We start from the raw sequence: 60,052 nt of genomic DNA, 5'->3' as shown, positions 1-60,052 counted from the left end.
AAGCTGCCACTCAATCATGGACACCACTTGGTGACAAGGACAAAAATGCCAGGAGATGGCTGTGGAGCACAGATCCAAATGGACACATTTCCCAGAGATGGATGAACCCTTTTTCCTTTCATGTTATAGAACTTGTCAAATAATACCTCATGGTTATGTTGATGACCAACCTGGGACGTTTTCATGTCAACTATATTTCTACTGTCGCACTATAAAGATCTAGATATTGTTCTGCTTAACCATTTGTTAATAAATTCCACCAATGTGCATGTTCACTGTAAAGAAATAGATGAGAGCAATAAAATGGTATGTGTGTATGATAGAAATGCAGTTATTCGAAGGAATGCTTTTTTTAAAGGATTTGGTCTTTACTTTGGACTTTAAAATGACACTTAGCCAACAGTTATACTTTGAGTCAACATCAACGAGTTACTGAACAGTGGTAAAGTGCTCTGAAAAAAGATGCTGGACACAAGTCATGAAACTAATTTTGTGTGTGTGTGTGTGGGTGGTCATCATCTGTGAGTACAACGTGTCAAGGGAGGAAGAACTAAAACTGCACCGACGGGTTGCTTTATAAAGTTGTTGGATATTTTAATCACAGTATAACTATTTCTTTTGGTATTTATGTATTTCGTCGTGTATGTTTTACAGCTGTGGTTGTTGCGCAGTGCTGTATAAATAATGTTCAGTGTTTATTTTTTTCTTATTTTTTAAGTAAGTAAACGCAAATTTACTGGAGCTAGGGATCGAAGTGACACCTGAAAAACGGCCACCTTCACGGAAAAAAAAAACACAACTACTGACAACTCCACAAAACAATTTTGGTGCCATCGTTTCAGATGTCAGAGGGAAACAAATGAAACAAGTATATTTTTAATTATACAATTTAATTTTCATGACTTAATTTTTGTACCTTTCATGGTGACTCATCTGAGCAGGAGATTGGCGCCATAGCGCCCTCTCTTGATGAGTCATTGCTCATGTCAAATGCAACTCAAGATACAATTAAGTAATTAAATAATTCAATCATTTTATCCTTGGGGCCAGTTTGACTCCATTCAATGATTATCAATCGAAAAATAATAGATTACTTTTGTTGTTCCATATTTCATGGCTTTTCCTTTTTTTGATGGGGGCAACCGATTACGGATACAATTATCATGAAGCTAATTTTCTCCATGTCTTGAACACATATTGATGTTGTCAGTAAATTTCAGAAGATTATTTTGAATTGACAGTCATTTTAATTTAAAAGTTTGACCTGATGGTAGCACTAGAGGACAGGTCAACAAAAAAACTTATGACCAAGGGGATATTTGTTTGTGCAGCAGACATATTATCCAAGTGCCTGACACAAAAACCTGGGCAGAAAAATGTACATAATTTTCTGGTACCAAATATCCCTGGGGTCAATTTGACCCCAAGGGTTAAATTTGTTTGTAATATTTGAGGATAATAGGAGGGCTATGTCTGTATAAGCCACTAGTTTTGATTTACAGTACTTGTACTTTCATAGTTCTTCCATTTCAGGATGTGATGCAGCTTCTCAAATGCCATTGAGGTCATTGATGATAGCAGATGTGTCTTTTTTCCGTTTGACACGAAAATGGACCATCCAACCATCCCAAGTAGGTGTTCATCAATGAGAAAAAGTCTTGAAAAATCGTCTTTGGTATTATGAGCCAAAACCTTTTCTTTGTGAGATGTGTTAGGGTTTGCCGTAAGACAGATTTATGCACGAGGATCCTGCATGGAGAATTTCTTGGGACTCGAGAGAAACCAGTAGTTTCAAATCTCTGCATGCTGCTCCTCAGTGGCTTGTAATAGCTGAGTGAGGATAAGTGGATCGGAGGATGGATGGATGGTATAAAAACACTTCTCCCATTGTGGATAGATTGTACTGCCTGTCCTCTATCCACGTGAAAAAGTTTTGCCTTTGCCTTGCATTAGGCTGAACTCTTTTGTTGAATATTCTTTGTTCAAATTGAGTTAAAACTATTTTACACTGAACATACTTGATGTGCTTACCCGCTTTTATTGGAGGAAAAAAAGAGAGAACCGCTTAGGTCATGAAAATCAGCAGATAGCGACAACCCACCTACCTCTTAACACCCACAGAGGGGGAAAATGTATCATGTGGCAGCGAGGCAGGCACGTCGGACGCCAGCCACCACGCAGACGTTTATGTGAATCGCTATTCGACCACAAGATGACGCCATGGAATAACATTTCGCAAATGCTCAACCCTGCCGCAGTGCATCTGCAGGATGCAATATCACATCCTCCACAGCTGGGGAAATGCAATCATATTCTTTGATAGCTGGGCAGTCCTGTTTTAAAACGATGTCCTTGGTGGGCTTGTATAAATGTATTTTGTTGTTGTTGTGCAGTATAGTATTAAAGTGCTCATGTATTGCAGAGGGGCTTCATTGTTCGGAGTTGGACTCGGACTGGAAGCAGGGAGGTGTCACATTCTGCAACATAGAAATGTTTGATGACATTCGTTTTCTGTTCACAACTAATACAAAAGTAACAAAATATGAGATTGCACTACCAGAAATTAATGTCTGTCTGTCTGTCTGTCTGTCTGTCTGTCTGTCTGTCTGTCTGTCTTTCTGTCTGTCTCTCTCTCTCTCTTTCTTTCTTGGTAATGTAATGTGAAAATGACAAGCATTAGATATTGAATTCTTTAGTTTTTGTATTTCTATTCAATATATGAAATTGGCTGACAACCAGTTCAGAGTTTAACCCGCCTAACGCCCAAGGACAGCTGGGATAGGTTCCATCATGCCTGCAACCCTTGTGAAGGTGGGCCCTTTGGATATCCATCCATCAATCCATTTTCTAATCCGTTAATCCTCACGAGGCGTGCTGGAACCTATCCCAGCTGTCTTCGGAGAGTAGGTGTGGTACCTGCTGAACTGGTTGCCAGCCAATCACAGGACACACATAGACGAGGGACAATTTGGGGGACAATTTTGAGTGTTCCACTGATATGCTATGCATGTTTTTTGAATGTGGGATATAACCGGGGTACCCGAAGAAAACCCGCACAGGCACGGGAAGAACATGCAAACTTCATACAGGAAGGCCGGAGCTGTAATTGAACCATGCACCTCTGTACTGTGAGGCGGACATTCTAATCAGTTGGTCACCGTGCCGCCACATTTCAGATAATGGTTCGATATTCAACATTACAACAATATTATTATTAGTGAGGATGGTACCACTCTGATGGATGGAACCCAAAGCTAATTTTTTTTGTGGAAAAAAAAATCAAATAATCATAAAAGGAAAAACAAAACCAACTCGGTGATTAAAATCACCAACCACCATGTACAACAATTCTTAATGTTGATGTCAAAGCTAAAACTTGATGCTTTTGAACTAGCACAATACCTGAGGTACGTTGGCGAGAGATCATGTTATTTTTTTGGGATCAAGTAGTAGATAGTATTTCATAATTTAGTGATTGTTGGTGATGATCAGCCAAATAAAAACTTCATACAGGACCGTGCTTCTTTGTTATCAACGCTTTTAACAGCTTCAGTAAATTTGTAACTGTGTTCCTCAACGTCGCATGCGATCCAAGCCCTTTTGTTCAACTCAGCAAAAATGGCTGAACAACAACGTGACTTGTGCAAAGCTAAAACTTTGCATCACTTGCAAAACTCAGAGGAGCTGAAGAATGGTGGGATTGTCTTGAAGAAATTATTTTTCGGAGCCATCGTGCTGTGTTTTTGGCACATTGCAAAGAGGAGCACTTTGTAATCATCACGCAGGTTCCCTCAACAGACCTCATATTCTGAAAGTAATATTTTACTCCTTCACATCACGAGCACATTTGGAAACACGAGCATGACTAGTCAATATAGCAATTTTACCAAGTAACTATGGTATCTGTATTTAGATGTATACGGTCTATCTCAGCAACTTTCATAAGACACAGTTAGTTCACAGTCCTGATTAGCGGGTTAACAATCCAACACTTTTTGTTTCACAATAATAGTAAGAGAAGACATTGAAGGATTGACTTGATGTCCTAATGAATGCTTGTGTGCCACAAAATTCCAACATATTGCATGCTACCTATTGGAGCTAAACTCTACCCACTGTTTATTTTCAGGGGAACAGTGAGCCAATCAGAACAAAGCTTATTGACATAGCCAATATTAATGATAAATCCAACCGTCTGGCAGGTGCTTTTGACCAACCAGAATAGCTTGAAAAGAGGCACCCTGGAATTTTCCAAAGATTAAATCAAAGATATTAAAAATAAAATTAATTGTGGCATGGAACCTTCAAGTCAATGGAAAACTGCATGACTTTGGAATAGGTCAATGTTGTGTGTACTTGACCTGTTATACGTTGACGCAAGAAATAATGCCTTTAGTGAAAGCTTTCCAAAATTAGTATAAATAATGGATGGTGCTGTGACAGTTTCATAATTTGGTGTTAAATGACTTGACACATTTAGCTGTCTCTTTGTGAACTTTAATGGGCTGTGGCCTCTTAAGCAATTTTACACATTTCCATGACACATGAGCTGAAGTATATACGGTAATTCCATGAGTGTATTAATGACATTTGACCATATTCTGTTGAGAAAAAAAAACTGTGTCCGATTAATAAAGGATTATGTTGCTACTTTTGGAATATTAACCCTTTGACGATCACTGAAATACATTCATTCATTCATTCATCTTCCGAGCCGCTTGATCCTCACGAGGGTCGCGGGGGGTGCTGGAGCCTATCTCAGCTGTCTTCGGGCACGTTGAGTGTCACGCATAAACCAAAGGGTTTATGCACACATTTCAACACGTATTTAGTTCAAGTTGACCTCCTGAAGCCTAAATGAGCATTAATTTGACCACACAACTCATTCCTATGAAGATACATTCAAAGTCAAAAAATGTGTTCAGCTTGGTCTGAAAATGCATTTAAAGCAATAAAAACTCAAATTGAGTGTCACGCCTAAAGCAAAGGACTGATGCACACACTTCAACATGTATTTTGTTCAGGTTGACCTCCTGAAGCCTAAATGACAATTAATTTGATCACACAACTCATTTTTATGAAGATACATTCAAAGTCATAAAACGTGCTCAGCTCGGCCTGAAAATGCATTTAAAGCAATAGAAACTCAAATTGAGTGTCACGCCTAAACCAAAGGACTTGTGCACACATTTCAACATGTATTTAGTTCAGGTTGACCTCCTGAAGCCTAAATGAGCATTAATTTGACCACACAACTCATTCCTATGAAGACACATTCAAACTCAGAAAACGTGCTCAATTCGGCCTGAAAGTGCATTTAAAGCAATAAAAACTCAAATTGAGTGTCACGCCTAAACATAAGGACTTATGCACACACTTCAACATGTATTTAGTTCAGGATAACCTCCTGAAGCCGAAATGAGCATTAATTTGACCACACAAGTCATTCCTATAAGATACATTCAAACTCAGAAAATGTGCTCAGCTCGGCCTGAAAATGCATTTAAAGCAATAAAAACTCAAAATGAGTGTCACGCCTAAACCAAAGGACTTATGCACACATTTCAACATGTATTTTGTTCAGGATGACCCCCTGAAGCCTAAATGAGCATTAATTTGACCTCACAACTTATTCCTATGAAGATACATTCAAAGTCAAAAAAACGTGCTAAGCTCGGCCTGAAAATGCATTTAAAGCAATAAAAATTCAAATTGAGTGTCACGCCTAAACCAAAGGACTTATGCACACATTTCAACATGTATTTAGTTCAGGTTGACCTCCTGAAGCCTAAATGACCATTAATTTGATCACACAACTCATTCACATGATGATACATTCACAGTCAGAAAACGTGCTCAGCTCGGCCTGAAAATGCATTTAAAACAAATACAACTCAAATTGAGTGTCACGCATAAACCAAAGGTTTTATGCACACATTTGAACATGCATTTTGTTCAAGATGACCTCCTGATGACTAAATGAGCATTAATTTGACCACACAACTCATTCCTATAAAGATACATTCAAAGTCAGAAAACGTGCTCAGCTCAGCATTAATTTGACCACACAACTCATTCCTATGAAGATACATTCAAACTCAGAAAATGTGCTCAGCTCGGCCTGAAAATACATTTTAAGCAATAAAACAAAAAATTGAGTGTCACGCCAAAACCAAAGGACTTATGCACACACTCAACATGTATTTAGTTAAGTTTGACCTCCTGAAGCCTAAATGAGCATTAATTTGACCGCACAACTCATTCCTATGAAGATACATTCAAAGTCAAAAAATGTGCTCAGCTCGGTCTGAAAATGCATTTAAAGCAATAAAAACTCAAATTGAGTGTCACGCCTAAAGCAAAGGACTTATGCACACACTTCAACATGTATTTTGTTCAGGATGACCCCCTAAAGCCTAAATGAGCATTAATTTGACCACAGAACTCATTCCTATGAAGATACATTCAAACTCTGAAAACGTGCTCAGCTCGGCCTGAAAATGCATTTAAAGCAATAAAAACTCAAATTGAGTGTCACACCTAAACCAAAGGACTTGTGCACACATTTCAACATGTATTTAGTTCAGGTTGACCTCCTGACGCCTAAATGAGCATTAATTTGACCACACAACTCATTCCTATGAAGATACATTCAAACTCAGAAAATGTGCTCAGCTCGGCCTGAAAATGCATTTAAAATAAATAAAACTCAAATTGAGTGTCACGCGTAAACGAAAGGTTTTATGCACACATTTCAACACGCATTTAGTTCAGGTTGACCTCCTGAAGCCTAAATGACAATTAATTTGACTACACAACTCATTCCTATGAAGATACATTCAAAATCAAAAAACGTGCTCAGCTCAGCCTGAAAATGCATTTAAAACAAATACAACTCAAATTGAGTGTCACGCATAAACCAAAGGTTTTATGCACACATTTGAACATGCATTTTGTTCAGGTTGACCTCCTGATGACTAAATGAGCATTAATTTGACCACACAACTCATTCCTATAAAGATACATTCAAAGTCAGAAAACGTGCTCAGCTCAGCATTAATTTGACCACACAACTCATTCCTATGAAGATACATTCAAACTCAGAAAATGTGCTCAGCTCAGCCTGAAAATGCATTTAAAGCAATAAAAACTAAAATGGAGTGTCACGCCTAAACCAAAGGACTTATGCACACATTTCCACATGTATTTAGTTCAGGTTGACCTCCTGAAGCCTAAATGAGCATTAATTTGACCACACAACTCATTCCTATGAAGATACATTCAAACTCAGAAAATGTGCTCAGCTCGGCCTGAAAATGCATTTAAAATAAATAAAACTCAAATTGAGTGTCACGCGTAAACCAAAGGTTTTATGCACACATTTCAACACGCATTTAGTTCAGGTTGACCTCCTGAAGCCTAAATGACAATTAATTTGACTACACAACTCATTCCTATGAAGATACATTCAAAATCAGAAAATGTGCTCAGCTCGGCCTGAAAATGCATTTAAAGCAATAAACCTCAAATTGAGTGTCACACCTAAACCAAAGGACTTATACACACTCAACATGTATTTAATTCAGGTTGACCTCCTGAAGCCTAAATGAGCATTAATTCGACCGCACAACTCATTCCTATGAAGATACATTCAAAGTCAAAAAATGTGCTCAGCTCGGTCTGAAAATGCATTTAAAGCAACAAAAACTCAAATTGAGTGTCACGCCTAAACCAAAGGACTTGTGCACACATTTCAACATGTATTTAGTTCAGGTTGACCTCCTGAAGCCCAAATGAGCATTAATTTGACCACACAACTCATTCCTATGAAGATACATTCAAACTCAGAAAACGTGCTCAATTCGGCCTGAAAGTGCATTTAAAGCAATAAAAACTCAAATTGAGTGTCACGCCTAAAGCAAAGGACTTATGCGCACACTTCAACATGTATTTTGTTCAGGATGATCCCCTGAAGCCTAAATGAGCATTGATTTAACCACACAACTCATTCCTATAAGATACATTCAAACTCAGAAAATGTGCTCAGCTCGGCCTGAAAATGCATTTAAAGCAATAAAAACTCAAAATGAGTGTCACGCCTAAACCAAAGGACTTATGCACACATTTCAACATGTATTTAGTTCAGGTTGACCTCCTGAAGCCTAAATGACCATTAATTTGATCACACAACTCATTCCCATGATGATACATTCACAGTCAGAAAACGTGCTCAGCTCGGCCTGAAAATGCATTTAAAACAAATACAACTCAAATTGAGTGTCACGCATGAACCAAAGGTTTTATGCACACATTTGAACATGCATTTTGTTCAGGTTGACCTCCTGATGACTAAATTAGCATTAATTTGACCACACAACTCATTCCTATAAAGATACATTCAAAGTCAGAAAACGTGCTCAGCTCAGCATTAATTTGACTACACAACTCATTCCTATGAAGATACATTCAAACTCAGAAAATGTGCTCAGCTCGGCCTGAAAATACATTTTAAGCAATAAAACTCAAATTGAGTGTCACGCCAAAACCAAAGGACTTATGCACACACTCAACATGTATTTAGTTCAGGTTGACCTCCTGAAGCCTAAATGAGCATTAATTTGACCGCACAACTCATTCCTATGAAGATATATTCAAAGTAAAAAAATGTGCTCAGCTCGGTCTGAAAATGCATTTAAAGCAATAAAAACTCAAATTGAGTGTCACGCCTAAAGCAAAGGACTTATGCACACACTTCAACATGTATTTTGTTCAGGTTGACCTCCTGAAGCCTAAATGACAATTAATTTGATCACACAACTCATTTTTATGAAGATACATTCAAAGTCATAAAACGTGCTTAGCTCGGCCTGAAAATGCATTTAAAGCAATAAAAACTCAAACTGAGTGTCACGCCTAAACCAAAGGACTTGTGCACACATTTCAACATGTATTTAGTTCAGGTTGACCTCCTGAAGCCTAAATGAGCATTAATTTGACCACACAACTCATTCCTATGAAGATACATTCAAACTCAGAAAACGTGCTCAGCTCGGCCTGAAAATGCATTTAAAATAAATAAAACTCAAATTGAGTGTCACGCGTAAACCAAAGGTTTTATGCACACATTTCAACACGTATTTAGTTCAGGTTGACCTCCTGAAGCCTAAATGACAATTAATTTGACTACACAACTCATTCCTATGAAGATACATTCAAAATCAAAAAACGTGCTCAGCTCGGCCTGAAAATGCATTTAAAGCAATAAAAATTATAATTGAGTGTAACGCCTAAACCAAATGACTTATGCACACACTTCAACATGTATTTAGTTCAGGTTGACCTCCTGCAGCCTAAATGAGCATTAATTTGACCACACAACTCATTCCTATGAGTATACATTCAAAGTAAGAAAATGTGCTCAGCTCGGCCTGAAAATGCATTTAAAATAAATAAAACTCAAATTGAGTGTCACACGTAAACCAAATATTTTATGCACACATTTCAACACGTATTTAGTTCAGGTTGACCTCCTGAAGCCTAAATGAGCATTAATTTGACCACACAACTCATTTCTATGAAGATACATTCAAACTCAGAAAATGTGCTCAACTCGGTCTGAAAATGCATTTTAAGCAATAAAAACTCAAATTGAGTGTCACGCCTAAAGCAAAGGACTTATGCGCACACTTCAACATGTATTTTGTTCAGGATGATCCCCTGAAGCCTAAATGAGCATTGATTTAACCACACAACTCATTCCTATAAGATACATTCAAACTCAGAAAATGTGCTCAGCTCGGCCTGAAAATGCATTTAAAGCAATAAAAACTCAAAATGAGTGTCACGCCTAAACCAAAGGACTTATGCACACATTTCAACATGTATTTAGTTCAGGTTGACCTCCTGAAGACTAAATGAGCATTAATTTGACCACACAACTCATTCCTATGAAGATACATTCAAACTCAGAAAATGTGCTCAACTCGGCCTGAAAATGCATTTAAAATAAATAAAACTCAAATTGAGTGTCACGCGTAAACCAAAGGTTTTATGCACACATTTCAACACGTATTTAGTTCAGGTTGACCTCCTGAAGCCTAAATGACAATTAATTTGACTACACAACTCATTCCTATGAAGATACATTCAAAATCAAAAAACGTGCTCAGCTCGGACTGAAAATGCATTTAAAGCAATAAAAATTCTAATTGAGTGTAACGCCTAAACCAAATGACTTATGCACACACTTCAACATGTATTTAGTTCAGGTTGACCTCCTGCAGCCTAAATGAGCATTAATTTGACCACACAACTCATTCCTATGAGTATACATTCAAAGTAAGAAAATGTGCTCAGCTCGGCCTGAAAATGCATTTAAAATAAATAAAACTCAAATTGAGTGTCACACGTAAACCAAAGATTTTATGCACACATTTCAACACGTATTTAGTTCAGGTTGACCTCCTGAAGCCTAAATGAGCATTAATTTGACCACACAACTCATTCCTATGAGTATACATTCAAAGTAAGAAAATGTGCTCAGCTCGGCCTGAAAATGCATTTAAAATAAATAAAACTCAAATTGAGTGTCACACGTAAACCAAAGATTTTATGCACACATTTCAACACGTATTTAGTTCAGGTTGACCTCCTGAAGCCTAAATGAGCATTAATTTGACCACACAACTCATTCCTATGAAGATGCATTCAAACTCAGAAAATGTGCTCAACTCGGTCTGAAAATGCATTTTAAGCAATAAAAACTCAAATTGAGTGTCACGCCTAAAGCAAAGGACTTATGCGCACACTTCAACATGTATTTTGTTCAGGATGATCCCCTGAAGCCTAAATGAGCATTGATTTAACCACACAACTCATTCCTATAAGATACATTCAAACTCAGAAAATGTGCTCAGCTCGGGCTGAAAATGCATTTAAAGCAATAAAAACTCAAAATGAGTGTCACGCCTAAACCAAAGGACTTATGCACACATTTCAACATGTATTTAGTTCAGGTTGACCTCCTGAAGACTAAATGAGCATTAATTTGACCACACAACTCATTCCTATGAAGATACATTCAAACTCAGAAAATGTGCTCAACTCGGCCTGAAAATGCATTTAAAATAAATAAAACTCAAATTGAGTGTCACGTTTAAACCAAAGGTTTTATGCACACATTTCAACACGTATTTAGTTCAGGTTGACCTCCTGAAGCCTAAATGACAATTAATTTGACTACACAACTCATTCCTATGAAGATACATTCAAAATCAAAAAACGTGCTCAGCTCGGACTGAAAATGCATTTAAAGCAATAAAAATTCTAATTGAGTGTAACGCCTAAACCAAATGACTTATGCACACACTTCAACATGTAATTAGTTCAGGTTGACCTCCTGCAGCCTAAATGAGCATTAATTTGACCACACAACTCATTCCTATGAGTATACATTCAAAGTAAGAAAATGTGCTCAGCTCGGCCTGAAAATGCATTTAAAATAAATAAAACTCAAATTGAGTGTCACACGTAAACCAAAGATTTTATGCACACATTTCAACACGTATTTAGTTCAGGTTGACCTCCTGCAGCCTAAATGAGCATTCATTTGACCACACAACTCATTTCTATGAAGATACATTCAAAGTCAGAAAATGTGCTCACCTCGGCCTGAAAATGCATTTAAAATAAATAAAACTCAAATTGAGTGTCACACGTAAACCAAAGATTTTATGCACACATTTCAACACGTATTTAGTTCAGGTTGACCTCCTGAAGCCTAAATGAGCATTAATTTGACCACACAACTCATTCCTATGAGTATACATTCAAAGTAAGAAAATGTGCTCAGCTCGGCCTGAAAATGCATTTAAAATAAATAAAACTCAAATTGAGTGTCACACGTAAACCAAAGATTTTATGCACACATTTCAACACGTATTTCGTTCAGGTTGACCTCCTGAAGCCTAAATGAGCATTAATTTGACCACACAACTCATTCCTATGAGTATACATTCAAAGTAAGAAAATGTGCTCAGCTCGGCCTGAAAATGCATTTAAAATAAATAAAACTCAAATTGAGTGTCACACGTAAACCAAAGATTTTATGCACACATTTCAACACGTATTTCGTTCAGGTTGACCTCCTGAAGCCTAAATGAGCATTAATTTGACCACACAACTCATTCCTATGAAGATGCATTCAAACTCAGAAAATGTGCTCAACTCGGTCTGAAAATGCATTTTAAGCAATAAAAACTCAAATTGAGTGTCACGCCTAAAGCAAAGGACTTATGCGCACACTTCAACATGTATTTTGTTCAGGATGATCCCCTGAAGCCTAAATGAGCATTGATTTAACCACACAACTCATTCCTATAAGATACATTCAAACTCAGAAAATGTGCTCAGCTCGGCCTGAAAATGCATTTAAAGCAATAAAAACTCAAAATGAGTGTCACGCCTAAACCAAAGGACTTATGCACACATTTCAACATGTATTTAGTTCAGGTTGACCTCCTGAAGCCTAAATGACCATTAATTTGATCACACAACTCATTCCCATGATGATACATTCACAGTCAGAAAACGTGGTCAGCTCGGCCTGAAAATGCATTTAAAACAAATACAACTCAAATTGAGTGTCACGCATGAACCAAAGGTTTTATGCACACATTTGAACATGCATTTTGTTCAGGTTGACCTCCTGATGACTAAATTAGCATTAATTTGACCACACAACTCATTCCTATAAAGATACATTCAAAGTCAGAAAACGTGCTCAGCTCAGCATTAATTTGACTACACAACTCATTCCTATGAAGATACATTCAAACTCAGAAAATGTGCTCAGCTCGGCCTGAAAATACATTTTAAGCAATAAAACTCAAATTGAGTGTCACGCCAAAACCAAAGGACTTATGCACACACTCAACATGTATTTAGTTCAGGTTGACCTCCTGAAGCCTAAATGAGCATTAATTTGACCGCACAACTCATTCCTATGAAGATACATTCAAAGTCAAAAAATGTGCTCAGCTCGGTCTGAAAATGCATTTAAAGCAATAAAAACTCAAATTGAGTGACACGCCTAAAGCAAAGGACTTAGGCACACACTTCAACATGTATTTTGTTCAGGTTGACCTCCTGAAGCCTAAATGACAATTAATTTGATCACACAACTCATTTTTATGAAGATACATTCAAAGTCATAAAACGTGCTCAGCTCAGCATTAATTTGACCACACAACTCATTCCTATGAAGATACATTCAAACTCAGAAAATGTGCTCAGCTCGGCATGAAAATGCATTTAAAGCAATAAACCTCAAATTGAGTGTCACACCTAAACCAAAGGACTTATGCACACACTCAACATGTATTTAGTTCAGGTTGACCTCCTGAAGCCTAAATGAGCATTAATTCGACCGCACAACTTCGTATCTTCATGAGCTATGAAGATACATTCAAAGTCAAAAAATGTGCTCAGCTCGGTCTGAAAATGCATTTAAAGCAATAAAAACTCAAATTGAGTGTCACGCCTAAAGCAAAGGACTTATGCACACACTTCAACATGTATTTTGTTCAGGTTGACCTCCTGAACCCTAAATGACAATTAATTTGACTACACAACTCATTCCTATGAAGATACATTCAAAATCAAATAACGTGCTCAGCTCGGCCTGAAAACGCATTTAAAGCAATAAAAATTCTAATTGAGTGTAACGCCTAAACCAAATGACTTATGCACACACTTCAACATGTATTTAGTTCGGGTTGACCTCCTGAAGCCTAAATGAGCATTAATTTGACCACACAACTCATTCCTATGAATATACATTCAAAGTCAGAAAATGTGCTCAGCTCGGCCTGAAAATGCATTTAAAATAAATAAAACTCAAATTGAGTGTCACGCGTAAACCAAAGGTTTTATGCACACATTTCAACACGTATTTAGTTCAGGTTGACCTCCGAAAGCCTAAATGACAATTAATTTGACTACACAACTCATTCCTATGAAGATACATTCAATATCAAAAAACGTGCTCAGCTCGGCCTGAAAATGCATTTAAAACAAATACAACTCAAATTGAGTGTCACGCATAAACCAAAGGTTTTATGCACACATTTGAACATGCATTTTGTTCAGGTTGACCTCCTGATGACTAAATGATCAATAATTTGACCACACAACTCATTCCTATAAAGATACATTCAAAGTCAGAAAACGTGCTCAGCTCAGCATTAATTTGACCACACAACTCATTCCTATGAAGATACATTCAAAGTAAAAAAATGTGCTCAGCTCGGTCTGAAAATGCATTTAAAGCAATAAAAACTCAAATTGAGTGTCACGCCTAAAGCAAAGGACTTATGCACACACTTCAACATGTATTTTGTTCAGGTTGACCTCCTGAAGCCTAAATGACAATTAATTTGATCACACAACTCATTTTTATGAAGATACATTCAAAGTCATAAAACGTGCTTAGCTCGGCCTGAAAATGCATTTAAAGCAATAAAAACTCAAACTGAGTGTCACGCCTAAACCAAAGGACTTATGCACACATTTCAACATGTATTTAGTTCAGGTTGACCTCCTGAAGCCTAAATGAGCATTAATTTGATCACACAACTCATTTTTATGAAGATACATTCAAAGTCATAAAACGTGCTCAGCTCAGCATTAATTTGACCACACAACTCATTCCTATGAAGATACATTCAAACTCAGAAAATGTGCTCAGCTCGGCATGAAAATGCATTTAAAATAAATAAAACTCAAATTGAGTGTCACGCGTAAACCAAAGGTTTTATGCACACATTTCAACACGTATTTAGTTCAGGTTGACCTCCTGAAGCCTAAATGACAATTAATTTGACTACACAACTCATTCCTATGAAGATACATTCAAAATCAAAAAATGTGCTCAGCTCGGCCTGATAATGCATTTAAAGCAATAAAAATTCTAATTGAGTTTAACGCCTAAACCAAATGACTTATGCACACACTTCAACGTGTATTTAGTTCAGGTTGACCTCTTGAAGCCTAAATGAGCATTAATTTGACCTCACAACTTATTCCTATGAAGATACATTCAAAGTCAAAAAAACGTGCTCAACTCAGCCTGAAAATGCATTTAAAGCAATAAAAACTCAAATTGAGTGTCACACCTAAATCAAAGGACTTATGCACACATTTCAACATGTATTTAGTTCAGGTTGACCTCCTGAAGACTAAATGAGCATTAATTTGACCACACAACTCATTCCTATGAAGATACATTCAAACTCAGAAAATATGCTCAACTCGGCCTGAAAATGCATTTAAAATAAATAAAACTCAAATTGAGTGTCACGCGTAAACCAAAGGTTTTATGCACACATTTCAACACGTATTTAGTTCAGGTTGACCTCCTGAAGCCTAAATGACAATTAATTTGACTACACAACTCATTCCTATGAAGATACATTCAAAATCAAAAAACGTGCTCAGCTCGGACTGAAAATGCATTTAAAGCAATAAAAATTCTAATTGAGTGTAACGCCTAAACCAAATGACTTATGCACACACTTCAACATGTAATTAGTTCAGGTTGACCTCCTGCAGCCTAAATGAGCATTAATTTGACCACACAACTCATTCCTATGAGTATACATTCAAAGTAAGAAAATGTGCTCAGCTCGGCCTGAAAATGCATTTAAAATAAATAAAACTCAAATTGAGTGTCACACGTAAACCAAAGATTTTATGCACACATTTCAACACGTATTTAGTTCAGGTTGACCTCCTGAAGCCTAAATGAGCATTAATTTGACCACACAACTCATTTCTATGAAGATACATTCAAAGTCAGAAAATGTGCTCACCTCGGCCTGAAAATGCATTTAAAATAAATAAAACTCAAATTGAGTGTCACACGTAAACCAAAGATTTTATGCACACATTTCAACACGTATTTAGTTCAGGTTGACCTCCTGAAGCCTAAATGAGCATTAATTTGACCACACAACTCATTCCTATGAGTATACATTCAAAGTAAGAAAATGTGCTCAGCTCGGCCTGAAAATGCATTTAAAATAAATAAAACTCAAATTGAGTGTCACACGTAAACCAAAGATTTTATGCACACATTTCAACACGTATTTAGTTCAGGTTGACCTCCTGAAGCCTAAATGAGCATTAATTTGACCACACAACTCATTCCTATGAAGATGCATTCAAACTCAGAAAATGTGCTCAACTCGGTCTGAAAATGCATTTTAAGCAATAAAAACTCAAAGTGAGTGTCACGCCTAAAGCAAAGGACTTATGCGCACACTTCAACATGTATTTTGTTCAGGATGATCCCCTGAAGCCTAAATGAGCATTGATTTAACCACACAACTCATTCCTATAAGATACATTCAAACTCAGAAAATGTGCTCAGCTCGGGCTGAAAATGCATTTAAAGCAATAAAAATTCTAATTGAGTGTAACGCCTAAACCAAATGACTTATGCACACACTTCAACATGTAATTAGTTCAGGTTGACCTCCTGCAGCCTAAATGACAATTAATTTGACTACACAACTCATTCCTATGAAGATACATTCAAAATAAAAAAACGTGCTCAGCTCGGACTGAAAATGCATTTAAAGCAATAAAAATTCTAATTGAGTGTAACGCCTAAACCAAATGACTTATGCACACACTTCAACATGTAATTAGTTCAGGTTGACCTCCTGCAGCCTAAATGAGCATTAATTTGACCACACAACTCATTCCTATGAGTATACATTCAAAGTAAGAAAATGTGCTCAGCTCGGCCTGAAAATGCATTTAAAATAAATAAAACTCAAATTGAGTGTCACACGTAAACCAAAGATTTTATGCACACATTTCAACACGTATTTAGTTCAGGTTGACCTCCTGAAGCCTAAATGAGCATTAATTTGACCACACAACTCATTTCTATGAAGATACATTCAACGTCAGAAAATGTGCTCACCTCGGCCTGAAAATGCATTTAAAATAAATAAAACTCAAATTGAGTGTCACACATAAACCAAAGATTTTATGCACACATTTCAACACGTATTTAGTTCAGGTTGACCTCCTGAAGCCTAAATGAGCATTAATTTGACCACACAACTCATTCCTATGAGTATACATTCAAAGTAAGAAAATGTGCTCAGCTCGGCCTGAAAATGCATTTAAAATAAATAAAACTCAAATTGAGTGTCACACGTAAACCAAAGATTTTATGCACACATTTCAACACGTATTTAGTTCAGGTTGACCTCCTGAAGCCTAAATGAGCATTAATTTGACCACACAACTCATTCCTATGAAGATGCATTCAAACTCAGAAAATGTGCTCAACTCGGTCTGAAAATGCATTTTAAGCAATAAAAACTCAAAGTGAGTGTCACGCCTAAAGCAAAGGACTTATGCGCACACTTCAACATGTATTTTGTTCAGGATGATCCCCTGAAGCCTAAATGAGCATTGATTTAACCACACAACTCATTCCTATAAGATACATTCAAACTCAGAAAATGTGCTCAGCTCGGGCTGAAAATGCATTTAAAGCAATAAAAATTCTAATTGAGTGTAACGCCTAAACCAAATGACTTATGCACACACTTCAACATGTAATTAGTTCAGGTTGACCTCCTGCAGCCTAAATGACAATTAATTTGACTACACAACTCATTCCTATGAAGATACATTCAAAATAAAAAAACGTGCTCAGCTCGGACTGAAAATGCATTTAAAGCAATAAAAATTCTAATTGAGTGTAACGCCTAAACCAAATGACTTATGCACACACTTCAACATGTAATTAGTTCAGGTTGACCTCCTGCAGCCTAAATGAGCATTAATTTGACCACACAACTCATTCCTATGAGTATACATTCAAAGTAAGAAAATGTGCTCAGCTCGGCCTGAAAATGCATTTAAAATAAATAAAACTCAAATTGAGTGTCACACGTAAACCAAAGATTTTATGCACACATTTCAACACGTATTTAGTTCAGGTTGACCTCCTGAAGCCTAAATGAGCATTAATTTGACCACACAACTCATTTCTATGAAGATACATTCAACGTCAGAAAATGTGCTCACCTCGGCCTGAAAATGCATTTAAAATAAATAAAACTCAAATTGAGTGTCACACATAAACCAAAGATTTTATGCACACATTTCAACACGTATTTAGTTCAGGTTGACCTCCTGAAGCCTAAATGAGCATTAATTTGACCACACAACTCATTCCTATGAGTATACATTCAAAGTAAGAAAATGTGCTCAGCTCGGCCTGAAAATGCATTTAAAATAAATAAAACTCAAATTGAGTGTCACACGTAAACCAAAGATTTTATGCACACATTTCAACACGTATTTAGTTCAGGTTGACCTCCTGAAGCCTAAATGAGCATTAATTTGACCACACAACTCATTCCTATGAAGATGCATTCACAGTCAGAAAACGTGCTCAGCTCGGCCTGAAAATGCATTTAAAACAAATACAACTCAAATTGAGTGTCACGCATGAACCAAAGGTTTTATGCACACATTTGAACATGCATTTTGTTCAGGTTGACCTCCTGATGACTAAATTAGCATTAATTTGACCACACAACTCATTCCTATAAAGATACATTCAAAGTCAGAAAACGTGCTCAGCTCAGCATTAATTTGACTACACAACTCATTCCTATGAAGATACGTTCAAACTCAGAAAATGTGCTCAGCTCGGCCTGAAAATACATTTTAAGCAATAAAACTCAAATTGAGTGTCACGCCAAAACCAAAGGACTTATGCACACACTCAACATGTATTTAGTTCAGGTTGACCTCCTGAAGCCTAAATGAGCATTAATTTGACCGCACAACTCATTCCTATGAAGATACATTCAAAGTAAGAAAATGTGCTCAGCTCGGCCTGAAAATGCATTTAAAATAAATAAAACTCAAATTGAGTGTCACACGTAAACCAAAGATTTTATGCACACATTTCAACACGTATTTAGTTCAGGTTGACCTCCTGAAGCCTAAATGAGCATTAATTTGACCACACAACTCATTTCTATGAAGATACATTCAAAGTCAGAAAATGTGCTCACCTCGGCCTGAAAATGCATTTAAAATAAATAAAACTCAAATTGAGTGTCACACATAAACCAAAGATTTTATGCACACACTTCAACATGTATTTTGTTCAGGATGATCCCCTGAAGCCTAAATGAGCATTGATTTAACCACACAACTCATTCCTATAAGATACATTCAAACTCAGAAAATGTGCTCAGCTCGGCCTGAAAATGCATTTAAAGCAATAAAAACTCAAAATGAGTGTCACGCCTAAACCAAAGGACTTATGCACACATTTCAACATGTATTTAGTTCAGGTTGACCTCCTGAAGCCTAAATGACCATTAATTTGATCACACAACTCATTCCCATGATGATACATTCACAGTCAGAAAACGTGCTCAGCTCGGCCTGAAAATGCATTTAAAACAAATACAACTCAAATTGAGTGTCACGCATGAACCAAAGGTTTTATGCACACATTTGAACATGCATTTTGTTCAGGTTGACCTCCTGATGACTAAATTAGCATTAATTTGACCACACAACTCGTTCCTATAAAGATACATTCAAAGTCAGAAAACGTGCTCAGCTCAGCATTAATTTGACTACACAACTCATTCCTATGAAGATACATTCAAAATCAGAAAATGTGCTCAGCTCGGCCTGAAAATACATTTTAAGCAATAAAACTCAAATTGAGTGTCACGCCAAAACCAAAGGACTTATGCACACACTCAACATGTATTTAGTTCAGGTTGACCTCCTGAAGCCTAAATGAGCATTAATTTGACCGCACAACTCATTCCTATGAAGATACATTCAAAGTCAAAAAATGTGCTCAGCTCGGTCTGAAAATGCATTTAAAGCAATAAAAACTCAAATTGAGTGACACGCCTAAAGCAAAGGACTTATGCACACACTTCAACATGTATTTTGTTCAGGTTGACCTCCTGAAGCCTAAATGATAATTAATTTGATCACACAACTCATTTTTATGAAGATACATTCAAAGTCATAAAACGTGCTCAGCTCAGCATTAATTTGACCACACAACTCATTCCTATGAAGATACATTCAAACTCAGAAAATGTGCTCAGCTCGGCATGAAAATGCATTTAAAGCAATAAACCTCAAATTGAGTGTCACACCTAAACCAAAGGACTTATGCACACACTCAACATGTATTTAGTTCAGGTTGACCTCCTGAAGCCTAAATGAGCATTAATTCGACCGCACAACTTCGTATCTTCATGAGCTATGAAGATACATTCAAAGTCAAAAAATGTGCTCAGCTCGGTCTGAAAATGCATTTAAAGCAATAAAAACTCAAATTGAGTGTCACGCCTAAAGCAAAGGACTTATGCAGACATTTCAACATGTATTTAGTTCAGGTTGACCTCCTGAAGCCGAAATGACAATTAATTTGACTACACAACTCATTCCTATGAAGATACATTCAAAATCAAATAACGTGCTCAGCTCGGCCTGAAAACGCATTTAAAGCAATAAAAATTCTAATTGAGTGTAACGCCTAAACCAAATGACTTATGCACACACTTCAACATGTATTTAGTTCGGGTTGACCTCCTGAAGCCTAAATGAGCATTAATTTGACCACACAACTCATTCCTATGAATATACATTCAAAGTCAGAAAATGTGCTCAGCTCGGCCTGAAAATGCATTTAAAATAAATAAAACTCAAATTGAGTGTCACGCGTAAACCAAAGGTTTTATGCACACATTTCAACACGTATTTAGTTCAGGTGTACCTCCGAAAGCCTAAATGACAATTAATTTGACTACACAACTCATTCCTATGAAGATACATTCAATATCAAAAAACGTGCTCAGCTCGGCCTGAAAATGCATTTAAAACAAATACAACTCAAATTGAGTGTCACGCATAAACCAAAGGTTTTATGCACACATTTGAACATGCATTTTGTTCAGGTTGACCTCCTGATGACTAAATGATCATTAATTTGACCACACAACTCATTCCTATAAAGATACATTCAAAGTCAGAAAACGTGCTCAGCTCAGCATTAATTTGACCACACAACTCATTCCTATGAAGATACATTCAAACTCAGAAAATGTGCTCAGCTCGGCCTGAAAATGCATTTATAGCAATAAAAACTCAAATTGAGTGTCACGCCTAAACCAAAGGACTTATGCACACATTCAACATGTATTTAGTTCAGGTTGACCTCCTGAAGCCTAAATGAGCATTAATTCGACCGCACAACTTCGTATCTTCATGAGCTATGAAGATACATTCAAAGTCAAAAAATGTGCTCAGCTCGGTCTGAAAATGCATTTAAAGCAATAAAAACTCAAATTGAGTGTCACGCCTAAACCAAAGGACTTACGCACACATTTCAACATGTATTTAGTTCAGGTTGACCTCCTGAAGCCTAAATGAGCATTAATTTGACCACACAACTCATTCCTATGAAGATACATTCAAACTCAGAAAATGTGCTCAGCTCGGCCTGAAAATACATTTAAAGCAATAAACCTCAAATTGAGTGTCACACCTAAACCAAAGGACTTATGCACACACTCAACGTGTATTTAGTTCAGGTTGACCTCCTGAAGCCTAAATGAGCATTAATTTGACCGCACAACTCATTCCTATGAAGATACATTCAAAGTCAAAAAATGTGCTCAGCTCGGTCTGAAAATGCATTTAAAGCAATAAAAACTCAAATTGAGTGTCACGCCTAAACCAAAGGACTTACGCACACATTTCAACACGTATTTAGTTCAGGTTGACCTCCTGAAGCCTAAATGACAATTAATTTGACTACACAACTCATTCCTATGAAGATGCATTCAAACTCAGAAAATGTGCTCAGCTCGGTCTGAAAATGCATTTTAAGCAATAAAAACTCAAAATGAGTGTCACGCCAAAACCAAAGGACTTATGCAGACATTTCAACATGTATTTAGTTCAGGTTGACCTCCTGAAGCCTAAATGACAATTAATTTGATCACACAACTCATTTCTATGAAGATACATTCAAAGTCATAAAACGTGCTCAGCTCGGCCTGAAAATGCATTAAAAGTAATAAAAACTCAAATTGAGTGTCACGCCTAAACCAAAGGACTTATACACACATTTCAACATGTTTTTAGTTCAGGTTGACCTCCTGAAGCCTAAATGAGCATTAATTTGACCACACAACTCATTCCTATGAAGATACATTCAAACTCATAAAATGTGCTCAGCTCGGCCTGAAAATGCATTCAAAATAAATAAAACTCAAATTGAGTGTCACGCCTAAACCAAAGGACTTATGCAGACATTTCAACATGTATTTAGTTCAGGTTAACCTCCTGAAGCCGAAATGACAATTAATTTGACTACACAACTCATTCCTATGAAAATACATTCAAAATCAAAAAACGTGCTCAGCTCGGCCTGAAAATGCATTTAAAGCAATAAAAATTCTAATTGAGTTTAACGCCTAAACCAAATGACTTATGCACACACTTCAACATGTATTTAGTTCAGGTTGACCTCCTGAAGCCTAAATGAGCATTAATTTGACCACACAACTCATTCCTACAAAGATCCATTCAAAGTCAGAAAACGTGCTCAGCTCAGCATTAATTAGACCACACAACTCATTCCTATGAAGATACATTCAAACTCAGAAAATGTGCTCAGCTCGGCCTGAAAATACATTTTAAGCAATAAAACTCAAATTGAGTGTCACGCCTAAACCAAAGGACTTATGCACACACTCAACATGTATTTAGTTCAGGTTGACCTACTGAAGCCTAAATGAGCATTAATTTGACCGCACAACTCATTCCTATGAAGATACATTCAAAGTCAAAAAATGTGCTCAGCTCGGCCTGAAAATGCATTTAAAGCAATAAAAACTCAAAATGAGTGTCACGCCTAAACCAAAGGACTTATGCACACATTTCAACATGTATTTAGTTCAGGTGTACCTCCTGAAGCCTAAATGACAATTTGACTACACAACTCATTCCTATGAAGATACATTAAAAATCAAAAAACGTGCCCAGCTCGGCCTGAAAATGCATTTAAAGCAATAAAACTCAAATTGAGTGTCACACCTAAACCAAAGGACTTATGCACACACTTCAACATGTATTTTGTTCAGGATGACCCCCTGAAGCCTAAATGAGCATTAATTTGACCACAGAACTCATTCCTATGAAGATACATTCAAACTCTGAAAACGTGCTCAGCTCGGCCTGAAAATGCATTTAAAGCAATAAAAACTCAAATTGAGTGTCACGCCTAAACCAAAACATTATGTCAACATTTCAACATGTATTTAGTTCAGGCTGACCTCCTGAAGCCTAAATGATCACTAATTTGACCTCACAACTTATTCCTATGAAGATACATTCAAAGTCAAAAAAACGTGCTCAGCTCGGCCTGAATATGCATTTAAAATAAATAAGACTCAAATTGAGTGTCACGCCTAAACCAAAGGTTTTATGTACACATTTCAACACATATTTAGTTCAGGTTAACCTCCTGAAGCCTAAATGAGCATTAATTTGACCAAACAACTCATTCCTATGAAGATGCATTCAAACTCAGAAAATGTGCTCAACTTGGTCTGAAAATACATTTTAAGCAATAAAATTCAAATTGAGTGTCACGCCTAAACCAAAGGACTTATGCACACATTTCAACATGTATTTAGTTCAGGTTGACCTCCTGAAGCCTAAATGAGCCTTTATTTGACCACACAACTCATTCCTATGAATATACATTCAAAGTCAGAAAATGTGCTCAGCTCGGCCTGAATATGCATTTAAAATAAATAAAACTCAAATTGAGTGTAACGCGTAAACCAAAGGTTTTATGTACACATTTCAACACATATTTAGTTCAGGTTAACCTCCTGAAGCCTAAATGAGCATTAATTTGACTACACAACTTATTCCTATGAAGATACATTCAAACTCAGAAATTGTGCATAGCTCGGCCTGAAAATACATTTTAAGGAATAAAATTCAAATTGAGTGTCACGCCTAAACCAAACGACTTATGCACACACTCAACATGTATTTAGTTTAGGTTGACCTCCTGAAGCCTAAATGAGCATTAATTTGACAACACAACTCATTCCTATGAAGATACATTCAAACTCAGAAAATGTGCTCAGCTCGGCCTGAAAATGCATTTAAAGCAATAAAAACTCAAATTGAGTGTCACGCCTAAACCAAAACACTATGTAAACATTTCAACATGTATTTAGTTCAGGTTGACATCCTGAAGCCTAAATGAGCATTAATTTGACCACAGAACTCATTTCTATGAAGATACATTCAACCTCTGAAAACGTGCTCAGCTCGGCCTGAAAGTGCATTTAAAGCAATAAAAACTCAAAATGAGTGTCACGCCTAAACCAAAGGACTTATGCAGACATTTCAACATGTATTTAGTTCAGGTTGACATTCTGAAGCCTAAATGAGCATTAATTTGACTACACAACTTATTCCTATGAAGATACATTCAAAGTAAAAAACGGGCTCAACTCGGACTGAAGTGCATTTAAAGCAATAAAAACTGAAAATGAGTGTCACGCCTAAACCAAAGTACTTATGCACACATTTCAACATGTATTTAGTTCAGGTTGACCTCCTGAAGCCTAAATGAGCATTAATTTGACTACACAACTCATTCCTATGAAGGTACATTCAAAGTCACAAAACGTGCTCAACTAGGCCTGAAAGTGCATTTAAAGCAATAAAAACTCAAAATGAGTGTCACGCCTAAACCAAAGGACTTATGCAGACATTTCAACATGTATTTAGTTCGGGTTGACATTCTGAAGCCTAAATGAGCATTAATTTGACTACACAACTTATTCCTATGAAGATACATTCAAAGTAAAAAAACGGGCTCAACTCGGACTGAAAGTGCATTTAAAGCAATAAAAACTGAAAATGAGTGTCACGCCTAAACCAAAGGACTTATGCACACATTTCAACATGTATTTAGTTCAGGTTGACGTCCTGAAGCCTAAATGAGCATTAATTTGACTACACAACTTTTTCCTATGAAGATACATTCAAAGTAAAAATACGTGCTCTACTCGGCCTGAAAATGCATTTAAAGCAATAAAAACTCAAAATGAGTGTCACGCCTAAACCAAAGGCCTTATGCACACATTTCAACATGTATTTAGTTCAGGTTGACCAACTGAAGCCTAAATGAGCATTAATTTGACTACACAACTCATTCCTATGAAGGAACATTCAAAGTAAAAAAACGGGCTCAACTCGAACTGAAAGTGCATTTAAAGCAATAAAAACTGAAAATGAGTGTCACGCCTAAACCAAAGGACTTATGCACACATTTCAACATGTATTTAGTTCAGGTTGACCTCCTGAAGCCTAAATGAGCATTAATTTGACTACACAACTCATTCCGATGAAGGTACATTCAAAGTCACAAAACGTGCTCAACTAGGCCTGAAAGTGCATTTAAAGCAATAAAAACTCAAAATGAGTGTCACGCCTAAACCAAAGGCCTTATGCACACATTTCAACATGTATTTAGTTCAGGTTGACCTCCTGAAGCCTAAATGAGCATTAATTTGACTACACAACTCATTCCTATGAAGGTACATTCAAAGTCACAAAACGTGCTCAACTAGGCCTGAAAGTGCATTTAAAGCAATAAAAACTCAAATTGAGTGTCACGCCTAAGCCAAAGGACTTATGAACACACTTCAACATGTATTTTGTTCAGGATGATTACCGGAAGCCTAAATGACCATTAATTTGATCACACAACTCATTCCTATGAAGATACAACTTCTTACTTTTTCTTTTCTGATTGATATAAAAATGATTTAGTAGATATAAACACATAAAGGGGTAGGACTAGATAAGTTTTTTTACTTCATCCTACTCCTTTGAACATAATAACTGTTGAATGAAGACTGATTTCTTTCTTTTACTTTTTTATCTACCTTATTTTCTGTCAAATTATTACTGTATATGTTTTATGTTCAATAAACAACCCAAACCAAACCAAACCAAACATTCCAAGTGAAAAAACGTGCTCAGCTCGGCCTGAAAATGCATTTAAAGCAATAAAAATTCAAATTGAGTGTCACGCCTACACCAAAGGACTTATGCACACATTTCAACATGAATTTAGTTCAGGATGTCTCCCTGAAGCCTAACTCACCTTTAATTTGATCACACAACTCAGTCCCATGAAGATACATTCGAACTCAGAAAACGTGCTCAGCTCGGCCTGAAAATGCATTTAAAGCAATAAAAACTCAAATTGAGTGTCACGGCTAAACCAAAACATTATGTAAACATTTCAACATGTATTTTGTTCAGGATGACCACCTGAAGCCTAAATGACCATTAATTTGATCAGACAACTCATGCACACACTTCAACATGTATTAAGTTCAGGTTGACGTCCTGAAGCCTAAATGAGCATTAATTTGACCACACAACTCATTTCTATGAAGATACATTCAAACGCAGAAAACGTGCTCAACTCGGCCTGAAAATGCATTTAAAGCAATAAAATCTCAAATTGAGTGTCACGCCTAAACCAAAGGACTTATGCACACATTTCAACATGAATTTAGTTCAGGATGACCTCCTGAAGGCTAAATGAGCATTAATTTGACCACACAACTCATTCCTATGAAGATACATTAAAAGTCAGAAAACGTGCTCAACTCGGGCTGAAAATGCATTTAAAACAATAAAAACTCAAATTGAGTGTCACGCCTCAACCATAGGACTTATGCACACATTTCAACATGTATTTAGTTCAGGAGACTTCCTTTAGCCTAAATGAGCATTAATTTGATCACACAACTCATTCCTATTAAAAAACATTCAAACTCAGAAAACGAGCTCAGCTCCGACTCAAACTGCACTTAAAGCAATAAAAACTGAAATTGAGTATAGTCATGGTACCCGCGTTGAGTTATAATTAGTTCAAGAACAAAGAGTCATGGAATAATTGGCTGAAGAGTACAGTTATACAGTCATATAAATGAAAATGGTTTCAGGCCTCAGAGACAATATCGGAATTTGGTCAGTAGAGGGCGACACAGACCATAACATGATTCAAGACATCTTTTGAAAACCTTCTCAGCTCGGCCTGAAATTGAGTGTCACGCCTAAACCAAAGGACATATGCACACATTTCAACATTTATTTAGTTCAGGATGACCTCCTGAAGCCTAAATGAGCATTAATTTGAACACACAACTCATTCCTATGAAGACACATTCAAAGTCAGAAAACGTGCTCAACTCGGCCTGAAAATGCATTTAAAACAATAAAAACTAAAATTGAGTGTCACACCTAAACCAAAGGACTTGTGCACACATTTCAACATGAATTTAGTTCAGGATGATCTCCTGAAGCCTAAATGAGCATTAATTTGACTACACAACTCATTCCTCTGCAGATAAATACAAACTCAGAAAACACGCTCAGCTCGGCCTGAAAATGCATTTAAAGCAATAAAAACTCAAATTGAGTGTCACGCCTAAACAAAAGGACTTATGGCCACATTTCAACATGTATTTAGTTCAGGTTGACGTCCTGAAGCCTAAATGAGCATTAATTTGACCACACAACTCATTTCTATGAAGATACATTCAAACGCAGAAAACGTGCTCAACTCGGCCTGAAAATGCATTTAAAGCAATAAAATCTCAAATTGAGTGTCACGCCTAAACCAAAGGACTTATGCACACATTTCAACATGAATTTAGTTCAGGATGACCTCCTGAAGGCTAAATGAGCATTAATTTGACCACACAACTCATTCCTATGAAGATACGTTAAAAGTCAGAAAACGTGCTCAACTCGGCCTGAAAATGCATTTAAAGCAATAAAAACTCAAATTGAGTGTCACGCCTCAACCAAATGACTTATGCGCACACATCAACATGAATTTAGTTCAGGATGACCTCCTGAAGCCTAAATGAGCATTAATTTGATCACACAACTCATTCCTATTAAAAAACATTCAAACTCAGAAAACGAGCTCAGCTCCGACTCAAACTGCACTTAAAGCAATAAAAACTGAAATTGAGTATAGTCATGGTACCCGCGTTGAGTTATAATTAGTTCAAGAACAAAGAGTCATGGAATAATTGGCTGAAGAGTACAGTTATACAGTCATATAAATGAAAATAGTTTCAGGCCTCGGAGACAATATCGGATATTGGTCAATAGAGGGCGACACAGACCATAACACGAATCAGGACATCTTTTGAAAACCTTCTCAGCTCGGCCTGAAAATGCATTTAAAGCAATAAATACTCAAAATGAGTGTCACGCCTAAACCAAAGGACTTATGCACACATTTCAACATTTATTTAGTTCAGGATGACTAATTTGACTATACAACTCATTCCCATAAAGATACATTCAAGCTCAGAAAACGTGCACAACTCGGCCTGAAAATGCATTTAAAGCAATAAAACTCAAATTGAGTGTCACGCCTAAACCAAAGGACTTATGCACACATTTCAACATGTATTTAGTTTGCAGATGAAATTGAAAAATACCGTCATTCATTCTCGGCAATAGCGCTTGTGTCCGCCAGAGGGCGGTGTAGTAGGCAAAAGGCCATTAATTTTAACGGGCGGCGGAGAGCGGGCCGGCTCGGCGGCCGAGCAGCAGATTGAGAGATTAAAAAAAAAGACGGCCCGGCTTTTTTTTAAGCGTCAAAATGACCTTACTAGTGAACTAGTGAGCGTTTTGTGGCTTACATGTTCACTAGTAAGCGTCAAAATGATCTTACTAGTGAACTCGTGGGCGTTTTGCGGCTTACATGTCAACTAGTAAGCCTCAAAATGATCTTACTAGTGAACTAGTGGGCGTTTTGCGGCTTACATGTTCACTAGTAAGCGTCAAAATGACCTTACTAGTGAACTAGTGAGCGTTTTGTGGCTTACATGTTCACTATTAAGCGTCAACATGACCTTACTAGTGAACTAGTGAGCGTTTTGTGGCTTACATGTTCACTAGTAAGCGTCAAAATGATCTTACTAGTGAACTAGTGGGCGTTGTGTGGCTTACATGTCAACTGGTAAGCCTCAAAATAAACTTACTAGTGAACTAGCGGGCACATTTATGGCCTTACATGTTCACTAGTAAGCGTCAAAATGATCTTACTAGTGAACTAGTGGGCGTTTTGCGGCTTACATGTCAACTAGTAAGCCTCAAAATGATCTTACGAGTGAACTAGTGGGCGTTTATTGGCTTACATGTCAACTAGTAAGCCTCAAAATGACCTTACTAGTGAACCAGTGAGCGTTTTGTGGCTTACATGTTCACTAGTAAGCGTCAAAATGACCTTACTAGTGAACTAGTGGGCAATATGGAATAAATACTCAAAGGGCTTGCCAGGCAAGCCCATTGAGTATTTAAAGGGTTCAAAGGGCTTGCCTTGCAAGCCCTTTGAGTATTTATTCATCCGTGATGGTATTGTAGACCAATGAGAGCACGTCCGACAGACACGTGGACTTCGGGCAGCCAATCATGATGCATTTCGAGCCAAGCCCCAACAAAATCGGAGGAGAAAACTTTCAGACGCTTTGAAAGCTTTTGGGGTACATATTACTCTTGTTGTTACACAAAATTTTGTCCCTCTAGCCATTAACTCCTTAAACAGTCACTGACATAGTCACTCTTCTTGCACCACAAAATGGTACTACAAAACTACTGGTATACTCTAAAATGGTTCAATGATTTTGTTGTTTACGATGATACTAGTGCAGCGTGTTATACCGGAGACAAATTCCTTGTGTGTTCTACATACTTGGCCAATAAAGATGATTCTGATTCCCATTCTGATTATTTTAGGCGGTAACGTTATGGTGTAAATGTCAAATACGTGGTCAATTTATCAAGATGAAGCCTGCTTAAAAATTTGCTCCAACGATTTCGGAGATGTGTCTGACTTTGACAGCAATGGCGGCAGTTCAACGCTGACAGTCGCAGTCGGGTGCAGATTTATTTCGGCAGGACTTTCCAAAATCTGCCGTTTGCTCTGACAGTTCTCTGTCTGACAGTCACATTTTGTCTTATTACTCACAAGCTAATTGACATTTAAAAAGAGTTAAAGTTAATGTTTGGAACACGATTTTGCTCTTACTGTTTGCTGCCTTAGTTCGTTTGAATTATTCGCTTCCTGCATTACATGAAGTACATTTTTTAATATTCACAAGACTGTAACTGTGCATTATAAATAATGTCACATTTGCACTATGTTTTACTGGATCTACAACTAAACTAGGTCCTCGTTTCTGGGAGAGTCCACAGCACCTCCTGTATCACAACCATTCTTCCGGCACACCTTCAGCAGCACGATGTTTCTAACGGGAGCTGGAGGGTGATCAGCTTCATTGAAGAACAGGAGGAGGAGAGGCACAACGTTTGTCATTTGTGATATGTTTTTAGACTTTTTTCCTAATTAAAAAAACTGTATGTTTTGTTAATTTCTTGATATAGTTCTTGTATTTAAATATTTTAACAATCAAATATTTTTCACCTGTGTTTTAGATATGAATTGTATGAAATAAATCAGTGAAGCCCCATTCAAATTCTACTCTATCTAATCTGCTCGATCACACTGCTGTCAACCTGCTGTAAATAATGCCTCCATTCATGATTGTAGAAAACCCAGAACAGTAAACATGTGATTATTTTATTTTAAAATATAAGAAGCCTATGTTTTGCAATTGTGCTCATTTTCATTGTATTGCACGACAAATATAATAGATGAGCCGGTTTGGGGACATCATCAACCAAGCTGCTGCTCCAATTGCAATGCGATATATTGTCCTGCTCTCCTAAATTCGCATCTACACCACAAATTATAACATCCTAACTGATTTAGCAACAACTGAAAATTCACATCATTATTTAGTGAGTTGCATAACTGTTGCATTATATGGTGCCCTATTCATTTTATTTAGTATAGCATACATATATAAAAGTGGAAAGATACTGCAGAGCTGTGCCATTACTCTTTATCTCTGTGTACATAATAAATAAACATCACCTACAGATACATTGGTAAAAATTGCTTGATTCCTTCTGTATACTGTAGATATTACGCAAATGGTGGTAAATAATTGTGAAAGCTCAGAATCAGGTTTTAAAGGGTTAATTCTTTGCTGGGTGGAGCTCTTATCATGGAGCCAATAGGAGGTGTCCTCGGGTGGTGTCCGTCCCTCATTCAGCTCGGGTCTTCCACCAGAGGCAAGGAAGCCCGAGGGCCCCGCGCAGTACCCCCGCCGCTCCCAGCACCGCACACCTCCGGACCGAGATGTCCGACGCTGGTCCCGGGATCTGTCGCAACCACCCATCCAGTCCGGGGGTCACTGCCCCGAGCGCCCCGACCACCACAGGCACGACCGCCACCCCCACCCCCCAGGCCCTCCCCAGCCCCTCCCCGAGCCCCTGGTACCCCCCGAGCCCCCCATGCTCCCCCCTCCCGATGCCTCCACCACCTGGGACCGCCACATCCACCACAACGGCCCTCCTCCGCCCCCCATCCACGACCACGACATCTGGCTGGCTCGCCACCACCATCCCGCCAGTCTGGATCCGGAAGTCCCACAGGATCCCCGCTCCGCCACCCTCCACCACCCTCGGAGGTGCCCCCCACTCCGACCCCGGGACCCCCAGTCCACACTCCGCACAGATGCCTCGGCAGACCACGCCAGCCACCTGGCCATGGCGCTCCACGCAGGCCCCCCCTGCCAGCATCCCACACCTCGCAGGCACGTGCCGGATCGTCCCAGGCGCCTCCCCGCACAACCCACACCCCGGGTCCTGTCCGGCGCGGCACATCCGGGCCTCGACGGCTCCGGCGCCCAAGGCCCGCTCCTGAGCAGCCAGGATGAGCGCCCCTGCGCTGTCCCCCAGGCCAGTCCCCTCCAGCCACCGATAGGACTTCTTGAGATCAGCCACCTCAGCCACGGTCCGGTGGCACATCCCGCGTAGGGGCCCGCCCCACCACGATGGTCCCCCCCCCAGCGCCCGTCCCTCCGCTCCCCACTTGGGGCAAAAAATGAGCACATAACACCATCCAGTGTGGGTCCTTGGGCAAGAGCCTTCACGCTAATGCGTACCTCATACAATGATGAGAGACAATAAAATGAATGACATGCCAGCTCAGACGTCGCCCGGCCAAACAAGGTCTGCGTCAGGTGCTGGGGAACCAGAGCACCTTGATGAAAAATGGAGCAGAGATGGGCAAGATGCAATAACATGGCTCTGTTGGAATGCTACTACTCAAGCAAGCCTAGTCAGAGAGGTTACATGGAGAGAATGTGGGCTAAATGGTTACTTCGAAACCCACAGTCACGGGTGGCCACGAAACAACTCGTAACTCAGTGTTCCAACATCCACAAACGGCAACTGCTGTCACAACTTGAGATTGATGAGGTACAACGCAGGTTCCATGGTGAGGGGCCCCAGGCTGCCAGATCAGAGGAGGAGTTCAGACCAGAGTGAATGCAGATGATGAGATTGGGAGGCCAGCCCCAATGAATGAAATGCTGAGCGAGGCAGCAACTGACCTGAAAGCTAAGATCATGGCAAGAATGAAAGCTGGGAAACCTAGAATCCGATTACAACGGCTATGTGAAGTACCACCTGAAAGTCTCTTGGAAAGTGTGAATGCAGCACTGAGGGCGATCCTTACCGTAACGATCACGGAAATGAACTGATATACGCTTCAGCATCAGTGATCCTTGAGATGCTTGGCTATAAGAGCAACCATGGAAGCCATGAGATACATTACCGACCATGGAAAAGACGGTTGGAGGCTAAGATCAAGGCGGCTCGGAAAGATGTGAGTCAATTGACTGAGGTCCAGAGAGGTGTGATGAAAAGGCCGATCCTGAGAGGTACATCCAGATGACCATATATGAAGCACTCGAAACAAAGGCTCCAAGCCTTGTCCAGCCGCCTAAAGCGGTACACGAAAGAGAATGAGGCCAGACGAATAAACAGGCTGTTTGCAACACAACCTGCGAAAGTGTACGCTCAGTGGCAGGGTCCTAACAACAGAGCTGATCCACCAAGACTGGAAACTGAAAGGTACTGGAGAGGCAGATGGGAGAAGGAGGTTGCACATAACAGCAGTGCACAATGGCTGGTCACCCAAAGAGAGGAGCACAGACACCTCCCTGAACAGAACCCAATTACCATAACAGTGGCAGACATAAAGGAAATAGTCTCAAATATGAAGAACTGGACAGCACCAGGCCCGGACATGGTCCACACTTCCTGGCTAAAGAGACTCACAGCACTCCATGAGCGCCCAGCAGCACAAATGAACCAGCTGCCTAGGGATGGGACTCACCCAGGATGGCTAACCGAAGGGCGAACGATCCTTATCATGAAAGATCCCTCAAAGGGTGCAGTCGCATCCAACTATCGGCCAATAACCTGTCCCTCCACAATTTTGGAAGCTCATGTTGCGGCTAAGATAAGTGCACACATGGATCAATACATGAGCGAAGCACGGAAGGGCATTGGTAGAGATACCAGGGGAGCCAAACATCAGCTCCTGGTTGACAGAACAGTCGCACAAGACTGCAGGTCCCGATGTACCAACCTGTGCACAGCCTGGATTGATTAAAAGAAAGCCTATGACTCGATGCCACATACATGGATCACTGAATGCTTGGATGTGTATAAGGTGAACAGGACCCTAAGAGCCTTCGTTGCGAACTTGATGAGGATGTGGAAAACCACACTTGAAGCCAATGGCAAGCCACTTACCCAAGTGTCCATCAAATGTGGCATATACCAAGGTGATGCACTCTCCCCACTGCTGTCCTGCATAGGACTGAACCCCCTAAGCCAAGTAATCACCAAGACAGGCCATGGATACCGCCTCAGAAATGGAGCTACGATCAGTCACCTCCTCTACAAGGATGACATGTAGCTGTTTGCTAAGAGCGAAAGGGACATAGACTCCATGATCCACACAATCAAGATCTACAGCAGCGACATTGGGATGTCATTCGTGCTGGAGAAATGTAGTCGGATGGTGACTAAGAGAGGAAGGGTAGTCCGCACTGAAGGGGTCTCACTCCCTGAAGGAACAATAGCAGACATTGAGGACAGCTACAAGTACCTCGGTATACCACAAGCCAATGGCAACCTCAAACTGGCAACAAGGAAAGCGGCTACGGCCAAATACCTCCAGCGAGTGAGGCAAGTCCTAAGAAGCCAGCTCAAAGGCAAGAATAAGACCCGGGCAATAAACAGCTATGCCCTTTCCAGTGATCAGATACCCTGCAGGAAAAATAAGGTGGCCAAAGGAAGAGATTCAGACCACGGATGTTAAGACCCGAAAGCTCGTTACCATGCATGGAGGGTTCCATACCAAATCCAGCACCCTGAGACTGTACACAAGCCGAAAGGAAGGAGGCCGGGGACTAGTGAGTGTGAGAGCCACTGTCCAGGATGAAACATCCAAGCTCCACAAATACATCAAGGAGAAGGCACCAACGGATGATGTACTCAGAGAATGTCTCAGACAATGGGGAACAGAAGATGAGGTGCTGGAAGAGGGACCATCATGGGAGGACAAGCCCCTACACGGGATGTACCACCGGACAATAACTGCCGTGGCCAATCTCAAGAAGTCCTATCAGAGTTCTAGAGAGGGCTGGCCTGAAGGACAGCACAGAGGCACTCATCCTGGCTGCTCAGGAGCAGGCCCTGAGCACCAGAGCCATCGAGGCCTAGATATACCACACCAGCCAAGACCCAAGGTGTAGGTTGTGCAAAGAGGCACCTGAGACGATCTAACACATAACTGCAGGGTGTAAGGTGCTGGCAGGGAAAGCCTATATGGAACGCCATAACCAGGTGGCTGGCATAGTCTACCGAAACATCTGTGCGGAGTATGGACTGGACACCCCAAGGTCAAAATGGGAAACACCTCCGAAGGTGGTGGAGAATGACAGAGCGAAGATCCTATGGGACTTCCAGATCCAGACTGACAAGATGGTAATGGCGAACCAACCAGATATCCTGATGATAGATAAAGGGCAGAGGAAAGCCGTTGTAGTGGATGTAGCGGTCCCAAGTGCTGGAAACATCAGAAAGAAGGAACACGAGAAACTCGAGAAATCCCAAGGGCTCAGAGAGGAGCTGGAGAGAGCCTGGAAGGTAAAGGGGACAGTCGTGCCTGTGGTGGTCGGAGCACTCGGGGCAGTGACCCCCAAACTAGATGATGAGTGGTTGCAACAGATCCCGGGAACAACATCGGACATCTCAGTCCAGAAATGTGCAGTGCTGGGAACAGCAAGGATACTGCGCAGAACCCTCAAGCTTCCTGGCCTCTGGTAGAGGACCCCAGCTGAATGAGGGATGGACACCACCTGAGGGGTGAGACGAGGATTTTTTTTATAGATATACAGTAGATATATAGATGTACATTTTTCCCTGCAAGAAAAATTGAAAAGCCATTTAAAAAGATCTTATTGTATTTAGGAGACAGACACAGCACTCCATTAGCTTCTATAAATCATGCCACTTCCTTTACACAACGTCATCTTACTCTGAGTATTGCACGGAGGCATCTCTTCATTTAGTTTAACAAGTTAAGCAGCACTTGTGATCGGCCCAAGTTACAGCTGCGCGATGTGAAAGCAATTTCTGCTTCCGGTGGACTGTGACAGAACCAGAAATTTTGTCCTCACAGAAACTGTGATGTACTGTTCGGTCAATAGCAAGTACAAAATGTTAGCCCCCTGATTTGGATAAAAACAAGTGAGATTTTCTACATAATTCATATTCCACAAAGGTAAAATTCATCTGAATACCATGTTTAGACCAGTGTATGTGCATAGAATGTATGATTGTAAAGGCATTGAAAATAAAAAAAGACTTCTCGATGGACTGAATCTGTTTCTCCACTTTGACCACACGTCCCATCATGCTCAGCTCATCCAGAGACTCCAGTTCCGGCGGCGTCTTCTCGCCCTTTTCTGGTCGTGCCTTCTTATCGGCCTGGATGGCGCCTCGCCCGATGATCTGGTCCACCCGCATCTGCAGGCTCTTGATACGGCCCAGCATGTCCAGGTGTCCCGCCGAGTACTGCTCGATGACGTCCTTCACGTCGTACGGACGCAGCGTCTCCTTGAACTTCCTCTTGGCCACCAGGAACTTCAAAATCCTGACGGCTCGTATGAGCGTCTTGACGGCGGGAATGACCTCGTCCATGGCAATGTTGCAGTAGCCTCTGTCGTCCACGCTGTCCTCTCCCAGACCCTCCACGTCAACGGGAGGCCTGGCTTTGAGCCGCAGCGAGGTCCGAACGCGAGTGCGGTCATTGAAGCTCCAGCTCTTCTGCACCTTCCCGGGGCTGGCCGCCTCAGGGACGTTCTCCTGGTTGGGCGAGTGCCTCACGGCCAGGCCGGGCGCCTGGGGCGATGCCTTGTTCCGGATCACCTGCGCCGAGCGGGAGTTGTTCATCCGGATCCTGTCCCGGAAGCCCAGTTTACTGCTGTCCCCCGACATATAGGGGGCGCTGTAAAAAGACTCCTCCAAACTCCTTGGCTTACTCGCAGTTGGAGGGTTCCCCCCGAATGGGGGGACAAATCAAGGAACCAATCCCTGCACCCCGAACGGGGTGCCCTTACGGCCGTTTTTTTTCGGCTAACCGCCCCCTGAACCTGGCAGGGTGGCGGGCGGACCTTTTGCTCCAGGCGGGGGACATAGAGACAAATCCGGGGCCCACACAGACACTCTCACGCGCGCAACAAACACACACACAACAAACTACCTGGACATGCGACATTTGCACACAACAGATTACAAGAAGACAGACATCCTTTAGATGCAACCACCACACACCACACTGGGTACACAAACATTGCACAAACATAAACACTAGACAATACAACATAACATGGAAATGCAGACTACATCCCAAAACACCACCACGAACAACAACACCTCGTAGGACACCAACAGGCAGCAGAGCACAAACAGACCAAAACAACACACTCGCCTCACCAACACTACCCTCAAACGCAACACGGACAGACAACTCCAACAGAGACACAACAAACACAAGACCACCCCCCCAAACCTGGACCTGCAATAGCTGCAATAGAATCATCACACGCAGACAAACCTCACTCAGATGCAACTCAACACACCCACACTGGATACACAGACATTGCTCCGGCATCACCACCCGCCAATACACGAACACGTGGACATGCAGAACACACACGCAAACAACAAACACCCCAACACCACAACCCCCGAACAACCCACAAAGAACAACACCCACCAAGAAAAACAACAAACACACACTGACCATACTACAAATAAACATCAACGGCATCCAAAACAAGAAAACAGAACTAGAAGAACTCGCCTTACAACAGCACGCAGACATCATCACCATACAAGAAACCAAACTAGAAAAACAACACAACACACCTCGTCTCACCAACTACACCAGCATTAGGAAAGACAGAGAACACAAGGGAGGAGGAGGACTGCTCACATACATTCACAAATCAGTCACATTCACTCCCATGAACATCCCCAACAACATCAACACCAACACTACAGAAATTCAAACCGTAAAGATTCACATAACCAACCACAAAAGACTACACATATGCAACATGTATATACCCCCCAGAGATACCACCCGACCAAACCACGCCACAGAAGACACAGACATCACCAACACCTTCCAATACATAAACTGGCTGAACAACACCATTCTAACCGCAGACATCAACGCTCACTCAACACAATGGCACTCTCCCTACGACGACCACAGAGGCACCCACATTGCAGACATACTACAAAACTCCCAACAAATCACTCTAAACGCAAACACACCCACCAGAAAACCTACAAACATCAACCAACAACCAACATCACCGGACATCACAACAGCCAGCAACAGCATCACAAACAGAACAACATGGACCACAATACACGCACTCAGTTCAGACCACCTTCCTATCAAAATCACACACAACACGCGTGCTCCTTTCCGCCTACAACAACACCTTCAAACTTACACAAATTACAGGAAAGCAGACTGGGAAGGATACACCTCTGAAATAGAATCAGCACTGGAGAACATAACCATACCTGACAACATCCACACAACCAACACCATGCTCACAAACCTCATACTTACAGCAGACAAACACCACATACCCCACGGAAAAATAAAAAGCAAATCACTTCTCCTACCACAACACATCAGAACACTCATCAGCCAAAGAAACGACATCAGACAACAAAACCACCAAGACCCACGCATCACAGACCTAAACAAAGAAATAGACACACAAATCCAAAAACACAAACAAGAGCTATGGAAAGAACACTTAACGGATGCATGGAACCACAGACACAAACAACACATACTCTGGAACACAGTAACAAGACTATCAAACAAAGAACAAAAAGCACCAGAAAACACCACAATACAGTTCGGACAACACACGGCAATATCCAACAAACAGAAAGCACGAGCATTCAACAAACAATTCACCAACATAATACAACACAAAACCAACAGAACATACAGACAACTACAACGCAAAATACGAAAACTCAACACCACGCCCATAACCATCACAGAACAACAAGTCAAACAAGCACTACAACGCTCCAAAAGCAACAACTCCACAGGCCCAGACAACATAAACATCAGACATCTGAAACACCTAGGCCCCAAAGCAATAACACTACTCACACACACTTACAACACATCACTCAACACCAACACCATCCCCGCAATATGGAAGACTGCAAAAATAATCCCAATACCAAAACCCAACAAAAACCACGCACTCGGCCCATCTTACAGACCAATAGCACTACTCAGCCCAATAGCCAAAACAATGGAAAAGGTAATACTACCCTTCATTACCAACAACACTCAACTACCCTCTCACCAACACGGCTTCCGAAAACAACACTCCACAACCACAGCACTACACCACATACACAACATCATAGCCACAGGTTTCAATCAACAAAAACCACCACAACGAACAGTTGCCATAGCCCGAGACATGTCCAAAGCCTTTGACACGGTAAACCTACACACACTCACAAACAAACTCAACAACACTAACACCCCAAACATCATCATCAAATACATCTTCAACTACATAAGGGGACGCAGACAATACACTCAATACCGGGGGGAAACATCAGAACACAGAAACACGAAAACGGGGGTACCACAGGGGGGAGTACTTTCACCAACACTATTCAACATATACATGGCAGACTTACCACAACCACCTCCAAATGTACACACAGTTACATATGCAGACGACATCACCATTCTATCCACACATGTCAAACCACAACAGGCACAACAACAAGTACAAAAATATCTCCACGACATATACAACTGGACAAAACAGAACCAACTCACACTCAACGCAGACAAAACCACCACCACTCTGTTCACACCGGATCCGGCAGAATACAGCAACAGGCTCACTTTACAAATAGATAACACCACCCTACCCACAGTCCGCGAACCCAAAATACTGGGATTAACATGGGACCCCAAACTCACCTTCTCAAAACACACACAACACACTCTAACCCGCCCCAAGCAATCAAACAAAATACTTAAAGCCTTATCAACCACTCACTGGGGAAAATCCAAAGAAACTATACTCACCACATACAAAGCAACCACACTCACACGCCTCGAATACGCAAACACTATATGGTCACCAACACTATCGGACACAAACAAGACAAAACTCCAGACCACACAGAACACCGCACTCAGAATAGCAACAGGATGCACACAAGACACAAACATACAACACTTGCATGAGGAAACAAAAACTCTCCCACTGAACACCCATCTAAAACTACACGCATCGCAAATCAGACAAAAAGCCCAACACCCAAACCACCCACTACACCCACTCACTCAACAACCACCACCACCCAGACAAAAGAAACAAACAATCTTCCACAACAACAACTACACACACAACAAAGACACAGCACCACAGGACACCAACAACGACACCATAAAACAGAACATGAAAGACATACACACCCACTTTGTACAAACACACTTGGACACCAGACAACACAACAAAGTAATACATGCACCAGCACCAGAAATAGACCCATCAGAGCAAGACCTACCACACAGAACCAGACAACTCCTAGCACAACTCCGAACCAACAAATCACCAGCCCTCCACTCCTACCTACACAACATTACACCGGACACACACCCAACACCACTCTGTGCGCTATGCGGCACGCAAGTGCACGACACACAACACCTGTTCACCTGCACAAACATACCCACCACACTGACTCCGGAGGACCTCTGGCGAAACCCAAGCGGAGTGGCGGCCCTGCTCGCCCGCTGGGCGGCGGAGGGGGGTCTGGGGATCCGGGAGACGGAGTGAGGGCCCGGTCCCCCAATGTCGGGGCACGGGTGGGGTCGACAACAACAACAACAACAACATAAAAAAAGACTTCCCCTTTAAATATTCCTGCTGCATAATATATCTCCTTTCCTTTCGTAAAGGATGGTCAGAACCTTTCCTAAGCATTATTAAAATTTAGACGATCTTTGCTCCAGGTGCTACCGGCTCATCTCACTCGGTTAGGATAGGAAAGGAAAGTTCCTATGCCAAAATGATAATCCAAAAAGGGCCCCTGTTGGTGGATAATCAGGCCATGGGAGGTGTGAGTAAATTGTGAGGGGGTGTTGGCTGGAGCTAGAAATAATTTTGGTGTCTTGTCCCTGCAGCGGCGGCCCGGTAGCCCAGTGGTTAGCACGTCGGCTTCACAGTGCAGAGGTACCGGGTTCGATTCCAGCTCCGGCCTCCCTGTGTGGAGTTTGCATGTTCTCCCCGGGCCTGCGTGGGTTTTCTCCGGGTGCTCCGGTTTCCTCCCACATTCCAAAAATATGCATTGCAGGCTGATTGAACACTCTAAATTGTCCCTAGGTGTGAGTGTGACTGCGAATGGTTGTTCGTTTCTGTGTGCCCTGCGATTGGCTGGCAACCGATTCAGGGTGTCCCCCGCCTACTGCCCGGAGACAGCTGGGTTAGGCTCCAGCACCCCCCGCGACCCTAGTGAGGCCAAGCGGTTAGGAAGATGAATGAATGAATGAATGTCCCTGCAGTAGGTTCATTAAAAGAGCAACCAGTGTTTTCACCACCATGGTCGGATCTTACTCTGGAGGGTAACCCATACAGGCAGGTGGCTTGGACAAAATATTTCAACACTGTCAAAGCTGTGTTGTCTGTGCTCCAGTTGAAGGTACGTTATTAGCCTGGAATTCCCATCAATGCCGGCATGTGTCACAAACACCCACCTGTAAAACAAACATGAAAAGAATAATGATTAAATACAAGAAAACAATCAAGTTTCATATCTTGTTTGAAATATCATCTCGGTAGAGAAGGTATTGCTGTGCACTTAAGACTACATGGAGGCAATTTGGAGTTTGTGTAACTTGGATATACAAATGATAAAATTCAATTTAATCTGTGCTGTCCATACAATATGGCTTTCTAATGCTCCCACGAGTACAAATATAAGATGATCCCTTATTACCGAATGAGACGCATATGCCCATCTATGTGCCATAAACTATTGGGGAATGGCACATAGTATGTTCTTCTAGCCACAGTCTGTCTCCATCTCTGGGCTGCAGCAGCTGGCTCAATACGGTTGAGGATTTCTCGAACTCTTTTTCTTTGTACTACAATACCATCAGCACGCAGGTATGCCCTCATCATCTGCAACAGGTTCATAAAACAACACAATAAAGAAAGTACACTTTCACAATGAATATAATGATATATACATGAAGGGACAAGAGTATGTAGCAGAACACTTGCTTCCGAGCCTGATCTGGGAAATTGGCTGTGCAATCTTCTGACATGCTCTTCCAGGTCAACATCATGAATGGGAGTAAATCTATTTCTGGCTGAAATCTGAAAAAACTTCATTTTTTTATGCAGGTATGAAGAGGAACAACACAACATCTCAGTGATGGCTCTCACTGTAAAGCCCTGAGTGGGGAGCAGTTCAATTTGATCACTTGTAATGTCAAGTGCTGGTCTTCCTCGTCTACCTAAAGTATGGAAATAAAAGGATTAAGGAATTCAAGCAAACGAATCACTACGTGTTTTTTATATACTGTATACAGTACAGGCATATAGACACAGATGTACATAATAGTATATGCAGCTTCAAAACCACGAGCAGCTATTTTCTCTAACCATTTTACTCAAGAAAAAAATAATTCAAACTTATAATTGAATAACTAAAAGATCACTAGTTATTGCTTAAAAGTGTACAGCCATCGCGTTACTTAATAGTCTACTGATTTGCAGGAAAACCACTGGTATAAAACGACGTTTGACAGGGTGATAGAAGGTAAGTCACAGCAAGTCGTCAGTAAAACCCGTGTGTAGTTTGAATAAAAATACATACGAAAAACCAATGACAAAAAATGGTAGCCATTTTACCTGTGTGCAAACGATGTGCCACATGGGAACAAACACGTCCACCATTAGGAGTGGGTCCCGCAATGATGACAGATCGGAGATCTATTGGACTTTGAATCAAACTTTGAATAGTATCAGCGCTAAACTGGTCACTAACTCTTCTTAAATTAGCAATTGAAATGTTTATCGCGCGTGCTTCACTTTCACCGGCAGACCCTTGATGACAGGCACTCTCTATTGCCCTGCACCTTCGCCGAATACGTCTCAGGACACTGTCCGCCATTGTTGTTTTAAAAAACTAAGTGGGCACAGAATTTCCAAAATCATGAGCCCTGACTGGTGGGATGACACTATTTTGAAACGTACAGCCAATAGGATACCGTTACATGTTTTCGTAATCATCCTTATTTGCATTTAATGCAAGTACAGTGTAATGTCACTAGCACTACAAGTGGGCACATTTATGGCCTTACATGTTCACTAGTAAGCGTCAAAATCATCTTACCAGTGAACTAGTGGGCACATTTATGGCCTTAAATGTTCAGTAGTAAGCGTCAAAATAATCTTATTAGTGAACTAGTGGGCGTTTTGCGGCTTACATGTTCACTAGTAAGCGTCAAAATGACCTTACTAGTGAGCGTTTTGTGGCTTACATGTTCACTAGTAAGCGTCAAAATGACCTTACTAGTAAACTAGTGAGCGTTTTGTGGCTTACATGTTCACTAGTAAGCGTCAAAATGATCTTACTAGTGAACTATTGGGCGTTTTGTGGCTTACATGTTCACTAGTAAGCCTCAAAATGATCTTACTAGTGAACTAGTAGGCGATGTGTGGCTTACATGTCAACTAGTAAGCCTCAAAATGAACTTACTAGTGAACTAGTGGGCACATTTATGGCCTTACATGTTCACTAGTAAGCGTCAAAATCATCTTACCAGTGAACTAGTGGGCACATTTATGGCCTTAAATGTTCAGTAGTAAGCGTCAAAATAATCTTATTAGTGAACTAGTGGGCGTTTTGCGGCTTACATGTTCACTAGTAAGCGTCAAAATGACCTTACTAGTGAGCGTTTTGTGGCTTACATGTTCACTAGTAAGCGTCAAAATGACCTTACTAGTAAACTAGTGAGCGTTTTGTGGCTTACATGTTCACTAGTAAGCGTCAAAATGATCTTACTAGTGAACTATTGGGCGTTTTGTGGCTTACATGTTCACTAGTAAGCCTCAAAATGATCTTACTAGTGAACTAGTAGGCGATGTGTGGCTTACATGTCAACTAGTAAGCCTCAAAATGAACTTACTAGTGAACTAGTGGGCACATTTATGGCCTTACATGTTCACTAGTAAGCGTCAAAATGATCTAACTAGTGAACTAGTGGGCGTTTTGTGGCTTACATGTTCACTAGTAAGCGTCAAAATGACCTTACTAGTGAACTAGTGGGCGTTTTGTGGCTTACATGTTCACTAGTAAGCGTCAAAATGATCTTACTAGTGAACGAGTGAGCGTTTTGTGGCTGACATGTTCATAAATAAGTGTCAAAATGATCTTACTAGGGAACTAGTGGGCGTTTTGTGGCTTACATGTTCACTAGTAAGCGTCAAAATTACCTTACTAGTGAACCAGTGAGCGTTTTGTGGCTTACATGTTCACTAGTAAGCGTCAAAATGACCTTACTAGTGAACTAGTGAGCGTTTTGTGGCTTACATGTTCACTAGTAAGCGTCAAAATGATCTTACTAGTGAACTAGTGGGCGTTCTGTGGCTTACATGTTCACTAGAAGCCTCAAAATTATCTTACTAGTGAACTAGCGGGCGTTTTGTGGCTTACATGTCAACTAGTAAGCCTCAAAATGATCTTACTAGTGAACTAGTGGGCACATTTATGGCCTTACATGTTCACTAGTAAGCGTCAAAATGACCTTACTAGTGAACTAGTGGGCAATATGGAATAAATACTCAAAGGGCTTGCCAGGCAAGCCCATTGAGTATTTAAAGGGTTCAAAGGGCTTGCCTGGCAAGCCCTTTGAGTATTTATTCATCCGTGATGGTATTGTAGACCAATGAGAGCACGTCCGACAGACACGTGGACTTCGGGCGGCCAATCATGATGCATTTCGAGCCAAGCCCCAACAAAAACGGAGGAGAAAACTTTCAGACGCTTTGAAAGCTTTTGGGGTACATATTACTCTTGTTGTTACACAAAATTTTGTTTTACGATTATTTTAGGCGGTAACGTTATGGTGTAAATGTCAAATACGTGGTCAATTTATCAAGATGAAGCCTGCTTAAAAATTTGCTCCAACAATTTTGGAGATGTGTCTGACTTTGACAGCAATGGCGGTAGTTCAACGCTGACAGTCGCAGTCGGGTGCAGATTTATTTCGGCAGGACTTTCTAAAATCTGCCGTTTGCTCTGACAGTTCTCTGTCTGACAGTCACATTTTGTCTTATTACTCACAAGCTAATTGACATTTAAAAATAGAGTTAATGTTTGGAACACGATTTTGCTCTTACTGTTTGCTGCCTTAGTTCGTTTGAAATATTCGCTTCCTGCATTACATGAAGTACATTTTTTAATATTCACAAGACTGTAACTGTGCATTATAAATAATGTCACATTTGCACTATGTTTTACTGGATCTACAACTAAACTAGGTCCTCGTTTCTGGGAGAGTCCACAGCACCTCCTGTATCACAACCATTCTGCCGGCACACCTTCAGCAGCACGATGTTTCTAACGGGAGCTGGAGGGTGATCAGCTTCATTGAAGAACAGGAGGAGGAGAGGCACAACGTTTGTCATTTGTGATATGTTTTTAGACTTTTCTCCTAACTAAAAAAACTATGTTTTGTTAATTTCTTGATATAGTTCTTGTATTTAAATATTTTAACAATCAAATATTTTTCAACTGTGTTTTAGATATGAATTGTATGAAATAAATCAGTGAAGCCCCATTCAAATTCTACTCTATCTAATCTGCTCGATCACACTGCTGTCAACCCGCTGTACCTCCAAACTCCTTGGCTTACTCGCAGTTGGAGGGTTCCCCCCGAACTGGGGGACAAATCCAGGAACCAATCCCTGCACCCCGAACGGGGTGCCCTTACGGCCGTTTTTTTTTTTTTTTCGGCTAACCGCCCCCTGAACCTGGCAGGGTGGCGGGCGGACCTTTTGCTCCAGGCGGGGGACATAGAGACAAATCCGGGGCCCACACAGACACTCTCACGCACGCAACAAACACACACACAACAAACTACCTGGACATGCGACATTTGCACACAACAGATTACAAGAAGACAGACATCCTTCAGATGCAACCACCACACACCACACTGGGTACACAAACATTGCACAAACATAAACACTAGACAATACAACATAACATGGAAATGCAGACTACATCCCAAAACACCACCACGAACAACAACACCTCGTAGGACACCAACAGGCAGCAGAGCACAAACAGACCAAAACAACACACTCGCCTCACCAACACTACCCTCAAACGCAACACGGACAGACAACTCCAACAGAGATACAACAAACACAAGACCACCCCCCCAAACCTGGACCTGCAATAGCTGCAATAGAATCATCACACGCAGACAAACCTCACTCAGATGCAACTCAACACACCCACACTGGATACACAGACATTGCTCGGCATCACCACCCGCCAATACACAAACACGTGGACATGCAGAACACACACGCAAACAACAAACACCCCAACACCACAACCCCCGAACAACCCACAAAGAACAACACCCACCAACAAAAACAACAAACACACACTGACCATACTACAAATAAACATCAACGGCATCCAAAACAAGAAAACAGAACTAGAAGAACTCGCCTCACAACAGCACGCAGACATCATCACCATACAAGAAACCAAACTAGAAAAACAACACAACACACCTCGTCTCACCAACTACACCAGCATTAGGAAAGACAGAGAACACAAGGGAGGAGGAGGACTGCTCACATACATTCACAAATCAGTCACATTCACTCCCATGAACATCCCCAACAACATTAACACCAACACTACAGAAATTCAAACCGTAAAGATTCACATAACCAACCACAAAAGACTACACATATGCAACATGTATATACCCCCCAGAGATACCACCCGACCAGACCACGCCACAGAAGACACAGACATCACCAACACCTTCCAATACATAAACTCGCTGAACAACACCATTCTAACCGCAGACATCAACGCTCACTCAACACAATGGCACTCTCCCTACGACGACCACAGAGGCACCCTCATTGCAGACATACTACAGAACTCCCAACAAATCACTCTAAACGCAAACACACCTACCAGAAAACCTACAAACATCAACCAACAACCAACATCACTGGACATCACAACAGCCAGCAACAACATCACAAACAGAACAACATGGACCACAATACACGCACTCAGTTCAGACCACCTTCCTATCAAAATCACACACAACACGCGTGCTCCTTTCCGCCTACAACAACACCTTCAAACTTACACAAATTACAGGAAAGCAGACTGGGAAGGATACACCTCTGAAATAGAATCAGCACTGGAGAACATAACCATACCTGACAACATCCACACAGCCAACACCATGCTCACAAACCTCATACTTACAGCAGACAAACACCACATACCCCACGGAAAAATAAAAAGCAAATCACTTCTCCTACCACAACACATCAGAACACTCATCAGCCAAAGAAACGACATCAGACAACAAAACCACCAAGACCCACGCATCACAGACCTAAACAAAGAAATAGACAAACAAATCCAAAAACACAAACAAGAGCTATGGAAAGAACACTTAACGGATGCATGGAACCACAGACACAAACAACACATACTCTGGAACACAGTAACAAGACTATCAAACAAAGAACAAAAAGCACCAGAAAACACCACAATACAGTTCGGACAACACACGGCAATATCCAACAAACAGAAAGCACGAGCATTCAACAAACAATTCACCAACATAATACAACACAAAACCAACAGAACATACAGACAACTACAACGCAAAATACGAAAACTCAACACCACGCCCATAACCATCACAGAACAACAAGTCAAACAAGCACTACAACGCTCCAAAAGCAACAACTCCACAGGCCCAGACAACATAAACATCAGGCATCTGAAACACCTAGGCCCCAAAGCATTAACACTACTCACACACACTTACAACACATCACTCAACACCAACACCATCCCCGCAATATGGAAGACTGCAAAAATAATCCCAATACCAAAACCCAACAAAAACCACGCACTCGGCCCATCCTACAGACCAGTAGCACTACTCAGCCCAATAGCCAAAACAATGGAAAAGGTAATACTACCCTTCATTACCAACAACACTCAACTACCCTCTCACCAACACGGCTTCCGAAAACAACACTCCACAACCACAGCACTACACCACATACACAACATCATAGCCACAGGTTTCAATCAACAAAAACCACCACAACGAACAGTTGCCATAGCCCGAGACATGTCCAAAGCCTTTGACACGGTAAACCTACACACACTCACAAACAAACTCAACAACACTAACACCCCAAACATCATCATCAAATACATCTTCAACTACATAAGGGGACGCAGACAATACACTCAATACCGGGGGGAAACATCAGAACACAGAAACACGAAAACGGGGGTACCACAGGGGGGAGTACTTTCACCAACACTATTCAACATATACATGGCAGACTTACCACAACCACCTCCAAATGTACACACAGTTACATATGCAGACGACATCACCATTCTATCCACACATGTCAAACCACAACAGGCACAACAACAAGTACAAAAATATCTCCACGACATATACAACTGGACAAAACAGAACCAACTCACACTCAACGCAGACAAAACCACCACCACTCTGTTCACACCGGATCCGGCAGAATACAGCAACAGGCTCACTTTACAAATAGATAACACCACCCTACCCACAGTCCGCGAACCCAAAATACTGGGATTAACATGGGACCCCAAACTCACCTTCTCAAAACACACACAACACACTCTAACCCGCGCCAAGCAATCAAACAAAATACTTAAAGCCTTAACAACCACTCACTGGGGAAAATCCAAAGAAACTATACTCACCACATACAAAGCAACCACACTCACACGCCTCGAATACGCAAACACTATATGGTCACCAACACTATCGGACACAAACAAGACAAAACTCCAGACCACACAGAACACAGTACTCAGAATAGCAACAGGATGCACACAAGACACAAACATACAACACTTGCATGAGGAAACAAAAACTCTCCCACTGAACACCCATCTAAAACTACACGCATCGCAAATCAGACAAAAAGCCCAACACCCAACCCACCCACTACACCCACTCACTCAACAACCACCACCACCCAGACAAAAGAAACAAACAATCTTCCACAACAACAACTACACACACAACAAAGACACAGCACCACAGGACACCAACAACGACACCATAAAACAGAACATGAAAGACATACACACCCACTTTGTACAAACACACTTGGACACCAGACAACACAACAAAGTAATACATGCACCAGCACCAGAAATAGACCCATCAGAGCAAGACCTACCACACAGAACCAGACAACTCCTAGCACAACTCCGAACCAACAAATCACCAGCCCTCCACTCCTACCTACACAACATTACACCGGACACACACCCAACACCACTCTGTGCGCTATGCGGCACGCAAGTGCACGACACACAACACCTGTTCACCTGCACAAACATACCCACCACACTGACTCCGGAGGACCTCTGGCGAAACCCAAGCGGAGTGGCGGCCCTGCTCGCCCGCTGGGCGGCGGAGGGGGGTCTGGGGATCCGGGAGACGGAGTGAGGGCCCGGTCCCCCAATGTCGGGGCACGGGTGGGGTCGACAACAACAACAACAACATCAACCTGCTGTAAATAATGCCTCCATTCATGATTGTAGAAACCCCAGAACGGTAAACATGTGATTATTTTATTTTAAAATATAAGAAGCCTATGTTTTGCAATTGTGCTCATTTTCATTGTATTGCACGACAAATATAATAGATGAGCCGGTTTGGGGACATCATCAACCAAGCTGCTGCTCCAATTGCAATGCGATATATTGTCCTGCTCTCCTAAATTCGCATCTACACCACAAATTATAACATCCTAACTGATTTAGCAACAACTGAAAATTCACATCATTATTTAGGGAGTTGCATAACTGTTGCATTATATGGTGCCCTATTCATTTTATTTAGTATAGCATACATATATAAAAGTGGAAAGATACTGCAGAGCTGTGCCATTACTCTTTATCTCTGTGTACATAATAAATAAACATCACCTACAGATACATTGGTAAAAATTGCTTGATTCCTTCTGTATACTGTAGATATTACGCAAATGGCGGTAAATAATTGTGAAAGCTCAGAATCAGGTTTTAAAGGGTTAATTCTTTGCTGGGTGGAGCTCTTATCATGGAGCCAATAGGAGGTGTCCTCGGGTGGTGTCCGTCCCTCATTCAGCTCGGGTCCTCCACCAGAGGCCAGGAAGCCCGAGGGCCCCGCGCAGTACCCCCGCCGCTCCCAGCACCGCACACCTCCGGACCGAGATGTCCGACGCTGGTCCCGGGATCTGTCGCAACCACCCATCCAGTCCGGGGGTCACTGCCCCGAGCGCCCCGACCACCACAGGCACGACCGCCACCCCCACCCCCCAGGCCCTCCCCAGCCCCTCCCCGAGCCCCTGGTACCCCCCGAGCCCCCCATGCTCCCCCCTCCCGATGCCTCCACCACCTGGGACCGCCACATCCACCACAACGGCCCTCCTCCGCCCCCCATCCACGACCACGACATCTGGCTGGCTCGCCACCACCATCCCGCCAGTCTGGATCCGGAAGTCCCACAGGATCCCCGCTCCGCCACCCTCCACCACCCTCGGAGGTGCCCCCCACTCCGACCCCGGGGCCCCCAGTCCACACTCCGCACAGATGCCTCGGCAGACCACGCCAGCCACCTGGCCATGGCGCTCCACGCAGGCCCCCCCCTGCCAGCATCCCACACCCCGCAGCCACGTGCCGGATCGTCCCAGGCGCCTCCCCGCACAACCCACACCCCGGGTCCTGTCCGGCGCGGCACATCCGGGCCTCGACGGCTCCGGCGCCCAAGGCCCGCTCCTGAGCAGCCAGGATGAGCGCCCCTGCGCTGTCCCCCAGGCCAGTCCCCTCCAGCCACCGATAGGACTTCTTGAGATCAGCCACCTCAGCCACGGTCCGGTGGCACATCCCGCGTAGGGGCCCGCCCCACCACGATGCCCCCCCCCCCCCCCAGCGCCCGTCCCTCCGCTCCCCACTTGGGGCAAAAAATGAGCACATAACACCATCCAGTGTGGGTCCTTGGGCAAGAGCCTTCACGCTAATGCGTACCTCATACAATGATGAGAGACAATAAAATGAATGACATGCCAGCTCAGACGTCGCCCGGCCAAACAAGGTCTGCGTCAGGTGCTGGGGAACCAGAGCACCTTGATGAAAAATGGAGCAGAGATGGGCAAGATGCAATAACATGGCTCTGTTGGAATGCTACTACTCAAGCAAGCCTAGTCAGAGAGGTTACATGGAGAGAATGTGGGCTAAATGGTTACTTCAAAACCCCCAGTCACGGGTGGCCACGAAACAACTCGTAACTCAGTGTTCCAACATCCACAAACGGCAACTGCTGTCACAACTTGAGATTGATGAGGTACAACGCAGGTTCCATGGTGAGGGGCCCCAGGCTGCCAGATCAGAGGAGGAGTTCATACCAGAGTGAATGCAGATGATGAGATTGGGAGGCCAGCCCCAATGAATGAAATGCTGAGCGAGGCAGCAACTGACCTGAAAGCTAAGATCATGGCAAGAATGAAAGCTGGGAAACCTAGAATCCGATTACAACGGCTATGTGAAGTACCACCTGAAAGTCTCTTGGAAAGTGTGAATTCAGCACTGAGGGCGATCCTTACCGTAACGATCACGGAAATGAACTGATATACGCTTCAGCATCAGTGATCCTTGAGATGCTTGGCTATAAGAGCAACCATGGAAGCCATGAGATACATTACCGACCATGGAAAAGACGGTTGGAGGCTAAGATCAAGGCGGCTCGGAAAGATGTGAGTCAATTGACTGAGGTCCAGAGAGGTGTGATGAAAAGGCCGATCCTGAGAGGTACATCCAGATGACCATATATGAAGCACTCGAAACAAAGGCTCCAAGCCTTGTCCAGCCGCCTAAAGCGGTACACGAAAGAGAATGAGGCCAGACGAATAAACAGGCTGTTTGCAACACAACCTGCGAAAGTGTACGCTCAGTGGCAGGGTCCTAACAACAGAGCTGATCCACCAAGACTGGAAACTGAAAGGTACTGGGGAGGCAGATGGGAGAAGGAGGTTGCACATAACAGCAGTGCACAATGGCTGGTCACCCAAAGAGAGGAGCACAGACACCTCCCTGAACAGAACCCAATTACCATAACAGTGGCAGACATAAAGGAAATAGTCTCAAATATGAAGAACTGGACAGCACCAGGCCCGGACATGGTCCACACTTACTGGCTAAAGAGACTCACAGCACTCAATGAGCGCCCAGCAGCACAAATGAACCAGCTGCCTAGGGATGGGACTCACCCAGGATGGCTAACCGAAGGGCGAACGATCCTTATCATGAAAGATCCCTCAAAGGGTGCAGTCGCATCCAACTATCGGCCAATAACCTGTCCCTCCACAATTTTGGAAGCTCATGTTGCGGCTAAGATAAGTGCACACATGGATCAATACATGAGCGAAGCACGGAAGGGCATTGGTAGAGATACCAGGGGAGCCAAACATCAGCTCCTGGTTGACAGAACAGTCGCACAAGACTGCAGGTCCCGATGTACCAACCTGTGCACAGCCTGGATTGATTAAAAGAAAGCCTATGACTCGATGCCACATACATGGATCACTGAATGCTTGGATGTGTATAAGGTGAACAGGACCCTAAGAGCCTTCGTTGCGAACTTGATGAGGATGTGGAAAACCACACTTGAAGCCAATGGCAAGCCACTTACCCAAGTGTCCATCAAATGTGGCATATACCAAGGTGATGCACTCTCCCCATTGCTGTTCTGCATAGGACTGAACTCCCTAAGCCAAGTAATCACCAAGACAGGCTATGGATACAGCCTCAGAAATGAAGCTACGATCAGTCACCTCCTCTACATGGATGACATAAAGCTGTATGCTAAGAGTGAAAGGGACATAGACTCCCTGATCCACACAACCAGGATCTACAGCAGCGACATCGGGATGTGATAGTCGGATGGTGACTAAGAGAGGAACGGTAGTCCGGACTGAAGGGGTCTCACTCCCCGAAGGAACAATAGCAGACATTGAGGACAGCTACAAGTACCTCGGTGTACCACAAGCCAATGGCAACCTTGAACTGGCAACAAGGAAAGCGGCTGGGGACTAGTGAGTGTGAGAGCCACTGTCCAGGATGAAACATCCAAGCTCCATGAATACATCAAGGAGAAGGCTCCAACGGATGACGTACTCAGAGAATGTCTCAGACAATGGGCAACAGAGGATGAGGCGCTGGAAGAGGGACCATCATCGGAGGACAAGCCCCTACACGGGATGTACCACCGGACCATAACTGAAGTGGCCGATCTCAAGAATTCCCATCAGTGGCTAGAGAGGGCTGGCCTGAAGGACAGTACAGAGGCACTCATCCTGGCTGCTCAGGAGCAGGCCCTGAGCACTAGAGCCATTGAGGCCCAGATATACCACACCAGACAAGACCCAAGGTGTAGGTTGTGCAAAGAGGCACCTGAGACGATCTAACACATAACTGCAGGGTGTAAGGTGCTGGCAGGGAAAGCCTATATGGAACGCCATAACCAGGTGGCTGGCATAGTCTACCGAAACATCTGTGCGGAGTACGGACTGGAAACCCCAAGGTCAAAATGGGAAACACCTCCGAAGGTGGTGGAGAATGACAGAGCGAAGATCCTATGGGACTTCCAGATCCAGACTGACAAGATGGTAATGGCGAACCAACCAGATATCCTGATGATAGATAAAGGGCAGAGGAAAGCCGTTGTAGTGGATGTAGCGGTCCCAAGTGCTGGAAACATCAGAAAGAAGGAACACGAGAAACTCGAGAAATCCCAAGGGCTCAGAGAGGAGCTGGAGAGAGCCTGGAAGGTAAAGGGGACAGTCGTGCCTGTGGTGGTCGGAGCACTCGGGGCAGTGACCCCCAAACTAGATGATGAGTGGTTGCAACAGATCCCGGGAACAACATCGGACATCTCAGTCCAGAAATGTGCAGTGCTGGGAACGGCAAGGATACTGCGCAGAACCCTCAAGCTTCCTGGCCTCTGGTAGAGGACCCCAGCTGAATGAGGGATGGACACCACCTGAGGGGTGAGACGAGGATTTTTTTTATAGATATACAGTAGATACACATTCACTCCCATGAACATCCCCAACAACATTAACACCAACACTACAGAAATTCAAACCGTAAAGATTCACATAACCAACCACAAAAGACTACACATATGCAACATGTATATACCCCCCAGAGATACCACCCGACCAGACCACGCCACAGAAGACACAGACATCACCAACACCTTCCAATACATAAACTCGCTGAACAACACCATTCTAACCGCAGACATCAACGCTCACTCAACACAATGGCACTCTCCCTACGACGACCACAGAGGCACCCTCATTGCAGACATACTACAGAACTCCCAACAAATCACTCTAAACGCAAACACACCTACCAGAAAACCTACAAACATCAACCAACAACCAACATCACCGGACATCACAACAGCCAGCAACAACATCACAAACAGAACAACATGGACCACAATACACGCACTCAGTTCAGACCACCTTCCTATCAAAATCACACACAACACGCGTGCTCCTTTCCGCCTACAACAACACCTTCAAACTTACACAAATTACAGGAAAGCAGACTGGGAAGGATACACCTCTGAAATAGAATCAGCACTGGAGAACATAACCATACCTGACAACATCCACACAGCCAACACCATGCTCACAAACCTCATACTTACAGCAGACAAACACCACATACCCCACGGAAAAATAAAAAGCAAATCACTTCTCCTACCACAACACATCAGAACACTCATCAGCCAAAGAAACGACATCAGACAACAAAACCACCAAGACCCACGCATCACAGACCTAAACAAAGAAATAGAAACACAAATCCAAAAACACAAACAAGAGCTATGGAAAGAACACTTAACGGATGCATGGAACCACAGACACAAACAACACATACTCTGGAACACAGTAACAAGACTATCAAACAAAGAACAAAAAGCACCAGAAAACACCACAATACAGTTCGGACAACACACGGCAATATCCAACAAACAGAAAGCACGAGCATTCAACAAACAATTCACCAACATAATACAACACAAAACCAACAGAACATACAGACAACTACAACGCAAAATACGAAAACTCAACACCACGCCCATAACCATCACAGAACAACAAGTCAAACAAGCACTACAACGCTCCAAAAGCAACAACTCCACAGGCCCAGACAACATAAACATCAGACATCTGAAACACCTAGGCCCCAAAGCAATAACACTACTCACACACACTTACAACACATCACTCAACACCAACACCATCCCCGCAATATGGAAGACTGCAAAAATAATCCCAATACCAAAACCCAACAAAAACCACGCACTCGGCCCATCCTACAGACCAATAGCACTACTCAGCCCAATAGCCAAAACAATGGAAAAGGTAATACTACCCTTCATTACCAACAACACTCAACTACCCTCTCACCAACACGGCTTCCGAAAACAACACTCCACAACCACAGCACTACACCACATACACAACATCATAGCCACAGGTTTCAATCAACAAAAACCACCACAACGAACAGTTGCCATAGCCCGAGACATGTCCAAAGCCTTTGACACGGTAAACCTACACACACTCACAAACAAACTCAACAACACTAACACCCCAAACATCATCATCAAATACATCTTCAACTACATAAGGGGACGCAGACAATACACTCAATACCGGGGGGAAACATCAGAACACAGAAACACGAAAACGGGGGTACCACAGGGGGGAGTACTTTCACCAACACTATTCAACATATACATGGCAGACTTACCACAACCACCTCCAAATGTACACACAGTTACATATGCAGACGACATCACCATTCTATCCACACATGTCAAACCACAACAGGCACAACAACAAGTACAAAAATATCTCCACGACATATACAACTGGACAAAACAGAACCAACTCACACTCAACGCAGACAAAACCACCACCACTCTGTTCACACCGGATCCGGCAGAATACAGCAACAGGCTCACTTTACAAATAGATAACACCACCCTACCCACAGTCCGCGAACCCAAAATACTGGGATTAACATGGGACCCCAAACTCACCTTCTCAAAACACACACAACACACTCTAACCCGCGCCAAGCAATCAAACAAAATACTTAAAGCCTTAACAACCACTCACTGGGGAAAATCCAAAGAAACTATACTCACCACATACAAAGCAACCACACTCACACGCCTCGAATACGCAAACACTATATGGTCACCAACACTATCGGACACAAACAAGACAAAACTCCAGACCACACAGAACACAGTACTCAGAATAGCAACAGGATGCACACAAGACACAAACATACAACACTTGCATGAGGAAACAAAAACTCTCCCACTGAACACCCATCTAAAACTACACGCATCGCAAATCAGACAAAAAGCCCAACACCCAACCCACCCACTACACCCACTCACTCAACAACCACCACCACCCAGACAAAAGAAACAAACAATCTTCCACAACAACAACTACACACACAACAAAGACACAGCACCACAGGACACCAACAACGACACCATAAAACAGAACATGAAAGACATACACACCCACTTTGTACAAACACACTTGGACACCAGACAACACAACAAAGTAATACATGCACCAGCACCAGAAATAGACCCATCAGAGCAAGACCTACCACACAGAACCAGACAACTCCTAGCACAACTCCGAACCAACAAATCACCAGCCCTCCACTCCTACCTACACAACATTACACCGGACACACACCCAACACCACTCTGTGCGCTATGCGGCACGCAAGTGCACGACACACAACACCTGTTCACCTGCACAAACATACCCACCACACTGACTCCGGAGGACCTCTGGCGAAACCCAAGCGGAGTGGCGGCCCTGCTCGCCCGCTGGGCGGCGGAGGGGGGTCTGGGGATCCGGGAGACGGAGTGAGGGCCCGGTCCCCCAATGTCGGGGCACGGGTGGGGTCGACAACAACAACAACAACAACATAAAAAAAGACTTCCCCTTTAAATATTCCTGCTGCATAATATATCTCCTTTCCTTTCGTAAAGGATGGTCAGAACCTTTCCTAAGCATTATTAAAATTTAGACGATCTTTGCTCCAGGTGCTACCGGCTCATCTCACTCGGTTAGGATAGGAAAGGAAAGTTCCTATGCCAAAATGATAATCCAAAAAGGGCCCCTGTTGGTGGATAATCAGGCCATGGGAGGTGTGAGTAAATTGTGAGGGGGTGTTGGCTGGAGCTAGAAATAATTTTGGTGTCTTGTCCCTGCAGTAGGTTCATTAAAAGAGCAACCAGTGTTTTCACCACCATGGTCGGATCTTACTCTGGAGGGTAACCCATACAGGCAGGTGGCTTGGACAAAATATTTCAACACTGTCAAAGCTGTGTTGTCTGTGCTCCAGTTGAAGGTACGTTATTAGCCTGGAATTCCCATCAATGCCGGCATGTGTCACAAACACCCACCTGTAAAACAAACATGAAAAGAATAATGATTAAATACAAGAAAACAATCAAGTTTCATATCTTGTTTGAAATATCATCTCGGTAGAGAAGGTATTGCTGTGCACTTAAGACTACATGGAGGCAATTTGGAGTTTGTGTAACTTTGATATACAAATGATAAAATTCAATTTAATCTGTGCTGTCCATACAATATGGCTTTCTAATGCTCCCACGAGTACAAATATAAGATGATCCCTTATTACCGAATGAGACGCATATGCCCATCTATGTGCCATAAACTATTGGGGAATGGCACATAGTATGTTCTTCTAGCCACAGTCTGTCTCCATCTCTGGGCTGCAGCAGCTGGCTCAATACGGTTGAGGATTTCTCGAACTCTTTTTCTTTGTACTACAATACCATCAGCACGCAGGTATGCCCTCATCATCTGCAACAGGTTCATAAAACAACACAATAAAGAAAGTACACTTTCACAATGAATATAATGATATATACATGAAGGGACAAGAGTATGTAGCAGAACACTTGCTTCCGAGCCTGATCTGGGAAATTGGCTGTGCAATCTTCTGACATGCTCTTCCAGGTCAACATCATGAATGGGAGTAAATCTATTTCTGGCTGAAATCTGAAAAAACTTCATTTTTTTATGCAGGTATGAAGAGGAACAACACAACATCTCAGTGATGGCTCTCACTGTAAAGCCCTGAGTGGGGAGCAGTTCAATTTGATCACTTGTAATGTCAAGTGCTGGTCTTCCTCGTCTACCTAAAGTATGGAAATAAAAGGATTAAGGAATTCAAGCAAACGAATCACTACGTGTTTTTTATATACTGTATACAGTACAGGCATATAGACACAGATGTACATAATAGTATATGCAGCTTCAAAACCACGAGCAGCTATTTTCTCTAACCATTTTACTCAAGAAAAAAATAATTCAAACTTATAATTGAATAACTAAAAGATCACTAGTTATTGCTTAAAAGTGTACAGCCATCGCGTTACTTAATAGTCTACTGATTTGCAGGAAAACCACTGGTATAAAACGACGTTTGACAGGGTGATAGAAGGTAAGTCACAGCAAGTCGTCAGTAAAACCCGTGTGTAGTTTGAATAAAAATACATACGAAAAACCAATGACAAAAAATGGTAGCCATTTTACCTGTGTGCAAACGATGTGCCACATGGGAACAAACACGTCCACCATTAGGAGTGGGTCCCGCAATGATGACAGATCGGAGATCTATTGGACTTTGAATCAAACTTTGAATAGTATCAGCGCTAAACTGGTCACTAACTCTTCTTAAATTAGCAATTGAAATGTTTATCGCGCGTGCTTCACTTTCACCGGCAGACCCTTGACGACAGGCACTCTCTATTGCCCTGCACCTTCGCCGAATACGTCTCAGGACACTGTCCGCCATTGTTGTTTTAAAAAACTAAGTGGGCACAGAATTTCCAAAATCATGAGCCCTGACTGGTGGGATGACACTATTTTGAAACGTACAGCCAATAGGATACCGTTACATGTTTTCGTAATCATCCTTATTTGCATTTAATGCAAGTACAGTGTAATGTCACTAGCACTACAAGTGGGCACATTTATGGCCTTACATGTTCACTAGTAAGCGTCAAAATCATCTTACCAGTGAACTAGTGGGCACATTTATGGCCTTAAATGTTCAGTAGTAAGCGTCAAAATAATCTTATTAGTGAACTAGTGGGCGTTTTGCGGCTTACATGTTCACTAGTAAGCGTCAAAATGACCTTACTAGTGAACTAGTGAGCGTTTTGTGGCTTACATGTTCACTAGTAAGCGTCAAAATGACCTTACTAGTAAACTAGTGAGCGTTTTGTGGCTTACATGTTCACTAGTAAGCGTCAAAATGATCTTACTAGTGAACTATTGGGCGTTTTGTGGCTTACATGTTCACTAGTAAGCCTCAAAATGATCTTACTAGTGAACTAGTAGGCGATGTGTGGCTTACATGTCAACTAGTAAGCCTCAAAATGAACTTACTAGTGAACTAGTGGGCACATTTATGGCCTTACATGTTCACTAGTAAGCGTCAAAATGATCTTACTAGTGAACTAGTGGGCGTTTTGTGGCTTACATGTTCACTAGTAAGCGTCAAAATGACCTTACTAGTGAACTGGTGGGCGTTTTGTGGCTTACATGTTCACTAGTAAGCGTCAAAATGATCTTACTAGTGAACGAGTGAGCGTTGTGTGGCTGACATGTTCATAAATAAGTGTCAAAATGATCTTACTAGTGAACCAGTGAGCGTTTTGTGGCTTACATGTTCACTAGTAAGCGTCAAAATGACCTTACTAGTGAACTAGTGAGCGTTTTGTGGCTTACATGTTCACTAGTAAGCGTCAAAATGATCTTACTAGTGAACTAGTGGGCGTTCTGTGGCTTACATGTTCACTAGAAGCCTCAAAATTATCTTA

At 41.9% G+C, this 60,052-nt stretch overlaps 1 protein-coding gene across 1 annotated transcript; it reads right to left on the bottom strand.

Annotated features, from left to right (window-relative positions):
* Nucleotides 1-2,429: 2,429 nt before the first annotated feature.
* On the bottom strand, nucleotides 2,430-46,147 carry LOC127588150 (potassium voltage-gated channel subfamily KQT member 4-like). Its single transcript, XM_052046738.1, has 3 exons — nucleotides 45,881-46,147; nucleotides 36,040-36,907; nucleotides 2,430-2,477 (listed from the first exon to the last, which is right to left on the bottom strand). The coding sequence occupies exons 2-3, from the start codon at nucleotides 36,640-36,642 to the stop codon at nucleotides 2,430-2,432; spliced, it is 651 nt and encodes a 216-aa protein (XP_051902698.1). The 5' UTR covers nucleotides 36,643-36,907; nucleotides 45,881-46,147.
* Nucleotides 46,148-60,052: the final 13,905 nt, after the last annotated feature.

The sequence above is a fragment of the Hippocampus zosterae genome, chromosome 16, assembly GCF_025434085.1.
Source record: "Hippocampus zosterae strain Florida chromosome 16, ASM2543408v3, whole genome shotgun sequence".
Lineage (NCBI taxonomy): Eukaryota > Metazoa > Chordata > Actinopteri > Syngnathiformes > Syngnathidae > Hippocampus > Hippocampus zosterae.
This window is presented reverse-complemented; position numbering and strand designations above follow the sequence as displayed.

Coding starts and splice junctions, on each gene's coding strand:
- LOC127588150 (XM_052046738.1), bottom strand. CDS start 36,642: ATGTCGGGGGACAGCAGTAAACTGGGCTTCCGGGACAGGATCCGGATG. Junction 2,478..36,039: donor TGATGGGACGTGTGGTCAAA/GTGGAGAAACAG, acceptor TCTATGTTGCAG/AATGTGACACCTCCCTGCTT.